This window comes from Lithobates pipiens, unplaced genomic scaffold, assembly GCF_037356315.1.
Source record: "Lithobates pipiens isolate NorthernLeopardFrog02 unplaced genomic scaffold, aLitPip1_a1.2 Scaffold_8, whole genome shotgun sequence".
Classification (NCBI taxonomy): domain Eukaryota; kingdom Metazoa; phylum Chordata; class Amphibia; order Anura; family Ranidae; genus Lithobates; species Lithobates pipiens.
In genome coordinates, this window is record NW_027507903.1 from 601,336,268 (window position 1) to 601,408,356 (window position 72,089).

Sequence of the window (72,089 nt, forward strand, 5' to 3'; positions counted from 1 at the left end):
TAAGAGGATATTACGTTTTTGTCTTTATTCTAGGCCTTAGAATCCGAAGTGTTAATGATGTCATTTAGCAATCATTTTTCTTTGAGGCCTCATTCACATGGGCGTATTGGCAGCGTACACCCGCGTGAGAGGGATCCCTCGGGTATGGTGTATATGCATACAGAGAGCTTTCAGGGCTGTGCACCCGCACAACTGTCAAATTGGAAGCAGCTGTGCGGGTGCACAGACTAGTCTGTTCATTTGGAAAAGGGAGCAGGCAGAGTTCCTAGCACCGCTAGAGAACTGACTACTCTCTCTTCTCGTGATTAGTGTGGTCAGTTTTTAATAGGAAAGCAGAGGGACTGGCAGGAACAAAAGGGATGACACACAAAGAAAGGAATACAAAGAGAACAGGATACTTTCTCATACAAGTACATGCAGCAGGCACATACAGTGCCTTGTAAAAGTATTCACACCCCCCTTGAAATTTTCCACATTTTATCATGTTAGAACCTAAATAAATTTTATTGGGATTTTATGTGATAGACCAACACAAAGTGGCACATAATTGTGAAGTGGAAGGAAAATGATAAATGGGTTTTCATACATAGTGTGGGGTACATTTGTATGGCGCCCCCCTGAGTCAATACTTTGTAGAACCGCCTTTCACTGCAATTACAGCTGCAAGTCTTTTTGGGATGTCTCTACCAGCTTTGCACATCTAGAGCAGTGTTTCTAAACTCCAGTCCTCAAGGTGCCCCAACAGGTCATGTTTTCAGGCTTTCCATTAATGTGCACAGGTGATTTGATCAGTTTCACTGCCTTAGTAGGTACCACAGCTGTTTTATCTGAGGGAAATCCTGAAAACATGACCTATTGGGGCACCTTGAGGACTTGAGTTGAGAAACGCTGATCCAGAGAGTGACATTTTTGCCCATTCTTCTTGCAAAATAGCTGAAGCTCTGTCAGATTGGATGGAGAGCGTCTGTGAACAGAAATTTTCAAGTCTTGCCACAGATTCTCAATTGGATTTGGACTTTGACTGGTCCATTCTAACCCATGAATATACTTTGATCTAAATCGGGGAAATGCAATTAGTGGACCTCCAGCAGCACTACAAATCCCATGAAGCTTAGCAAGACTCTGATAGCCACAAGCATAACACCCTGAGGCAGAGGTATGATGGGACTTGTAATTTTGCAACAGCTGGAGGTCCGCTAATTGCAGATCCCTGATCTAAACCATTCCATTGTAGCTCTGGCTGTTTCGTTAGGACAGTTGCTCTACTGGAAGGTGAACCTTTGCCTTGGTCTCAAGTCGTGTGCAGACTCTACAGGATTTTTTCAAAGATTGCCCTGTATTTGGCTCCATCCCATCTTCCCATCAACCCAAGAAAAACATCCCCACACATGATGCGGCCACACCATGTTTCACGGTGGGGATGGTGTGTTCGGGCTGATTCTCTGATTATTGCTCTCCTTGCCCGGCCTGTCAGTTTAGGTGGACGGCCATGTCTTGGTAGGTTTGCAGTTGTGCCATACTCTTTCCATTTTCAGATGATGGATTGGACAGTGCTCCGTGAGATGTGCAAAGATTGTGATAATGTTTTTATAACCTAACCCTGCTTTAAATTTCTAAACAACTTTATCCCTGACCTGTCTGGTGTGTTCCTTGCCTTCATGATGTTGTTAGTTCACTAAGGTTCTCTAACAAACATGTAAGGCTTAAAGGGGAGGTAGGGGAATGAAGTGGGAGTGCGCAGTTAGTTATTCCGGTTAGCTCTCTTATGCTTTGTAGGTGCCCCTCAGGTCGAGCTATGGGGTCATTTTTGATAGACTGTGGAATTCCGCAGATTCTATGTAAAGAGTCCAGCATGCCCAAGTTTTGCTGTACTTCGTCGGGGGATCTCTTGCCTGTTGGATTAGGTCTTCCATTGCGGTGATCCTTCCTACGCGTTTAAGGCATTCTGCGACACTAGGAGGGGAGCTATCCTTCCAACGTAAGGGGGATACACATTTTGGTTGTGTTGATAAGGTGTTGGGGTAAGAGATTGTTTTGTAGGTTGATTGGGGTAAGGATGTGTGGTGAAGTATATTGATTCCACTAGATTTTAGTTAGGGGTATCGCAGTAAAGGAGGCTGAATACAAATATGCGCCACACTTTTCAGATATTTATTTGTAAAAAAAAAATTTGAAAACCATTTATCATTTTCCTTCCACTTCACAATTATGTGCCACTTTGTGTTGGTCTATCACATCAAATCCCAATAAAATACATTTACGTTTTTGTTTGTAACATGACAAAATGTGGAAAAAATATCAAGGGGTATGAATACTTTTTCAAGGCATTGTCAGGAATATGAAGTGTTGGGATTACGTATTCTTAAGTGCCGGTTCACACTAGCACGATGCCAGACATCGCATGTAATTCGCAGCGCACTGCTGTTCACATTACATGTGATGTCTGTGCGGTTGTGATGTCAGCCATACAGATAGTTTGGCTGATATCGCACCGCTTTCGGTCCAAAACACACACAGGACCCTTTTTCTGTTCGGACCAGAATCTGATCACGTGTGTATTCACACATATGCGATCCGATTCATGTCCGAACTGTCAGTTCGCAGTGCGATACGCGAGCTGAAATGGGGGTGTCGTTAACATCTAATGACACTCCCCAGCAGTTCGCATATGACAGCGTGAACTGTCTTGTGTGTCGGGAGCGATGTGGGAACCCGCACATGATTCGCAGGGTTCTCGCATCGCACTAGTGTGAACCGGCACTGAAACTGAAACCCTAAGTGCCGGTTCACACTGTCATATGCGAACTGCTGGGGAGTGTCATTAGATGTTAACGACACCCCCATTTCAGCTCGCGTATCGCACTGCGAACTGACAGTTCGGACATGAATCGGATCGCATATGTGTGAATACACACGTGATCAGATTCTGGTCCGAACAGAAAAAAGGGTCCTGTGTGTGTTTTGGACCGAATGCGGTGCGATATCAGCCATACTATCTGTATGGCTGACATCACAACCGCACAGACATCACATGTAATGGGAACAGCAGTGCGCTGCGAATTACATGCGATGTCTGGCATCGTGCTAGTGTGAACCGGCACTCATTTCATGTAGTAGGAGGAGACACTGCCCCGGGGGGTGAGGAGGTCAATCCAAGTGGCAGAAGGTGGAAGGAGCTATAAGCCAATAAGCCAGGGTGGGAAGATCCTCTAATAGGGATTTATATGGAAGAAGTAGCAGGAGCGGATACAAGGAAAGAGAGGAGGAGGGTCAGGGGACCAGTAGGAGGAAATGGTATAGATTTCTGCTGAAGGCAGCCTGCCAGGAGGAAGAGGAAGAACGAGTCCAACCTGTGCTACCAGCAGGACCAGAAATGACTCCACCATGAGCCATGTCAGCAGGCCAGACAGTGGAGAAGTCGGCGAAGGCCACTTCACTGGTCGCTGTATTGTCACAAAACGGGTCTCTGAGCACTGGGGACATGTATATGTTGAAGGGGTTCACAGATTTATGTGTGTGTGTGTGTGTGTGTGAGGCCTAAAGCTGAAGTTTAATCTGCTTGTATTTTGTCGCCCTGCTTCCGCGACCCTGTTTAATCCTTTCACTGTCAGAATGTTTGTTTGTTTTATTAATTTAGGCATTTATAGAACATGTTTAGGCCTGAAGATTAGTTAAATCTCTCAAATGGTATATATTTTCTGAAAGCGGAGAACCTACAGAAGGAAATTGTGGGGATTTTCAAGTTTTTTTTTATTTTTCTTATATCACCATAATTGTATATAAAGTGCAAATCTACATTAAAAGAAGTATGGGTTTGGTTTTTCTGTGAGAACCGAGCCACTGAACACCACCAATGGCTCGGTTCTCACAGCCCTCAGCAAATCTCTACTGTAAATATTACTCACTGTTCTACAGTAAAAAAAATGAACCCCTTTTCAGTAGTGATTATCTGCTTTTTTTTTTTCTACTATAAAGCGCTAATTTTTGTTTTTTTAACCCCATTATGTTACTAACCATCTTAGGCCTGGTTCACATCTATGAGTTTATAGTGCTTTTTGCAGAAATGCACTACAGTTCATTTACATGGTTTCCTATGGGACACGTTCACATCTGAAAGGGTCAGGGACTTTTAACGCAAAATGATGTTTTATTGGTTCAATATACTACAATGGAGAAGCTGCAGAAAAGCATGTAATGCATTTTTGTAGCAATTTGTGTTTTTTAATCTGCCCCAAAAAAAATTTAAAAAAAGAAGCAAATTGCAGTAAAATTGCAAAATCAAAAAGCACTGCAGAAACGGATCAAAAACAAACTGCATAGGTGTATACCGAGCCTTGTGCTGGCCATCCGGATCAATTTTCAGATGAGACTATTCAGATGAAAAATCTTTGTACATTCACTGAATGAAAGAATTTTGCTTGAAATTTTCACTTGTTTTTAACATTCTGTTTTTAAAATGAATGTAATTTCTGAACGAAAACCACATCCACTGTCTGAAAATTCCTTTTGACTAAGAAGTTTTCTATTTCCAAATTTTCCCGTCACTGTGGTTGAAAATGAACATCAATTTGACCCACTTTTTTTTTTTTTTTTAAGGTTATTAACCGATCGAAACAATAAATCAGCCAACTAAAAATAATCGTTTGTTGCAGCCCTGGTACATATTACAATCAACAAAGAAATGTATACAGTATGTTTCCCTGTTCCAGCATTGTATAACACATCAGTAAACATTACCCTCAACCCTCTCTTCTTACCTTTCCCTAGTAGTAGCCGTCTCTGTCGTCTCTGTCGTCTCTGTCGTCTCTGTCGTCTCTGTCGTCTCTGTCGTCTCTGTCGTCTCTGTCGTCTCTGTCGTCTCTGTCGTCTCTGTCGTCTCTGTCGTCTCTGTCGTCTCTGTCGTCTCTGTCGTCTCTGTCGTCTCTGTCGTCTGTCTCGCCAAACCTTAAACACCTGCCTGATAGGCTCACAGTAAATATACTGTAAGTGGGTAGCAGGTACAGGCACAATCATGTACCTGTACAGCATCCTTTCTTCTGGGTTCAGGGCATGCATGCGCCCTCTGCTTACCCGTGCCATGATTGGACACGGCACGAGTTTGGCAGCAGATTTCAGTGCTCTGGACTGAGACTTGTACACACTATAGAGCAGCCATTCTCATCCAGGGTTCCTCCACAGGTTTCTAGGGGTTCCTTGAGCTTTGGCTGATGAACCACCTTTTTTTGATGATGCCTACAGAGTTGAAGGTTCAATATCACTTGGCAAAGCCAGCAGCATGACTCCAGATATTCTGAGCACCACTTTAAGGGGAACATTCTTCCTATTGACCACCAGTATAAGGAGCATTGTTCCTATTGACCCCTAATGAATTTGGTTTTAGTAAGGGTTCCTCGAGACTTGCAAATTATTTTTGGGGTTCCTCTAGGGTTTAAAAGGTTGAGGAAGCCTGATCTAGAGGGATAGGCTTTGCTCATATTTCATGTCTGAGGTTTACAGCCTTATTATTATTATTATTATTATTATTATTTAATAATAATAATAATAATAATTATTATTATTATGTATTCTCATTTTTATTATTCAGGATTTATATCTCATCAACAGTTTTGAAGTGCTTTACAATATAAAGGGGGGTAATAGTTACAATACGAGAGGGTTAAAGAGGAAGTAAACCCTGATGGGTTTACTTCCTCTTTTTTTCCCTGCAAAGGCAAAGCATAATGGACTACTATGCATCGCATAGTAGCTCATTATGTGTCACTTACCTGACACAGGAGCCAGCGAAGTCGCCGCTGTCCCATGTAGTCCGCCGCATCCATCTTGCTGGTGGCGTCTCGCAGCTCCGACGAATCACAGCGGCGAAGCCGCGATGACGTCACTCCCGCGCATGCGCACGGGAGTCGACAAATTAGGCAAATCCATTCTTGGACTTGCCGCATTTAGTGCGCCTGCGCGCCGCTGTCTACGGCGCATGCGCCGTAGACAGCGGTGCCCATTTTCGGGCAAATATCTCCTTAACCATATAGGTTTAGGAGATATTGCTTGGACCTACAGGTAAGCCTTAATCTAGGCTTACCTGTAGGTCAAAGTGGTTTGAAAGGGTTTACTTCCTCTTTAAGGAGACCCTGCTCGTAAGAGCTTACAGTCTAATCATTTTGTCACTGGATCTCTGTGCTTTTCTATGCAATCCAAGAAGATCATGGCCTAGTGAATGGACAGGCTGCGTTTTCATTAACATAAGTCGGTGATATCTCTCTAATATTAGGCAAAATAGCCAGATATTATAGAGCCATTTTATTTCAAACTGCATACAGATGTTTCAGGCTTGTTGTCCATCAGTGCAGTATATCAAAGCCTGTCTTCTATGGAGTAGGGTTTGGGCAATGTACACTGTGGTTTTTAGAGATGCATTTGGCTGATGGGATGTACAGGAATGATTTGCATGCCCTGAAATGAGGAATAATCCTTTTGGGATGTGTGAAGTAATGAGGCTGTTCTGTGCGGTTATAGATGACAAAGTCCAAATCCAGCTTTCCACTGCCAATAATCAGGTTGGGCAGTAGAGGGAGCTCACCGCTCAGCCAACGTCCATCATGGTTGTAACGTGATTTTTTATTTTATTTTTTCCTGGTGCTTGTCTCGTAGATGCGATTTATGCTGCTGTTCAGCCGGCAGGGGAAGCTGCGCCTGCAGAAATGGTACGTCGCCACTTCAGAGCGGGAGAAGAAGAAGCTTGTGCGAGATTTAATGCAGACGGTGCTCAGCCGCAAACCTAAAATGTGCAGCTTCCTGGAGTGGAAGGACTTGAAGGTGGTCTATAAAAGGTGAGGACCTTCTACAGTCGGGGCTCTATTACTGCGTGTCTCCAGGAAAAATCCTTGGTGTCCCTGGAGGATAGAATGGTAGAATTCCGAATATGTTTAAAAAATATCTTTATTTAAAGTGATACTAAAGTCGTGTTTTTTTTTTTTTTTTTTTTTCTTTAAAAACCATGTTCTTACCTGCTCTTTGTAATGGTTTTGCACAGAGCAGCCCCGATCCTCCTCTTATTGGGTCTGATGCTGGCTTTCTTGGCCCCTCACTCCTGTCGAGTGCCCCCACAGCAAGCAGCTTGATATGGGGGCACCTGCTCTGTGTCCATTCAAACACCAAGCTGTGGTTTGGCCCCACCCCCTCTCTCTCCTGATTGGCTATCTGACTTTGACAGCAGCGGTCGACAATAGTATTGCTGCTGTGTCTCAGCCAATCAGAAGGGGGAAAGTCCTGGATGGCCAAGGCACTTGTGCAACATCATTGGATAGAGATGGGGCTCAGGTAAGTATTAGGGGGGGCTGCTGCACACTGTTTTATTTTTTTTATTGTTTTTATATATATATATATATATTTTTTATCTTAATGCATAGAATGTATTAAGATAAAAAGACCTTTCTCACTTTACAACCACTTTAAATTAATTCATCTCATTTTCTACACAAAAAACTTTTTGGTTTCGTTTTGGATAGTTTGGAAAGATTCAACTCTCAGCACTTTTACTGCTGGTGATTCACCTTCACTATCTATCTGTTCTGGGCCATTGTCACTGGGAGAAAAAGTGACGGAAAGTCACACATATATATGTTGGAATAGGAAGCAAGGCCGATCTCCAAGTGGGGATGCCTGTTTCAGAACGGCTATCCTAAGAATGTATACCCCCTCCTATTTAGAGAGATTGAAAGGCTAGCCTAGTGTTGCTGCCACATCCCTCTATGTAAAAAAAACAAACAAAATTTTTTTTTTAAATCCTAATCCCATTGGAACTTTGAAGACCGACTGACACAGTATAAATGTGAAGTAGAGTAAAATCAGCAAAACTTTTATTTGCAGACAATAAAAGTGAACCAAAAAGTTAGGTAGGTTTACTATCAAATTGACAGTGGATTATACTGATGGACCCCCCCCCCCCCCCCACCATATACATATATAAGAACTATAGTATTAAAGGTTATATGAAAGGGATTTATTACGGTTGCAAAAGAATACACCATGAAGAAGTATTCATACCCCTTGAAATTTTCCACAATTTGTCATGTTACAACCAAAATCGTAAATGTATTTTATTGGGATTTTATCCGATCGACCAACACAAAGTGGCACATCATTGTGATGTGGAAGGAAAATGATAAATGGTTTTTCAAATTCTTTACAAATATGTGAAAAGTGTGGTGTGCATTTGTATTGAGCCCCCTCTAACTCTGATACCCCTAACTAATATCTGGTGGAACCAACTGCCTTCAGAAGAAGTTGGTTAATTAGTAAATAGAGTCCACTTCTGTGTAATTTAACCACCTCACGCCCGCCCTATAGCCGAATGGCGGCCGTAGAGCAGGTGCGTTCATCCGGGAGGCCGTCCCTGGACGTCCTAATGTTTACTTCCGCAATGCGCGCCGCCGCTGGCGCGCATCGCAGAAGTTCTGTGTTCGCCGTGTCCCCCCGGGGACAGGCAAACACAGATCGATGTAAACGGCCAATCACAGCGGCCGTTTACAGCGTGATCGGCGTGTCCAATGGGAGATGATCTCATATGTAAACATATGAGATCATCTCTCAGCGCCGGTCTCCCTCCTCACACAGACAGTGTTAGAGGGGAGAGATGAACGGCTGCAGCGGCAGCCGTTCTGCCTTGAGTTCTAAAAAAAAAAAGAAAAAAAAATGTGCCATCCTCCCCGGTGCCACGTGCCATCCTCCCCGGTGCCACGTGCCATCCTCCCCGGTGCCACGTGCCATCCTCCCCGGTGCCACGTGCCATCCTCCCCGGTGCCACGTGCCATCCTCCCCGGTGCCACGTGCCATCCTCCCCGGTGCCACGTGCCGTCAGTGCCACGTGCCGTCAGTGCCACGTGCCGTCAGTGCCACGTGCCGTCAGTGCCACGTGCCGTCAGTGTCACGTGCCGTCAGTGTCACGTGCCATCAGTGCCACGTATAAGTGTCGTCATTGCCACGTATCAGTGCCATCTGTCATCAGTGTCACGTGTCATTGTCCTGGTGCTTCAAAAGTGTAATAAATAGTCAACAAGTTAGATGTGTAATTTATGTTCCTAGAACACATGATGGCGCTACCTGCATGTTGGGCCTCTCTATAGGCCAGGCTGTGAAAGTCCCACACATGTGGTATTGTAATACTCAGGAGGAGTAGCAGAATTTTTTGGGGGGTGTCATTTGTGGTATACACATGCCACGTGAGAGATATAACCTATTACAATGACAATTTTGTGGAGAAAAAAAATGAAAAATCTTAATTTTGCAAAGAATTGTGGGAAAAAAATGACAACATCAAAAAGCTCACCATGCCTCTTACTAAATACCTTGGAATGTCTACTTTCCAAAAAGGGGTCATTTGGGGGGTATTTGTACTTTCCTGACTTGTTCGGGTCACAAGAAGCGAGATAGGCCACCAGTACATCAGATGTGATCAATTTTGTGCGATTCGCACCACAGCTTGTAGACTCTCTAACTTTCACAAAGATCAAATAATATCCACTAATTTGGGTTATTTTTACCAAAGATATGTAGCAGTATAAATTGTGGCCAAAATTTATGAAGAAAAATTAATAATTTGCATAATTCTGTCACAGAAACAAAGAAATATGTTTTTTTTTTCAAAATTTTCGGTCTTTTTTAATTTTATAGCGCAAAAAATAAAAACCCCAGAGGTGATCAAATACCACCAAAAGAAAGCTCTATTTTTGTGGGGAAAAAAAGGACAAAAAATTCATTTGGGTACAGTGTTGCATGACTGAGTAATTCATTCAAAGTGTGAGAGCACCAAAAGCTGAAAATTGGTCTGGTCAGGAAGGGTGTTTAAGTGCCCAGTAAGCAAGTGGTTAATCTCAGTATAAATACAGCTGTTCTGTGATGCTCTCAGAGGTTTGTTAGAGAATCTTAGTGAACAAAACGCATCATAAAGGTCAAAGAACACACCGGACAGGTCAGGGATGAAATTGCTGTTCTGAAGCTCGCCATCCAATCTGACAGAGCTTGAGCCATTTTGCAAAGAATGGGCAAAATGTCACTCTCTAGATGTGCAAAGCTGGTAGAGACATCCCGAAAGACTTGCAGCTGGAATTGGTAATTTGGTTCTACAAAGTATTGACTTGGGGGGGAGGGGGAGGGGGGGCTGAATACAAATGTACGCCACACTTTTCAGATCTTTATTTGTAAAAAAATGTTGAAAACCATTTATCAATTTCCTTTCACTTCACAATCATGTGCCACTTTGTTTTGGTCTATCACATAAAATCCCAATAAAATATATTTACTTTTACTTTTTTGGTTATAACATGACAAAATGTGGAAAATGGCAAGGGGTATGAATACTTTTTCAAGGCTTTGTATGTATCATACTGACAATGTGCAATTATGATTAATGGTATAGCAAGTATCCCTCAGATGTGCCCCACTACTTCGTATCGACCAGTGGGAAAGGGGGAACAGAGAAGAGCGGGAGGGGTAGGATGAGAAGGGAAAGGGAGTAGATGCCTGCAGTGCTGTAATGCCGGTGCCTACAAGGACCACCAAAAAGGAGGGGACCCAACAATCGGACCATGAATCTAAAAGTAAAATGATTAACAAAAGTAACAATAGAAGAAAAAAAAAACTCCATGGGTCATTCCTCCTCGTGTCAGCCACAACCATGCATAAAACCATGGATGGCTGGTGGCGAACAAGCAACGTGGGAGGTTAGAGAGGCAGAGTACTAAGGACCCCAGGTAGTCATCACAGGTGTCTGTACTTACATCAGGTGGTGATACTGAGCAGCGTGAAGTCGGTAGTGTCTGGGGATAGAAGTCGCCATATGCCACTGGCGAGTCCCCCTCTTTATATATAAGGCAAAATCCAATCTACTCCTCCCTGCCAATGTCAGGTTTGGGGGGAGGAGGGGAGGAAGGGGCATGCGACATCTCCTGATGTGTGGACTCTGGGGGCACGGATAGCTGTGTGTCCCAGGCAGAACATCGATCTAAGAAGGGATTTCCCCTCTATTTAGCGAGATTTGCTTTCAGGTTTTGTATCTATGGAACAGTAATGCCACGTACACACAATCGGAATTTCGGCCAGCAAAAGACCGATGAGGGCTTTTCATCGGAAAATGCGACCGTGTGTATGCTCCATCGGAATTCCCGCCAGAAAAAATTTGATAGAATGTTTTTCCATCGGGAAAATTGAGAACATGCTATCGGAAATTCCGATCGTGTGTATGCAATTCCGACAAGAAAAAACTCACGCATGCTCAGATTTAACTACGAGAGGGAAGCTATTGGCTACTTAGGTATTGAACGTCGTACGTGTTGTACGTCACCGCATTCTTGGTGGTCGGAATTTGGTGTGACCGTGTGTAGGCAAGACAGTTTGAGCGGAATTCCGTCGGGAAAACCATCAGAGCCTTTTCTGACGAGAATTCCAATCATGGCATAAGACATTAAAGTTGACAGTCACTCGGAAGTGAAAGTACCCACTCCCCCAAATCTCACCTGGACTTAATGTCTGCTTGGGACACCCCTCACCCCGTATCTACCCTGAGTCACATCTCAGGAGGCTGCAAGGCCAGTCCCACAGGACTGCTGTGCTTCATATGTAGTGGTGAGCCGGCTGGGAAATATTGGGAAGTGCACAGCCAGCTCCCGAATCCAAGATGGCACCTTGAATAGCAGAAGCCCAGAGAAGGACTACAAGTATGACAAGTTTGGACTCCATGTGCTGGAAAGTGTTTTTTTTTTTTTTTTTTGTTTCTTTGTTCTTAAAGTGAGGTGTGGGGAGCCGTCCCTGCTGGGTGAACACACTGATTTATTGCTATGGCCGTAGCCATGTAAAAATCCGACATGCTAGTTGTACCCAAGTTGATCGATGAATGGACATGTGTGCATTCAGCCTGCCCATAGTTCAAATCTCGGCCTGTCCCTTCTGAACCAACCGAGATTTGATCCAGCTATGGTCAGTTTCGTGTTTGAAACAACTTGGTTAAGACGATTACACTGCAAGGAAGCAACATTGAACATACTGGGGTTGATTACTAAAACCTGGAGCATGCAAAATGTGATGCAGCTGTGCATGGTAGCCAATCGGCTTCTAACTTCAGCTCCGTTCCATTAAGCTTTGACAATAAAACCTAGAAGCTGATTGGTTTCTGTGCAGAGCAGCACCAGATTTTGCACTCTCCAGTTTTAGTAAATCAACCCCACAGAAAGAAAGGAGTACTTGTTCTTTTGCTTTGCCTTTTTTAAAGAGTTGTAAAGGCAGAAGGTCCTTTTATATAGAAAGCCTTCTGTGTGCAGCAGCCCCCGTAATACTTACCTGAGCCCATCTCTGTCCAGCGATTTCTATGATTGTCTCGGCTTTTCCGAGACCCTCCTGATTGGCCGAGACACAGCAGCGGCGCCATTGGCTCCCGCCGCTTTTAAAGTCAATCAACCAATCAGAGAGGTGTGGGGCTGGGTGCAGCTCCATGTCTGACATGGACACAGGGAGCTGTGACTCGGCTTGGGTGCCCCCATAGGAGAGCTGCTTGTTGGACGGACACTCGACAGGAGGGAGGGGCCAGGAGCACAGAAGAGGGACCCGAAAAGAGGAGGATCGGGGCTGCTCTGTGCAACTCCACTGTGTAGAGCAGGTAAGTATGATGTTTATACAGGGGGGCGAAAAAACAAGACTTTATAATCGCTTTAAACAAGGGCCCCAATCAGTTGTGCCATCTAAGGAGTCGAGGCATGAATCCATCCTACTGAAAAACAGCATAAGGTGTGTGAGATTGTATGCTTGAACATTACATTACTGTCACTGGAGGCCCCTGACATCATACCATACTACGCTCACATAAAAACCGAAGGGGCCTCCTTGTGACATTCCTACATTTTGCTGCTGACTCACTTAGGAAGTCCATCTGTTGTAGCACATATTGAACAGAAGTAGACATAGACAATGTTGATTAAATGTTACACTCCATAGCTTGACTAGTGCCAAATAGCAGCTTTTCATATGGCTTTGTGGAATATGACGCTGTTAACTGAGATAATACTGTTGTATAATCACTTTTTACTCCTGTCATGATGAAACTTGTCTCAAAAAACAAAAACAAACAAATTGAGAAATGGTGGCAAAATAGGCATAGTGTACTAAATGGTTAAAACATGTTTTATTAAGACCAGTAAAATTGCACTCACAAAAAAGATGAGCTCGGGGGGAGCAAGTAGCTGTAATTTCAAACCTAGAGAAGGGAGCTGGCAACCTTTGGTAGAGCATAGGCTCAACAATAGTCTGCAATGCCAAGCTATGGTTTCCAAAGCGAGCGCAAAGTCCTTTCTTGTATTAGAGGTATGGACTCCCGAGAGAGAGAGAGACGAGATAATTTTGCCCCCCTGTACAAATCATTAGTAAGACCTCATCTGAAATATGCAGTTAAATTTTGAGCACCAGTTCTCAAAAAGGATATCGGGGAACTGGAGAAAGGTGCAGAGAAGAGCAAGCAAACTGATGAGAGGTATGGAGGAGCTCCGCTATGAGGAAAGATTAGAGGAACGGAATGTATTCCCTCTTGAGAAGAGGAGATTAAGGGGGGGGGGGGGGTGATCAACGTGTACAAATACACAAGTGGTCCATAAGGGGGTTTTCTGGACTTGCAGGGTCTATAAATGAAAAGACACAGATATATACTGCATATATGTCATTTGAATTTTTCCATTATGTGCCCTAAACAACCTATACTGAAGATTTGAGATGAGCTCAAGCATGTTCATTTCCAAGTCCCAACTCACCCGATTGATCCCACCAAGAAGCTGTCACTCATAATTGGCCGAGGCATTCCCCGCCCTTCAGCTGTGTTTTTACATGTCCCATGTGGCTGCAAGTTGGGGAAGTCCTTGGCCACACTTCAGATGACAGCTGCCTTGTGGGATTGCTGCTAGTATGATCTAAACATGCCTGAGCTCATTCCCATTATAGATGCAACATTTACAAATACTTTATTAAAGTGGTTGTATACCCCCTGTAGCGAATGGCTTCAGATGAAACATATCCTCCTGCTAAGTTGTAACTTAAAGGCTATTTCTCAGCTCCAGCAGGCAGGGATCTGATGTTACGCACAGAGCAGAGCAGGGAGCTGAGTGTAATCTGAGACCTGAATGAAGAGAAAGGACACGCCACCCTCTACATCAATGGTCTCTAAACTGTGACCCAAGGGCTGAATGCAGCCTTTTACATGCCTTTATTCGGCCCTTAGAGCACTATTCCGCCCACTGATATGTGGCACCGTTCCGCCCACTGATATGTGGCACCGTTCCTCCCACTGACGTGAGGCACCGTTCCTCCCACTGACGTGAGGCGCTATCTCCCCCTCTTCCACCCCCCCTTGCCTCCAACAATAGAGCACTATTTCTCTGCCGCCAACAATGGGTGCTATTGCTCATCGCTTAGGGAACCCCCAGCAACCTCAGGAGGAACCCTAGTTGAGAAACAGCCTAGACCAGTGATGGTGAAGTTTGGCACCCCAGATGTTTTGGAACTACATTTCCCATGAGTTTTAAGTACACTACAGAGTGCTTGAGGATCATGGGAAATGTAGTTCTAAAACATCTGGGGGTGCCAAGGTTCGCCATCACTGGCCTAGACAGTCTCATAGGGAAACGTGCACAGCTGAGGCTGCCAATCACCTTCTGTTTACTGGAGGGTGGGCGGGCATCTCCTGAGGTTCTGTGATGTCACCAGTGATTCAAGCAGAGGAACGGGGCAGCAGACAGGAATCACACTTGATTTGAGGCAAGTACACATAGAGGGATATGCTTTGTTTTTCATATCTAGAGTTTACAATTGCTTTAAGGGTGCTTTTATACTAGGTGTTTTTTTTTTTTTCTTTTCTTTTTTTTTTTTTCTGCTCTTACTGTTACAGTGACTTTTGGAACTATTGTAAGGGTTTATTTTTTTTTCCCCTCCTTGAATGAAATACTGTAAGCCGATGTAACGCATTAGCTTGCTCCAGAAAAACTGATTTTCACTTCTTATAAAGCATTTTGTGAATGTTCTATATGACCGTTATTGTGATTTTGGTCCTAGATGTACTGACCTCCGGCACGCTTCTCTCCCCCACCCCCACCCCCACCCCCCTGTTTATCTCCTTCTTTAAATCCAAGCTTTCTCTCCTAGATACGCCAGCCTGTATTTCTGTTGTGCGGTTGAAGATCAGGATAATGAGCTGCTGACCCTGGAGCTAATCCACCGATACGTGGAACTGCTGGACAAATATTTTGGCAGCGTAAGTGTTATCTGTGAGACGCACTATGCCAAAGGGTGGGTGGTGGGGGGGGGGGGATAAGAGCAGTATCCAGACGTGGGAGTAGAAAGAAAAGGATGAAGGATATGTGTACAGAGTTCTGATGTATTCCACAAGCTGCAGTCCTTTTTACTGTTCCGGAACTTCAACATAACCATTTACCTTTTAAAGGGAACTCCAGTTTCATGGGGGGGAAAAAATGGGCAAAAATAAAAACAAAAAATGAATATAGCATATATAATTGCAACGCAAGTCCTATTGTAATTGAATGTTATTAAGGCCCCTTTCACACATGTTCGACTTTTCCTGCGATAGTTGCATGACAGGTTGTACCCTATGATTTCCAATGATAAACATTCATATTTGTGCAACTTCAATTCGCACCTCTACTACTTTGGTCCAACTTTGTGCAAGGTGAGGTCCATAGACCAAGTTTACACAGGCGTTCCGCGAAATGGTGGAAAAATCGCACAAATCAATTTGCAGCAGTGTGAAAGGATCCTGTTCAGACAAAGATCTTTATCTGAACAGATGATTGTAACGATTTTGTCTGGAATGATTCTACTTGCTTTGTAATCCCTTTTTTCTTTTTTTTTTTTCCCCAAAGATTTGATGGAATAGAGAAACGCGTTTTTTAGGGGTAGCAACCTTTATAATATAGTGTGTGTGTGTGTGTGTGTGTGTGTGTGTACCCAGGGAGAGCGGACAACTGAGTGGCGGTCACAACCATGGTTATATACACAAAAGTAATGTAAGTGAACTAGCTACCTTCTAACGAGAAGGTAAACAAACCACCAAACAATATACCGTAACATTGACCCTTGGGTCTTCAACAATTTATCTCTGTTAGTCGTCCAGTGAAAAAAACAAAAACAAAACCTAGAACCATTCTTGAATCATTAGGCAAGAAGCCCATAAATTGTAAACCATAAAGATATCAAATAGTTCTAGTTTCAGAGACATTATGAAGTTATATCTGTAGAAGTCGATACAGGACTAATTGGGAAGGTGCTAAGTAGGGCTGCAGCTATTAATCATTTAAATTGATAATCAATAATGGAAATTGTTGTCCCATTAGTGTTGCTGGGAGAGGGGGGAATAGTGCCCCATCGGTGTTGCTGGGCGTGGGGGGAATAGTGCCCCCCATCGGTGTTCCCGGGGAGGAATAGTGCCCCCCATCGGTGTTCCCGGGAGGAATAGTGCCCCCCATCGGTGTTCCCGGGAGGAATAGTGCCCCCCATCGGTGTTCCCGGGAGGAATAGTGCCCCCCATCGGTGTTCCGGGAGGAATAGTGCCCCCCATCGTTGGTGTACCCGGGAGGAATAGTGCCCCCCCCCCCCATCGTTGGTGTTCCCGGGAGGAATAGAGCCCCCCCCCCATTGTTGGTGTTCCCGGGAGGAATAGAGCCCCCCCCCCCCATTGTTTGTGTTCCCGGGAGGAATAGTGCCCCCCCCCCATTGTTGGTGTTCCCGGGAGAATAGTGCGCCCCCCCCCCCCATTGTTGGTGTTCCCGGGAGGAATAGTGCCCCCCCCCATTGTTGGTGTTCCCGGGAGGAATAGTGCCCCCCCATTGTTGGTGTTCCCGGGAGGAATAGTGCCCCCCCATTGTTGGTGTTCCCGGGAGGAATAGTGCCCCCCCATTGTTGGTGTTCCCGGGAGCAATAAGTGCCCCCCGTCGTTGGTGTTCCCAGGAGGCATAGTGCCCCCCCCCCATCGTTGGTGTTCCCAGGAGGCATAGTGCCCCCCCCCCATCGTTGGTGTTCCCGGGAGGCATAGTGCCCCCCCCCCAATCGTGGTGTTCCCGGGAGGCATAGTGCCCCCCGTTGTTGGTGTTCCCGGGAGGCATAGACACGACAGGATACCTGTATATGACAAGGGACTCTGTAATGCATTATAATATTAGTCCTGTCTGAAAATCTGTAGAATAGAATTTCATTTTTTTTTTTTTTTGTTTTTTTTTTATGATTTTATCCAATTTAATGGAAATAATCGGCCAACTAAACGATTTTTTGAAATAATTGTTGCATCCCTAGTGCCATGCCCAGTGTCTAGCTATGGCTGCCATATTTAAAAAAAAAAAAAAAAAAAAAAATCGTAGTAGCGTTTCCTTGTTGATACATTTTTCTTTAGGAATGACATTTACTTGTTCAGTCCGCTGTTTCGTTGTTGGAATCTGCGGTGATAGCCATGAACAAACGATTTGCTTGGGAGCAGCATACAGTAATCTAAGTACTGCCATGTTATTTGGAGGGTTAAAAGGTTCCTCCATCAGCCGGGCCTAGTAAACAAGTCACGGAACAGTGTTTTGATAAACTGTAGATATAATACCGGTCACATCTTTCCAGTATCTGAAAAGTTTTGGGCAACGCCACAACAGGTGTATAAGGTCTCCGATGGCTCCCACACATTTGGAGCACAAAGTAGATTCCCTTCTACCCCACCTGTGAAGCGGCACCGGCGTGCGCTATCGTCTATGCAATTTGAATAGCTGGGAGAGTCTGTATGAAGGAGAGACTTGTGATGGTTGGCATAGACTGCAAACCGTTCCCAGTCCTCACCTCCAGTGTTGCCCAAGTCTTGTTCTCACCTATGTCTACATGGTAATCTTGCTGCATCCTGTGCCTGTGAGGAGAGAGTAGTGTATATCTGCATTATCATGCCCTTTTTATTCTGTGTGGCAAGTATGCCACTTATTAAGGGATGTTCTGTGAGTTCCAACCTGGATTGTCATACCTGAGTCTATAAAGCAGGGGTCTCAAACTGGCGGCCCTCTAGCTGTTGCGAAACTACAAGTCCCATGAGGCATTGCAAGGCTGACAGTTACAAGCATGACTCCCACAGGCAGAGACAATATGGGGCTTGTAGTTTCGCTACAGCTTAAGGGTCACCAGTTTGATAGCCCTGCTGCAAAGCTTGTTGAAGTTGGAGATCTCTATAAAAATGCTTCTTTGGCAGCTCAAACTCCCTCTGTATGTCCATGAAGGACTTTACAAATGGTCTGACTTTATAATTGGGGATTGTAGCGAATACTTGAGGTCTCCCAGGACTGAAACCCCTCCAATTTACATAGTTCTGTCTAGCAAGGGTTGTGCCGCAATGGCATATATGCCATGAAGCCTGTCATACCCAGACTATGTTTGATAAAGGCCCATAGCTTTGTTAGTAAAAGTATGGTGGGCATCAAAGTAGGGTGCTGAGGCCTCAAGATGAGAAATAGCAGGGCAAGTTGATAGTTCAGAAAATTTGTAAATTACGAATTGGGTCAGTCGGGTTCACCTCCCCCCCCTCCAACCACCCAGGTGCTGAAGCTGTGAAGCCATGAAGTAAAGTCTGATATTGGGTACTGCCAGTTCACCCTGATCCTTACTGTATCGTAGTGGTAGATTCTTTTTCCAAATAAGACTTCTAAAGAGTGTCAATACGTGTGAACCATCTACGAGGAATCCATTGCGGGGAATTGTGGAGTATGTATAGAAGCTGGGTGCCCATACCTTTTTATTAATAAGGTTGACTCTTCCTGTGCCTGAGAGGGAAAGTTGCCATTTAAAGGTAAACAACCTATGCCTTTTTTGTAGTGAATGCTCTTTGTAATACTGCCTTCATTTGGAGCCTGGTACGTCCTTTTTTTAAGATGTTACCCATCTCTAGCCAGCCTTGCATAGATGGCAAATATCTTCTGTAGGGAGACTGGCTGAGCACGCCTTGCTTTTGGAAAGGGTAACAAAGAGAAGGGTTCGTGGAAGAGGATATCCTTAGCTTAAGGTAATAGTAAACATATATTTATTTTTTAATACAAACATGTTATACTTCCTTGTTCCTAGTTTTGCTCGGAGCAGTCCTGATCCTCCTCTTCGATTCTCTGCCGACACTCCTGGCTGTCCCCGATAGCAAGCCACGCTTGTTTTAGGAGCTCACGTGCAGCCCCCCCCCCCCCCCCACCAGTCTCTGCTCACTGTCTGTGATTGACAGTAGCAGAAGCCGTGACTCACCCTGCTACCTCCACGTCCAGTGAAGAGAGAGCTGCTGCTCTCGAACACATCACTGAATCCCAGATCAGGCTCAGGTAATATAAGCTGGGGCTAGAAAGGGGAAGTTGCAGATGCGGATCAGTGAGCAGGGAGAGGGGAAGGGGCGGTGTAGTGAGGAGAAGGGGCGGTGTAGTGAGGAGAAGGGGGGGTGTAGTGAGGAGAAGGGGGGTGTAGTGGGGAGAATTTGTGTTCAGAATGGAATGCATCTGTGAATCAGATGCATTCCATAGAAGAATAATGGGTTGTAATTCGCACCGCAATGCCCAGAAAACGCACACGTTTTTTGTGCAATGCGTTGTGCAAATGCTATATATATATATATATATATATATATATATATATATATATATATATATATATATATATATATATATATATATATATATATATAACCAGATGCATTCACATCTAATTTGCATAGGTGTGAACAGGGTCCAAAAGTGATATTAAAGCTTTAGGGTTTTTTTTTTTTTTTACCTTTTGGCACCAGCTGCACACAAATATGTAGTGGGCCATAACCCCAAAGCAGTCACATATTTGCAATATTGCAAAAACTATGCTGAGAGCATGCTGTCAGCGGCTAACGGAAATCTCTTGATCGCTGCTTGCAATCGGGAGCTTTCCAATCATGTGACGGCCAATCACAGCGATCACATGTTCGTAAGCCCGCGCCTTCGGCATCCTAACCCTTTAGAAGGGGCAAGGAGGCACCGGTGCCAAGGGGTTAAAATAAATAACAAACCTGTTTTTTTATATTTGCCTGCTCTGTGCAGTTGTTTGGCACAGAGCAGCCCTGATCCTCCTTCGGTCACCTGCTGGCGCTCCTGGCTCCTCCACTTCAGTGCTCCATAGAAAGCTGCCTGCTGTGGGGGTCACTCCTGGGGGCTTTTGACACAGACGGGGTGACTCTGCCTCACCCGCTGCTTTCTTATCACAGCGTTTGACTGACCGCAGCAGAAGCCATTGGTATCAATCTACCCAGCAGGGAGAGATAACAGAGAGAGGAGCTGCTGGTGTGCAAAGCTTTGGATGGAGAATGGGCTCAGGTAAGTGGGGCAGGGGGCATCCTAGACACAGAAGGTTTTGTACCTCAATACATAGAATGCATGGAAGGTTAAAAAAAAAAAAAAAGCTTTTGAACCATTTTAAGGTAAAAAAAAAAACCTTCTACCTTTACAACCACTTTAAGCTGAGCACAGAGGGAGTTGCAGGAAAACGCACAATTCTGCACTAATCGCCATCTCTCCTCCCAAGTCGGCTGCAGTGCACCCCTTAGTTACATTGTGAGCTCAAAAAATAATTGAGCCACAAAGAAAACCTGTTCCATCTCCTTCTGAACTGTGACAGCGGACTGTAGCAATGGCCACCCAACAAACCAACCCTTTTGGCAACTAACCATCAACGCCCACAGGCTATGCCGGCTAGAACTTGGAATATTTAACCCAATGCAAGATTACGTCTCAGGCAACAAGCGTTTCCTGTTTTTTTTTTTTTTTTTTTTTTTGTATAACCCAATAGAACTGCTTCACATCCATGTCGTCTTCATTCTTCTTTCGCAAGTCTCTTTTTCCCCCGATTTTCTAGCCAATAGTTTTGTAATTGCGCTTCCACGCAGTTTTCATTGTATCGCAGAGTTATTCTTGCTCCGTAATGGACAGTTTCATGTCTCTGCAACATATAATTAAAATATGAGTCATATCTGAGCATTACGCACATATTTAATCTTGGAGGACACAGACATCCTGTCCAATCTTGTCAAATGTAATTTATTTAATTTTTTTTTTTTAAACGCCTCCTCTCTGACCAACGCGATATGGTTTGGTGGGGCGGTGAAAGAATAAGCATTGTAACCGCGCAGGGTTGGTTTATGAAAACTGGACTGACCCTGGCTAAATGCGTTATCTGTAACGTTGTTTGCAAAACAGTTTTTTACATCATTGTCAAATGTAGCCAATATAGGTCGTCTTTTTATTCTATTGATCTCTCGCCTTTTGAAACGAAAATTGAACCGGTTGAATGGGCTGGAAATTTGGGTTATTTTGGGTAAGACTGCTCGGGCATAACTTGTCCGGCATAATTTTGATCTATTTTAGCAACAAGAAGGTACCATTTGTGTCCTTTTTACAATTGAACTGAGCGAGGCTGAAAGCACAATGCAGTCTGTCGCTGAAGCACTTGACTGCTTCCCATTGACTTTTGTCATTAAATTTGTATAAAGCCAAACTCCAGGAATTATCTTTATTTAGAAAAAACCATGGTCCATCTTGGCACATGTAATTATCCATATGTGATGTCAAAAGGGATGCTGAAATCACTACGTGGGGGGTGAGCAGGGCTGGAAACTGGATTGTAGAGTATTGCAGAGAGAACTATTACTTATTTTTTATTTATTTTTTTCAAACTGGTGATTTTGCTTTAACCGCTTCCTGCCCGCCCTATAGCCGAATGCCGGCCTTCGGGCGGGCGGCTTCCCTCGCCTGGCCGTCCCTGGACGGCCAGGTGTTTACTTCCGCAATGCGCGCCGCCGGGGGCGCGCATCGCGGAAGTTTTGCACTCGCCGTGTCTCCCGGAGACAGGCGAATACAGATCGCCGTGAACGGCCAATCAAAGCGGCCGTTCACAGAGCGATCTAAGCTGCCAATAGGAGATGATCTCAAATGTAAACATATGAGATCATCTCCCATTGCCGTGTCTCTCTCTCCTCACACAGAGACAGCGTGTGAGGAGAGAGAGGATCTGTGAGTGAAACATTGTATCCGTATTGAGTACCAGTGCCAATTGTCAGCCCCAGTGCCAATTGTCAGCCCCAGTGCCAATTGTGAGCCCCAGTGCCAGTGCCATTTGTCAGCCCAGTGCCATTTGTCAGCCCAGTGCCATTTGTCAGCCCAGTGCCATTTGTCAGCCCAGTGCCACCTGCCAGCGCCACCTGCCAGCGACAGTGCCAGCGACAGTGCCGTCAGCCCCAGTGCCGTCAGCCCCAGTGCGTCAGCCCCAGTGCCGTCAGCCCCAGTGCCGTCAGCCCCAGTGCCGTCAGCGCCAGTGCCGCCAGTGCCAGTGCCACCTACCAGCGCCAGTGCCAGCGCCACCTGCCAGCGCCAGTGCCACCTGCCAGTGCCATCCGTCAGCCCCAGTGCCATCACCCCAGTGCCGTCACCCCTAGTGCCACCTACCAGTGCCAGCGCCACCTGCCAGTGCCAGTGCCACCTGCCAGTGCCACCTGCCAACGCCAGTGCCATCCTTCAGCCGAAGTGCCGTCAGCCCAGTGCCGTCAGCCCCAGTGCCGTCAGCCCCAGTGCCGTCAGCGCCAGTACCGTCAGCCGCCAGTGCCGCCAGTGCCACCAGCGCCGCCAGTGCCACCTGCCAGCGCCATCTGCCAGCCGCACTGCCATCTGCCAGCACCATCTGCCAGAGCAAATAGCCAGCGCCATCTGCCAGCGCCATCTGCCAGCGCCATCTGCCAGCGCCATCTGCCAGCGACATCTGCCAGCGACATCTGCCAGCGACATCTGCCAGCGACATCTGCCAGCGACATCTGCCAGCCCCATCTGCCTCCAGTGCCATCTGCCTCCAGTGCCATTTGTCAGTGCCACGTGTTGTCAGTGCCACGTGTTGTCAGTGCCACCTGCCACGTCAGTGTCACCTGTAAGTGTCACCTGCCACATCAGCGTCACCTGTCAGTGTCACCTGCCACATCAGCGTCACCTGTCAGTGTCACCTGCCACATCAGCGTCACCTGTCAGTGTCACCTGCCAAATCAGCGTCACCTGTCAGTGTCACCTGCCACATCAGCGTCTCCTGTCAGTGTCATCTGCCAAATCAGCGTCTCCTGTCAGTGTCATCTGCCAAATCAGCGTCACCTGTCAGTGCCATTTGTGGTCAATAAAAATGTCACAAAGATTGTATTCAGCTGAGGAGGCATATGATATCCTTGCAGCCGACGAGAGCAACGGGGAGGTTTCCGCTTCGGATTCCTCCTCCTATTCAGATTCTGAGTCTGACGTGGACTACGAGCCTGTCCTCAGCAGCGGTACCATGACAGCCTCAGAGGAGGAAGATGATAGTCCGCCCGTCAGACGAAGGCGCACTGGTGAGGAGGCGGTACCATCCACCAGCACCGCAGAGCCATCCACCGGCAACCCAGTGCCATCCACCAGCACCACAGTACCTCGGCAAAGGCCACGTACAAGTGGGGTGTCAACTCGGCCCCAAAGGGTTAGGTCCCATGCCAGCCTTCCCTATTCCCTCCAGAACCCCTTGTGGCTTCCTCCTAACTCAGGAGAAGCCAACGTTCCCCCTTTCACTGCCAACCCAGGAGTCCAGGTGGACACACAAAATTTTTCCCTGATGGACTTTTTCCACCTAATTTTTACAGAGGACATGCTTGAATCCATTGTTGTCCAGTCCAACCTATATGCCCAACAATTTATTGAAAGCAACCCAACGTCCTCTTATGCCCGTCCCTACAAGTGGAGAGCCTAACAGTGGAGGAGTTTTAAAATTTTTTTGGGCCTCACATTTTGTATTGGACTAAACAATAAAAATGAAATACGTGCATATTGGTCATCCCGCCCCATCTATCACATGCCCATCTTTTCCTCAATAATGTCCCGGAACAGATATCTAACGATAATGAGATTCCTACACTTTAATGACAATACCCAATGCCTTCCCCGGAATGACCCAAATTTTGATAAACTTTACAAAATTCGGCCGCTAATAAATTATTTTTCTCAGATGTTCCCCCAGTTGTTTACCCCAGACCAACACATATGTGTGGATGAGTCCCTGATCAAATTTTCTGGCAGGCTGGGCCTAAAGCAATTTATTCCCTCCAAAAGGGCCCGCTATGGGGTGAAAATGTATAAGTGTGTGATCGAGCCACAGCGTATACATATTCCTTCATGGGTATACGAAGGGAAGGACACCCAGCTACATCCCCCTAATTGCCCCGAATACATCGGATCGAGTGGAAAAGTTGTTTGGGAACTCATAAACCCACTCCTTGAGAAAGGCTACCATCTGTATGTGGACAATTTTTATACCAGTTTACCCCTGTTCCGCAACCTCCATAGAATGCAAACTCCAGCATGTGGCACCGTACGAACGAACCGGAAGGGCTTTCCTCAAAGCCTCGTCAACAAAAGGCTAAGAAAAGGCGAAGCGGCGAGCTTACGGAACGAGGAAATTTTGGCTGTGAAGTGGAGGGACAGAAGGGATGTCTACATGCTTTCTTCGATCCACAACAACACTTTTGTTGAGATCACCAGGAGGGATGGCCCAATACTAAAACCCACTTGTATCCATGAATACAACATGTTCATGGGGGGTGTCGACATGAACGACCAGATGCTCGAACCCTATCTTGCCACGAGAAGAACATACAAGTGGTATAAAAAAATTGCAATTTATTTCTTTAATTTGGCCATATACAACAGGTATGTCATTTATCGTAAGTCCACAGAAAGACCCATACCCTTCCTTGGCTACCAGGAGGAAATCACCACTGCCCTTATTTACCCCAACGGCCCACCACAAAACATTCGATCCGATGTAATTAGCAGACTCTCTGAACGCCACTTTCCTGACAAAATCCCTCCCAAACCAACAGGCCGAAGATGTCAGAAAAAATGTCGGGTGTGCAGCAAACGAAGAGTGAGAAGAGACACCACTTATCACTGTGCCCAATGCCCTTCCCAACCAGGCCTCTGCATAGGTGACTGTTTCCGCCGTTACCATACTTTAGTGAATTATTAGTGAAGTATGGTAACCATAACCCTCACTTCCTGCCATTTACCTTCAAACCCCTTATGCCTCTGCTTGCTCTGTAACTGACCCTGGCTTGTTATTCGACCACGCTTCTGCCTACTGATTTTGTACATACCTCTGCCTGATCTGGAACTGACCCTGGCTTGTTATTCGACCACGCTTCTGCCTACTGATTCTGTTTACGCCTCTGCCTGATCTGGAACTGACCCTGGACTGTTATTCGACCACGCTTCTGCCTACTGATTCTGTACATACCTCTGCCTGATCTGGAACTGACCCTGGACTGTTTGACCATGCCTTTTGCCTGCCTCTTGGACTGATCTTGTACCCTCTGTGGACTAGTGGGATTCATAACAGGGGTCTCACATATGTGAGGGGCTCCAGAATAGTTTTTTTGGATGAAGAAGACAATTTCCCTTGTTTTCTCATTCCTAGATTAGGGTCTGGAGACTCGGAGGCTTCAAAGAGATTTGGGTGGGAGAAGCCTCTACCCCTATCCCCATTCTGTCCTGAAAAAGGCCCTACTTCTGCCTGCTGCCTGTAGGACCTATACCATCATGCCTCTGCCTGTCGCATGAACTGACCACAGCACATGGATGGACCATGTTCCTGCCTACTACCAGGACCAATATTTTGGCAATGCTGACGATCTCTGCCTGCACTGACCTTGGACTGTATATGGACAGTATCCCTGCCTGCTGCCAATAATGACTATGGACAGTATACCTGCCTGTTGCCTGGAAAATTGTGTTCACTTTTGTTGACCAAGTCCCTGCCTGCTGCCTGGACCAGTGCTATCATCCTGTGGACAACTGCGCTGCTAAAACCACAGGTAATCTTTTGTTTACTCTTTTCTCAGTAGAATGTATTTTGGGGTGTAATTCTTGGTATGTGCATGCTATGTGTCCCTGGAACACCTGATGGTGTTCCTTGCATGTTGGGCCTCTGTATGTGGCCAAGCTGTGTAAAAGTCTCACATATTTGGTATCGTTAAACTCAGGAGGAGTAGTAGAACGTATTTTGGGGTGTCATTTTTGCTATGTACATGCTATGTGTTGGAAATATCTTATAAATGGACAACTTTGTGTAAAAAAATGCGTTTTCATTTTTTTTCCAGATTTTCCCAAAACTTCTGGAAAAAAAATGAACCATTCAAACGACTCAATATGCCTCATAGATTATACGTTGGGGTGTTAGCTTTCCAAAATGGGGTCACTTTGTGGGCATTTCCATTGTCCTGGTGCTCCAGGTCCTTCAAAACTGTAATAGGTGGTTGAGAAATGAAATGTGTAATTTATGCTCCTAGAACGCTTGATGGTGCTATTTCAATATTGGGCCTCTGTATGTGGCCAGGCTGTGTAAAAGTCTCACACATTTGGTATCGTTATACTCAGGAGGAGTAGTAGAATGTATTTTGGGGTGTCATTTTTGCTGTGTACATGCTATGTGTTGGAAATATCTTATAAATGGACAACTTTGCGTAAAAAAAAATGCGTTTTCATTTTTTTTCCACATTTTCCCAAAACTTCTGGAAAAAAATGAACCATTCAAACGACTCAATATGCCTCATAGATTATACGTTGGGGTGTTAGCTTTCCAAAATGGGGTCACTTTGTGGGCATTTTCATTGTCCTGGTGCTCCAGGGCCTTCAAAACTGTAATAGGTGGTTGAGAAATGAAATGTGTAATTTATGCTCCTAGAACGCCTGATGGTGCTATTTCAATATTGGGCCTCTGTATGTGGCCAGGCTGTGTAAAAGTCTCACACATTTGGTATCGTAATACTCAGAAGGAGTAGCAGAACGTATTTTGGGGTGTCATTTGTGGTATACACATGCCATGTGAGAGAAATAACCTATTACATTAAAAATTTTGTGAGGGAAAAAATAAAAAATAAAAAAATCTTCATTTTGCAAAGAATTGTGGGAAAAAGATGACAACATCAAAAACCTCACCATGCATCTTAGTAAATACCTTGGAATGTCTACTTTCAAAAAAGGGGTCATTTGGGGGGTATTTGTACTTTCCTGACTTGTTCGGGTCACAAGAAATGAGATAGGCCACCAGTACATCAGATGTGATCAATTTTGTGCGATTCGCACCACAGCTTGTAGACTCTCTAACTTTCACAAAGACCAAATAATATCCAATAATTTGGGTTATTTTTACCAAAGATATGTAGCAGTATAAATTGTGGCCAAAATTTATGAAAAAAAAATTATAATTTGCAAAATTTTATCACAGAAACAAAGAAATATGTGTTTTTTTTCAAAATTTTCGGTCTTTTTTCATTTATAGCGCAAAAAATAAAAACCCCAGAGGTGATCAAATACCATCAAAAGAAAGCTCTATTTGTGGGAAAAAAAGGACACAAAATTCATTTGGGTACAGTGTTGCATGACTGAGTAATTGTCATTCAAAGTGTGAGAGCACCAAAAGCTGAAAATTGGTCTGGGCAGGAAGGGTGTTTAAGTGCCCAGTAAGCAAGTGGTTAAAGAGTATCATTAGGGTGCGTGTGCTTTAGTCTTCACTTTAATGCGGAGCAAGAAGGATCTTCAGCATTTTACACTTTCAGGTATCTCAGATGACTGCATCTTCCATTTGCACATGGTGGTATTACTTGCCGTCTCCTACGTCACTTCTGTGTCCCTACACCTCTGGAGGGACATGCTGGTTACTTGGTGGGAAGGAAGAACCACAGCAGAGAAATGCAGCCATCTGACACACTAGGAAGTGTCAGAAACTTAAAGCAGGAGTCTGCCGTTTTTTTTTTTTTTTTTTTTTTTTTTTTTTAAAAGCCAGCAGCTACAAATACTGCAGCTGCTGACTTAAAATAAGGACACTTACCCGCCCAGCGCGCCCGCGATGTCGGAACCCGAAGCTGATCTCTCGATCGTCTCTCGGGTGCTGCCGCCGCCATCTTGGGTATGGGAATCAGGAAGTGGAGCCTTTCGGCTTCATTTCCCGGTTCCCTACTGCGCATGCGCGAGTTGCGCTGCGCAATAAGGATGGACCCCGCTGCCTCTGGGATCTGTGTGTTTCCCAGCAGGCAGCGGGGGACTTTCGGAAAGGGGGCAGGATTCTGCAGAATCTACGCCCCTTTCCGCAGAGAGCTATCCCGGAAGTGGGTGCAGATACCTGTACTGTACAGGTACCTGCACCCCCCTCCCCCCTGAAAGATGCCAATTGTGGCGCCAGAGTGGGGGGAGGATTCCAATGAGCGGAAGGTCCACTTTAGGGTGGACCTCCACTTTAAGATCCTAGGAGCACCTCTATCTTTGCAAGAAAGTGAAGATTGTATTCATCAGAGGCGGAAAAGGTAAGTAAAATCTATTTGTCCCTTTAAAGCAGGGGTCTCAAGCTGGCGGCCCTCCAGCTGTTTCGAAACTACAGGTCCAATTGTGCCCCTGCCTGTGGGAATCATGTTTGTAACTGTCAGCCTTGCAATGCTTCATGGGACTTGTAGTTTCACAACAGCTGGAGGGCTACCAGTTTGAGAGCCCTGCTTTAAAGACACACTGTTCACTTGTTCCATTCACTGAAAGCCCATCCAACTAGTAATATCCTCCTCATCAGTGCTCCCCCAAAGCTCCTTCCTCCATAGTAGTCACCACCAAAACAAAATACCTGGTGGTCAAAATGTGTTTGAGCCTAGAAGAAACAGTGACATCATCCGCTTTAAGACCCCTTTCACACTGGGGCGCTTTCCAGGCGCTACAGCACTAAAAATAGCGCTTGCAAGGCGCCCTGAAAGAGCCGCTGCTGTGTCTCCAATGTGAAAGCCCTAAGGGCTTTCACACTAAAGCGGTGCGCTGGCAGGACGCTAAAAAAAAGTCCTGCTAGCAGCATCCTGCCCATTGAAATCAGTGGGGAAGCGCAGCTATACCCCTGGCATAGCGCTGCTGTAGCAGCACTTTGCTGTGGTTTTAACACTTTCTCGGCTGCTAGCAGTGGGGTAATGCCTGCTAGATTCCAGCATTACCATATGGGAGAAGGTCACGTTCTCCCCCCATAACTGGCACATGGGAGAAGGTCAAGCTCCCCCCCCCCCCCCCCCCAATAACTGGCACATGGGAGAAGGTCAAGCCTCCCCCCCCCCCCCCCCATAACTGGCACATGGAAGAAGGTCAAGCCCCCCCCCCATGACTGGCACATGGGAGTAGGTCAAGCCCCCCCCCCATGACTGGCACATGGGAGAAGGTCAAGCCCCCCCCCATGACTGGCACATGGGAGAAGGTCAAGCCCCCCCCCCATGACTGGCACATGGGAGAAGGTCAAGCCCCCCCCCCATGACTGGCACATGGGAGAAGGTCAAGCCCCCCCCCCATGACTGGCACATGGGAGAAGGTCAAGCCCCCCCCCCCCATGACTGGCACATGGGAGAAGGTCAAGCCCCCCCCCCCCATGACTGGCACATGGGAGAAGGTCAAGCCCCCCCCCCCCATGACTGGCACATGGGAGAAGGGCATGACTGGCACATGGGAGAAGGTCAACCCCCCCCCCATGACTGGCACATGGGAGAAGGTCAAGCCCCCCCCCCCATGACTGGCACATGGGAGAAGGTCAAGCCCCCCCCACCCCCATGACTGGCACATGGGAGAAGGTCAAGCCCCCCCCACCCCCATGACTGGCACATGGGAGAAGGTCAAGCCCCCCCCACCCCCATGACTGGCACATGGGAGAAGGTCAAGCCCCCCCCACCCCCATGACTGGCACATGGGAGAAGGTCAAGCCCCCCCCACCCCCATGACTGGCACATGGGAGAAGGTCAAGCCCCCCCCCCCCCCCATGACTGGCACATGGGAGAAGGTCAAGCCCCCCCCCCATGACTGGCACATGGGAGAAGGTCAAGCCCCCCCCCCCCATGACTGGCACATGGGAGAAGGTCAAGCCCCCCCCCCCCCCCCATGACTGGCACATGGGAGAAGGTCAAGCCCCCCCCCCATGACTGGCACATGGGAGAAGGTCAAGCCCCCCCCCCCATGACTGGCACATGGGAGAAGGTCAAGCCCCCCCCCATGACTGGCACATGGGAGAAGGTCAAGCCCCCCCTCCCCATGACTGGCACATGGGAGAAGGTCAAGCCCCCCCTCCCCATGACTGGCACATGGGAGAAGGTCAAGCCCCCCCCCTCCCCATGACTGGCACATGGGAGAAGGTCAAGCCCCCCCTCCCCCCATGACTGGCACATGGGAGAAGGTCAAGCCCCCCCTCCCCCCATGACTGGCACATGGGAGAAGGTCAAGCCCCCCCTCCCCCCATGACTGGCACATGGGAGAAGGTCAAGCCCCCCCCTCCCCCCATGACTGGCACATGGGAGAAGGTCAAGCCCCCCCCCCTCCCCCCATGACTGGCACATGGGAGAAGGTCAAGCCCCCCCCCCTCCCCCCATGACTGGCACATGGGAGAAGGTCAAGCCCCCCCCCCCCCCATGACTGGCACATGGGAGAAGGTCAAGCCCCCCCCCCTCCCCCCATGACTGGCACATGGGAGAAGGTCAAGCCCCCCCCCCCCCCCATGACTGGCACATGGGAGAAGGTCAAGCCCCCCCCCCCATGACTGGCACATGGGAGAAGGTCAAGCCCCCCCCATGACTGGCACATGGGAGAAGGTCAAGCCCCCCCCCCCCCCCCCCCATGACTGGCACATGGGAGAAGGTCAAGCCCCCCCCCCATGACTGGCACATGGGAGAAGGTCAAGCCCCCCCCCCCATGACTGGCACATGGGAGAAGGTCAAGCCCCCCCCCCCATGACTGGCACATGGGAGAAGGTCAAGCCCCCCCCCATGACTGGCACATGGGAGAAGGTCAAGCCCCCCCCCCCATGATTGGCACATGGGAGAAGGTCAAGCCCCCCCCCCCCCCCATGACTGGCACATGGGAGAAGGTCAAGCCCCCCCCCCCATGACTGGCACATGGGAGAAGGTCAAGCCCCCCCCCCCCATGACTGGCACATGGGAGAAGGTCAAGCCCCCCCCCCCATGACTGGCACATGGGAGAAGGTCAAACACCCCCCCCCCCCCCCCCATGACTGGCACATGGGAGAAGGTCACGTTCTCCCCTAAATCCAGACACTGAATATTTTGCACTAGCTGTACCAGAAGGAGGGATGGGAGATTGTAGGAGATGTATCAGTGCCTGTAAGCCCCCCCAACCCCCCCCCCCCAACCCCACTGTTATTTTTACACAAGAAGATTGCGTAGTGTAGTGATAATGGAGATAGGAATTCTCTGTGAGCACTCCTGTGTTTCATGTCACAGACAGACAACAAGAGGAGTGTTTGTTAGAAGCGGTGACATGTTCCTATGCCTCTTGTTTTTTAATGTACATTTCAGCAAACCTGTTGTACCCTTGTCATCCTTTCTTAATGCTTTCCCCTCGCGGTGCTTCTCAGTCACCCTTTGATCAGCGCCTGCAGCCATCCTTCCTGCTTGCTTTGTGGAAAGAGCCATCTAGATGACTAAATGCAGCATACTCGGCTTTGTGTGAACACGGCCACCGGTGCTCTCATCAGCTGGAGGATTGGGTGGATGTTTCTTGGTAAAGTCAACCTGTCACCTGCTGAATAAACCTATTCGAGTAATGAGGGAAGATCGAGTAAAACCTTAAAGGATAAGTACAGCCAAAGGTACACTATATTGTCAAACGTATTGGGGCATACTAACTTTAATGGCACCCCAGTCTTAGTCCATAGGGTTCAATATTGAGTTGGCCCACCCTTTGCAGCTATAACAGCTTCAACTCTTCTGGGAAGACCCGACCACAAGGTTTAGGAGTGTGTCTATGGGAATGTTTGGCCATTCTTCCAGAAGAGCATTTGTGAGGTCACGCACTGATGTTGGACGAGAAGGCCTGGCTTGCAGTCTCCGCTCTAATTCATCCCAAAGGTGTTCTATCGAGTTGAGTGCAGGCCAGTCAAGTTTCTCCACCCCAGACTCGCTCATCCATGTCTTTATGTACCTTTTGTGCAGTGGTCCAAATCTTTTGGTGGAGGGGAGCTTATGGTATGGGGTTGTTTTTCAGGGGTTGAGCTTGGCCCCTTAATTAATTGGGGAACTCTTAAGGTGTCAGCAAAATACATTTTGTCCTGACCTCAACCCGATAGAACACCTTTGGGATGAATTAGAGCGGAGACTGCGAGCCAGACCTTCTCGTCCAGCACTTCTAGAAGAATGGTCAAACATTCCCATAGACACACTCCTAAACCTTGTGGACAGCCTTCCCAGAAGAGGTGAAGCTGTTATAGCTGCAAAGGGTGGGCCAACTCCATAATGAACCCTACGGACTAAGACTGGGATGTCCTTAAAGTTTGTGTGTGTGTAAAGGCAGGCGTCCCAATACCTTTGACAATATAGTGTATTTTGGTCTTGGTTCTCCTATAAATCACAGAGCCAGTCAAGGCTCTGAAAAGATCCCGATCATATGGTCGGGATCCACCCAGGAGCATGGACCACAGGCTGGCTCAGCCCCCACCCGCCCCCCTCCACAGCCCAGCGCTCCAGTAAGCATGGTAGGGCAGAGCAGAGAGCTGGAGACTGACAGTTCCCGGGTTCCTGCTTACAGAATGTTGAGAGATCAGCAGTCTTTGATCGCTCAGTGCAGAGCTTTTTTTTTTTTATTGAAAGGAGTACTTCGGCTTTAAAAAAGAGTGTATATATACTGACTCCTTCAAAGGGGATTGAAGCTCCCCATGCCCGCCCCCCCCCCCCCTCTACTGCTACATTTACAACTTTTTGGGAGGAGGAAGGAGCAGGGACCTGGTTCTGACAGATCTCTTCTCCCACTTTCGGCTCAGATTGAAGTTCAGCCCTCCTCCTTGCTCCGCAGTCTTCACAGGTCCCAGAAGACTACGGGGGCCATTCACAAGGCACATCGAGACTTGTGCATGCTCAATAGGAAACTGGCTGTGAAGCTGCAAGGCTTCACTTCCTGTTTCCCTTAGTTAAGATGCCAACGCCTGCACCTGAATCTGATTGACTAATCGGCTCGGGTGAGGACAGTGCTGGATCCCTGGACAAGGTAAGTGTCCTTTATACTAAAAGTCAGCAGCTACAGTATTTGTAGCTGCTGACTTTTGCATAATTTTTTTTTTTTTTCTGAACGAGCCTGGATCTCCTCTTGCTAGACAACACAAATTGCTAATCAGCCAATCGCATGCCAGCAACTCAATGCATTTAGGCATCAAGATACGGTGAAGACGACCAAGTTCAATCCGAGCATCAGAATGAGGAAGAAAGGGGATTTAAATGACTTTGAATGTGGCATGGTTGTTGGTGCCAGACGGGCTGGTCTGAGTATTTCAAAAACTGCTGATCAGCTGGGATTTTCACACACAACCATCTCTTAGGTTTACAGAGAACGGTCCGAAAAAGAGGAAAATATCCAGCGAGCGGCATTTGTGTGGAGGAAAATCCTATATTGATGTCAGAGGAGAATGGGCAGACTGGTTTGAGATGATAGGCAAGAGTAACTCAAATAACCACTCGTTTCACCCAGAAAACCATCTCTGAGTGCACAACACATCGAACCTTGAAGCCGATGGGCTACAGCAGCAAAATACCACACCAGGTGCCACTCCTTTCAGCTAAGAACAGGAAACTGAGGCTACAATTCACACAGGCTCGCCAAAATCGGTCAGTGGAAGACTGGAAAAAACGTTACCTGGTCTGAGTCTTGATTTTGGCTGCAACATTCAGATGGTGGGGTCAGAATTTGGTGTAAACAATGTGAAAGCATGGATCCACCCTGCCTTGTATCAGTTCAGACTGGTGGTGGTGATGTAATGGTGTGGGGGGGTATTTTCTTGGCACACTTTGGGCCCCTTAGTACCAATTGCGCATCGTTTAAATGCCGCGGCCTCCCTGAGTATTGTTGATGACCATGTCCATCCCTTTATGACTACAGTGTCCCCATCTTCTGATGGCTCCTTCCAGCAGGATAATGCACCATGTCACAAAGCTCCAGTCATCTCACCACTGGACAATGAGGTCACTGTCCTCCAATGGCCTCCCAAAGTCACAAGATCTCCATCCAATAGAGCACCTTTGAGATGTGGTGGAATGGGAGATTGGCATCATGGATGTGCAGCAATTGTGTGATGTCACTATGGACTATAATCTGTGAGGAATGTTTCCAACACCTTTGTTGGACCTATGCCATGAAGAATGAATGCAGTTCTGGGAGGTCCAACCCGATACTAGCAAGGTGTAACTAATAAAGTGGCCAGTGAGTGTTGTCCTGTTGAGTTTTGATACGCCTAAAACTCTGTGAAAGGTATTGGCCGCACAGGGTGTGCATTTATTTTTAATCAGCCAGCCGATTTGCATTAAGGAAAGGGTAGAAAAGCGTAACTATACGCGAACTCGCAAGAAATAGCTGGGTGAGCAGCTTGCAAAGATCCAAGGTTTTGCTGAAGTAAAAGACCAAAATATGTTTTAATACAAGTTTGTCATCCTTAGTGCTGCTGATCTCCTGCAACCTCTTGCAGGCACTTCCTGTGTACATGCACTCCAGTGAAGTGATGGCTTTTAGGTCAGGTTAGGGGAAGGGGTCAGAAGGGATTAGTCCACTTATCTTATAATACACAGGTGTTTAAGAAGGGCTCTTTGTAGTGAAGGTGGCGATTTAAAACGCCTAGTCTTTTTTTATACATCCGCCAGCAGATTTCTGCAGCTTGTCCTTGAATCCCTCCATCGTGCTTGACAACTCGCTCTCCGTTCTCCCCGTGCCGCTGTTTGCCACTCATTGTGCCGTCCTCTTCAATACGGTGCCGTTTACCTTTGTCCTGGGTCCTCATAATGTTCCTTTATTTTTGTGTTCTCCTGTTCAGCCTGCGAGCTGAATGACAGATTCTCAGTAGATTCCTCCATCCAGGCTAAGTGGCCTTGATGGAGGCATCTCCTCTGCCATCTAGTGCATTCAGATATACTATATTGTCAAAAGTATTGGTATACACCTGCATTTACACGCACAGGAACTTTAATGGCATCCCAGTCTTAGTCCGTAGGATTCAATATCGAGTTGGCCCACCCTTTGCAGCTATAACAGCTTCAACGCTTCGGGGAAGGCTGTCCACAAGGTATGGGAATGTTTGACCATTCTTCCAGAAGCACGTTTGAGGTCAGGCACTGATGTTTGAGAGAAGGCCTGGCTAGTAGGTCTCCACTCATCCCAAAGGTGTTCTATCGGGTTGAGGTCAAGTTCCTCCACCCCGAGCTTCCTCATCCATGTCTTTATGGACCTTGCTCTGTGCACTGGTACAAATCATTTGGTGGAGGGGGGGGGTTATGGTGTGGGGTTGTTTATCAAGACATTTTGGACAATTTTATGCTCCCAACTTTGTGGGAACAGTTCCAACATGTCCCGTCAACTTCCTCCACCTCAGACTTGCTCAGCCACGCTATATATTACCAAAAGTATTGGACCACTTCTCCAAATCATTTGGTGTGGGGTAGTTTTTCAGGAGTTGGGCTTTGCCCCTTAGTTCCAGTGAAGGGAACTCTTAAGGCGTCGTCATACCAAGACATTTTGGACAAATTCATGCTCCCAACTTTGTGGGAACAGTTTGGGGATGGCCCCTTCTTGTTCCAACATGACTGCGCACCAGAGCACAAATCAAGGTCCATAAAGACATGAATGAGCGAGTCTGGGGTGGAGGAACTTGAGTGGCCTGTACAGAATCCTGACCTCAACCCGATAGAATTTGGCAGAGACTATGAGCCATGCCTTCTAAACCAACATCGGTGCCTGACCTCACAAATTCTCTTCTGGAAGAATGGTCAAACATTCCCATAGACACTCCTAAACCTTGTGGGACAGTCTTCCCAGAAGAGTGGAAGTTGTTATAGCTGCAAAGGGTGGGCCAACTCAATACTGAACCCTACGGACTAAGACCGGGATGTCATTAAAGTTCATGTAAATGCAGGTGTCCCATTACTTTTGACAATCGAGTGTAGCCGTTAACGCACATGGCTGCCTAGACCCTAAGCCCTTGTACACACGGTCGGACATTCCGATGGACAAGGTCTGATAGGACCGTGTTGTCGGATAATCCGACAGTGTGTGGGCTCCATCCGACTGTTTCCGTCGGAGTATCCGACGGACCAAGTTTTCCAACTGGGCTATAACATTTTCCCAACATGATCCGATCGGACTTACTCCAATCATGTGTAGAGAATTCCAATCGGACAAAGTGCCACGCATGCTCAGATCAAATTCCTAGACCAAAGCTATTGGCTACTTACCTGAACATAGTCCCGTCCTAACGAAATAACGTCATCACGTTACGTACGATCGGATTTTCTGACAACTTTGTCCGACTGTGTGTATGCAACAGTTTTGGACAAAAATCTGTCGGAGAAAAATCTGTCAGATTTGGTTGTCTGAATGTCCGACTGTGTGTACAAGGGCTTAGAGGGCTCATTCGGACTTGCAGCCAAGGGTCAGTAAAAAAATAAATAAATAGGTTGAGCTGCGGTTTTACCCATCACAGCCAACAGAGGGGGTTGTAAGCATGCTGTTTCCGTTTTTGGCGGGCAGTACCTCCACAGAATGCAACCCATTCAAATAAATGGGGCTGTGCCACGGCCCGGTGCAATGCACGCTGCTACAATTGACTTTTTTTGGGTGGTGGATATAATACTTGAATGTAACGTGTATTTACTCTCCCAGAGATCACAGTACACTCTCCAATAATGCCGTTTATCTGCTTTCCCGTCCATGATGACCAAGCCATCTTTGTTCGGGCATCATTCCCGGTCAGCATGTACTTCTAAATTGAGATACGGACTCGGACATGTAGCTGGTGTCTGTGCAATCTCTGGCTATGTTTACACGTCTCGCACTTCTCAGCCCCAGCTGCAGCCTGTCACCTTGTGACTTTCTACAAAGTTACCTTGTAGTGTCTAAGTAAAGACTGGGGAGGGGGAAATGACGTCATGTTTCCTCCTGCCGGTGGCAGACTCGTGACATCATCTCAGCCTAGGAGAAGTCACTGACTGGAGCTCAAGGACAGATTTTCATTTTCACAGGTGGTACTTTGTTGCCGTATCTTGTGACACGTTGGGACCATTTTCATGCCGATGCATACATTACAGAAAGGTCCAATTATGCTATGTTTCATGGTTCTGTGTTATCAGTTGAAATTTTGTATTTCTCTTGTTCCTTTAGATACTTTCCGCCCGCATTATAGCCGAAAGACGGCTGCAGCGTGGGCCTTAAACGTCCCTTACCACGTGATCAGCTGTCAGCCAATGAGGGCTGATCACGAGATGTAAACAGAAGCTCGGTAATCTGTTTTTTTTTTTTCTTTCCTTGCGCTATCAGTTGGAGGGGGAAAAGAGCCGATCACCGGCTTCTGTCAGAGGGACATTGGTCCCTCACACAGAAAGCCGCGGCTGCATTTTCTGTACCCACCAGTGTCCGCTACCAGTGTCACCTATCAGTACCCACCAGTTCCATCCGTCAATGCCCACCAGTGCTGCCTATCAGTGTCACCTACCAGTGCCACCTATTAGCGCCGCCTTGTCGTCGCCCATTAGCGCCGCCTTGTCGTCGCCCATTAGCGCCGCCTTGTCGTCGCCCATTAGCGCCGCCTTGTCGTCGCCCACTAGCGCCGCCTTGTCGTCGCCCATTAGCGCCGCCTCATCAGTGCACATTAGTGAAGGAGAAAAATTGCCTGTTTTCAAAATTTTATAACAAACTATGAAACTTTTTTTTTTTTTATTTTTTTTTTTTTTATTTATTAATATGTGATATGTGTAATATATATATTTTTCAGAACTTTCGGTGCTTTTTTTTTTTTTTTTTTTTTTTTTTTACCACAAAATAAAAAACCCAGCAGCAATTAAATACCACCAAAAGAAAACCCTATGTGTGAAAAAAAATAATAAAAATGTAATTTTGGGTAGACTGTAGCATGACCGCGCAATTGTCATTCAAAGAGTGACAGCACTGAAAGCTGAACATTTGGTCTGGGCAGGAAGGGGGTTTAAGTGCCCAGTAAGCAAGTAGTTAAAGTAGTTCCTGAGTTTGGATAGATGAGAAAGGTACAAAGGTGATTGGGGCAACAATGTATCTGTAGCTGGTATTGTCTGCAATGTTTATGGGTGGTGAGTTGGGATGAGCTTTGGTGTAATGCAGACTAGGATCAAGACGCACCTGAACTATCCCCCCAGGAAGCTGTCGCTGCTCACCACCAATCATAAGCGGTCAAGGCCAACTAGAATTTACAGGAACCCATCCACCTTATACCTGCCTTTCTGGCACTTCTGTGGCTGTCATTGCTTATGGGGAAAAAAAAAAAAAGCACTTTACTGCTACCTCCCTTTCACTAAACCTCTTCATAAGTAAAACCAGGCTGACAGCCGCTGCAGGCTCTAGTAAGACCGTGTCATGATGAAAAGCCGGCACTTTGGTAATATCTGCAAACAAATATTTATCCCTAAGGAACAATGAGCAAAATTTGCTGAAAATTCCAACGCGTTTCGTCCATTAGGCTTTAATTATGGGCGAATAGCCGAAACACATTGGCCTTTTCTGTGGATTGTGTGCATTGTTCCTTTAGTAATATTCCCAAACAAATCTTAATTGTTGTGTTTTTTTTTTTTTTTTAAGGAACTAAAATCCACTGAAAATGTCAACGGGTTTCGGCAGTTAGGCCTTGCTTAATCCCTAATAGGTGAAGTTTATGCATTGCTCCTTAGAAATAAATATTTGTTTGGGGATATTGCCAAAGGAACAAGGCATAAAATCCACTGAAAAGGTTAACATGTTTAGGCTGTTAGGGCCATGATTAATGCCTAATGGGCAGAACTCATTGGCCTTTTCAGTGGATTTTATGCATTGTTACTTAGACCCCTTTCACACCAAGGGTGTTTTTGCAGGTACTATAGCGTTAGAAATAGCGCCTGCAAACCGCCCTCATACTGCTGCACCATTTTTTCCAGTGTGAAAGCCTGAGGGCTTTCGCACTGGAGCAGTGCACTGGCAGGACTTCCTGCCAGCAGCTTCTTTGGAGCGGTGAGGGAGCGGTGTGTTTACCGCTCCTCCCCCGCTGCTCCCCATTGAAATCAATGGGGCAGCACTGCAATACTGCCGGCAAAACGCTGCTATTGTGGGTGGTTTTAACCCTTTCTCGGCCGCTAGTGGGGGTAAAAGCATCCCGCTCGCGGCCAAAATGCGCTGCAAATCAGACGGTAAAATGCCGCTAAATATAGTGACATTTTACCGCTGATGCTATGGGCGGTGCAGTGTGAAAGCCCTCTTAGACACTCTGTTTTGCGCACTCCTTACTCGTATTCAGCTGACGGCGGGCTAAAGTCAAATGTCGGCTGACTTCACACAGCCAGTCCAGGCTCTGGAGCAGTGATTCTCAACCGGGGTTCCGTGGAACCCTAGGGTTCCTCCAGAGGTTGCTAGGGGTTCCTTCAGCATTGGGCCATTTCTCCCTTTCAGATAAGTTTCCACCGACACCATTGATCTTTTTAGCTATTTGTAAGGAAAGAATTCTTCCCACTGACCATCACACTAATGTAGCATGAGTTGTAAATTTCTAATTTTTAGCAGGGGTTCCCCGAGACTGGAACTTTTTCAAGGGTTCCTCTGTGTTGAAAAGGATGAGAAAGGCTGCTCTTGAGGGAACCCAACTTTAGTGTCGGGATCCACCTAGCTACCTGAGCAGCAGCTGGTTATGCCGCTGGGACACACCTCTAGCCGATCCCACTACCTGCACAGCCTCACAATCCAGTGAGCACTGGAGGGGCAGAGCAGAGAGCCGGGGACTGACGGTCACCACTCTCTGATCACTGAAGACCAATGACTGTGCGATCAGCAGTCTTTGATCGCTCAGTTCTCAGTGTTAGAGGCGGCAGGGGACAGATGCAACATTGGATTGTTACTAGAGGAGTATGGATGCTTTTGTTTTTATTAAATCCCGAACTTCTCTTTTTTTATTTTTTTATTACTAGTGCTGTGCTGCCTTTGGAAACGCTCCTTTTTTTTATCAACCTCTAACCTTTTGTACCCCACCCTTCCTACAGGTGTGCGAGTTGGATATCATCTTTAACTTTGAGAAGGCCTACTTTATCCTGGACGAGTTCCTGATGGGGGGCGAAATCCAAGACACATCGAAAAAGAGTGTGCTGAAAGCGATCGAGCAGTCAGACATGTTACAAGAGGTGACAAGTTTTCTGAGTTCTCTCTCTCTCTGCTCACGTCCTCGGCCTCCATTAGTCTCTCTGCTCAGCTGTTCAGTTGGCTGTTTTTTCTTTTCCTTTCCATTCTCTTTGTGTCTCCCCTGCTCCCTCCTCCTTTTCTCTGCAGTGGATGAATCACACATCTCTTGTCCTGTCACAGCTCAGTGACTCCCACCCACTCACTTTCATCACAAGAAATTTCCACACTGGAGCAGGGGGGCGGTGAGGGGGGGGGGGGGGGTGGAGCGCACGCGTGTGTGTGTGTGGCGGGGAGATTATGGCTGTCTGAGCGGAGGGGGGCACAGATTTGGGGAAGGTGGAGGAGGAGGGGGGATCAGGTGCACACTGTGAAGTTCAATGATACGGAGAAAGTGGTTGAATGAAATGATGAATGGGTGGTAGGCGCCAAAGTAACAAGGGAGAGTAATGAGAAGGCAGAATGGAGGGAAGGAGGGGGGCTGAATTGTATGCGGGGGGGGGGGGGAGAGCAGAGATTATAGCTGTTCTGAGAATTTGGGGTAATAAAAGCACCTGGCAAAAGCGATGAAATGTTAATGTGAAAATTTACCTATCTGCACTCAACAAGGAGGAAGAAAGAGAAAACCTTTGTATTAAGTTCATGTTTTTTTTTATTGCTGTGGTGGTCTTAAAGAAAAACATTGGGACACAGGAACTACTCTCATTAAAGGTGAAGGCTCTGGGGCCGTGGTCCTGATCAGCCATCGGCAGATGGTATAGTAAAGGCAGAATAGGGCAGACAATCCAGGAATTGCTAATGGCAATGGTGCCTTCCACTTTTTATTCTCACAGGCTTCTTGTAAAGTGGACCTATGCTCTAAACTTTAGAGGAAGTAAACCCCGATGGGTTTTGCTGCCTCTTTTGCTCCCTGCAAGGCCTGCCAATGAAAAGCATAATGGGCTAGTAGTATGCATCGCATACTAGCCCGTTTATACGACACTTACCTGCAAACAAAGCCCACGCTGTCCCCTGAGCAGGCTGCGTCCGTCTTCGCCCCTCTTCCTACCGGGGCCACAGACTCCAGCTCTGTGACTGGTCAGAGTTGCGTGACATCACTCCTGCGCAGCACACGCTGGGGGAGGAAACGGCATGGTGGTCCGTTTATTCACAGCGCATGCACCGATGACGACACTGGCGCACTACAACTGAATTATCTCCTAAACGGCGCACATTTTAGGAGATATTTCCACTACCTATAGGTAAGTCTTATTCTAGGCTTGCTTTTTAGGCAAATGTCAACAAAAAGGGGTTTACAACCACTTTAAAGGATAAGTTCAACTGTTACATCTTGTTTACACCAGTGGTCATCAACCATGTCCTCAGGGCCCACTAACAGGGCAGGTTTTATGTGTTACCTTTCGGGAGATGCAGACTAGAATACTGCAATCACTGAGCAGCAAATGATATCACCTGTCATGTATTTCAGTTATCTTGCAAACCTGGCCTGTTAGTGGACCCTGAGGACAGGGTTGATGACCGCGAATGTAAGTGTGTTTTTTAAACTGGGTTTACTCCCTCTTTAACACCCATATGTCTAGATTGTAAGCTCTAAGGGAGAAAAAAAGTATTTGATCCGCTGCTGATTTTGTATGTTTGCCCACTGACAAGTAAATGATCAATGTGTAATTTTAATGGTAGGTTTTATTTTAACAGTGAGAGACCGAATAAAAAAAAAAAGAAAATCCAGAAAAACGAATTTCTAAAAAGTTTTAAAAATTGCTTTGCACTTTAATAAGTGAAATAAGTATTTGACCCCTTCACAAAACATGACTTGGTACTTGATGTCAAAACCCTTGTTGGCAATCACAGAGGTCAGACGTTTCTTGTAGTTGGTGACCAGGTTTGTACACATCTCAGGAGCAATTATTATTATTTTTTTGTGTGCCACTCCTCTGCAGATCCTCTCCGAGTCATTAAGGTTTAGAGGCTGATGTTTGGTAACCCAAACCTTCAGATCCCTCCACATATTTTCTATGGCATTAAGGTCTGGAGACTGACTAGGCCACTCCAGGACCTTAATGTGCTGCTTCTTGAGCCACTCCTTTGTTGCCTTGACCGTGTGTTTTGGGTCATTGACATGCTGGAATATCCATCCACAACCCATTTTCAATGCCCTGGCTGAGGAAAGCGGGTTCTCACCCAAGATTTGACAGTACATGGGTCTATCCAGCTGTCAGAGGACATCCGGGACAAGATTGTAGACCTGCACGAGTCTGAAATGGGCTACAAGACCATCAGCAAGCAGCTTGAAGAGGAGACAACTGTTGGAGTGATTATTCGTAAATGGAAGAAATACAAAATAACCATTGATTGCCTCAGTCTGGAGCTACATACAAGATTTTGCCTCATGGCGTGAGGACGATCATGAGAAAAGTGATGTATCCGCCCAGGACTATATGGGAGGGGCATGTGAATGATCTCAAGGCAGTTGGGACCACAGTCATCAAACAAACCATTGGTAACACAATACGCCGCCATGGATCGAAATCCTGCAGCGCCTTCAAGGTCCCCCTCAAGAAGGCACATGTACAGGCCTGTCTGAAGTTTGCCAATGAACATCTAAATGGTTCAGAGAGATTGGGAGAAAGTGCTGTGGTGAGATGAGACCAAAATTGAGCTCTTTGGCATTAACTCGACTTACTGTTTTTGGAGGAAGAAAAATGCTATTATCCTAAGAACACTATCCCTACAGTCAAGCACGGAGGTGGAAAGATTATGCTTTGGGGCTATTTCTCTACTAAAGGTATAGGCCGACTTTGCCGCATTGAGGGGCCAAATCTTTGATAAGAACCTTCTTCCCCCACCCAGAACACTGAAGATGGGTCATGGATGGGTCTTCCAGCATGAAATGAATGGCCCAAAACATACCGCCAAGGCAACAAAGGAGTGGCTCATGAAGATGCAGAATAAGGTCATGGCGTGGCCTAGCCAGTCTCCAGACCTTAATGCTATAGAAAATGTATGAAGGGAGCTGAAACTTAGAGTTTGCCAAGAGACCACCAAGAAAGCTTAAGGATTTTCAGAAGATCTGTAAAGAGTGGACCAAAATCCCTCCTGAGATGTGTGAAAACCTGGCCACCAACTACAAGAAATGTCTTACCTCTGTATTTGCCAACAAGCGTTTCTCCACCAAGTAATAAGTCATGTTTTGCTTGGGGATCAAATACTTATTTTATTCACTAAAATACTCACCATTCCAAATCCAAAGGACTTCGAAAGTCTGTCTCTGAATGCCTCCCTTAACCAGGGAGATGGTTGACTCTGTGGACATCAAGGACATATACCTTCATGTTCCCATTTTACCTTCACACCAGTGGTTTCTTACGTTTTGCTATGGGTCCTCTGCATTTTCAGTTTGTGAGATCAGCACTGGAACTGACTAGCACTGGATCAATTCATCTGGCAAGGGGGAACTGGTTGTCACATGCCTGGTGGCTCAGATCTGGCTCTGGATTTGAAAGTACTTTCTTTCTGCATTGTGCAAGATCCTCATAACATATGCAAGCATGTTGTGCCAGAAGAGTCCTGGGCACTCTGTCATTGTAGGGAATTTGGATGTTGCAGGGATCTCTGTCCCTACAGCACTGACTTGCCTGTCTGGAGTATCTTCCTAATAAGATTCAGTCAAACGATGCCATAGCAGTTGTCTACGTTAGCCGCCATCGAAGCCCATCAAGAAACTGATCTTTTCTGAGCAGAACTTTACTTTCCAGCCATTTCTGCCATTTGAAATCGCATGCATGGACAGTCAGAAGGAGACTTCCTCAGCTGGTCCCAACAACCTGAGTTGTTCAGTACCTGTGTTATTATATGTGAAGAAGTTGGCTGTGTGCCTTCATTACTCCAGGTTCAACTATAATTTGGCCAGATTTGTCTCCAGGTAGACCAGTAAACTATGGAGAGCATTCCGGTTATTCTTATAGCACTGATTTGACCCAGGCAGATGTGGCACTCCACCCTGATAAGAATCCTGATCTTCTTTCTCAAGGACTTTTTTTTTTTTTCCCCTCCATGCTACTTCATAATTGCTGGCTTTAACGACGTGGCTGTTGAACCCCGGGTTCTGAGAGACAGGAGCATCTCTGAATTGGTTATCCCAACAATGCTAAAAACTAGAAAGTTTACTTCTTGCAAGTTCGATAGCAGTGCATGAAAGGCACACTGCTGTGAGGCTTTTACCCCAGGACATTTTCAGTGGGAAGAATCCTTGCCTTACAGCTGAGGTTGGACAAGCATTTGGCCCTCAACGCTATTAGGGCCGCTTCACACTGCGGGCGATGCGAGGCGACACCGACTTGCCTCGCCGCGACCTCAGCGGCGATTTGCAAATGACTTCTGTATAGAAGTCAATGCAAGTCGCCCCGAGGTCGCCCAAAAGTAGTACAGGAACCTTTTTTCTGAGTCGGAGCGACTCGAGTCGCTCCTCTCAGAACGGTTCCATTGTACAGAACGGGGGCGACTTGTCAGATCGAGGCGAGGCAAGTCGTGTCGCCTCACATTGCCCGCAGTGTGAACCGGCCCTTATTCTTTTGCTATCTTGTCACAAAAATCATTGATCTTTCTTTACTTGATCAGAATTTTTGTTCATTGTGGCCCTGTTCATCGTTCTGTTGCTCCATGGGATATGAATTTGGTTCTCTCTGTACTTCAAAAACCTCCTTTTGAACCAATCGGAGATATACCCATAAGTTGGTGTTTCTTGCAGCCATCACCTCTGCAAGGTGAGTGTTTTGACCTGACATTCTTATCCCGCAAAAAAAACCTTTCTGATGTTGCACAAGGACAAGGTGATGTTGAGGCCCAGAACGTACTTTCTACCTAATGTAGCTTCAACCGTTAACACCGTGATTCCATCTCTCTTGCCTTCACCAGTTTATCAGAAGGAGATGTGCCTCTCCCACTGGTTGTAGTTGGGGTTGTGAGTTTATCTCTAAGACACTGCTTCCTTCAGAAAGACTGATTCTGTTATTCTGGATTTTCTCCTTAAATTTAACCCAGACTCTCATCCCACAATTTTTGAGTTGCTCTAACAAAACATTATCCAAACTTATAGTCTTAAAGAAGGATTCCACCCATTCCTGTTAAGCACGTTCTACTAGATCTGTTAGTGCATATCCAACTCTTCAGCATCAGGCTACTGCTTCCCAGAGCTGCAAGGCTGCGACTTGTGCATGTCCTCTTCAAGCATTTTCCAACTTCTACCAGGTGGATGTTCTGTCCTCATCTGATTTTAGTTTCAGGCATAAGGTTCTTAGCAATTTTAAAGTGGAGTCAAACCCTCCAATTTTCAGCCATGGAAGCTGCCATCTTGGTTTCTGTTTAACTTTCAGCTGCCAAAATGATGCACATGTGTTATGATGTCTGCCATTGGATGGTTTGACACAACCAATGTGACAGTTATGGTTCCAGCATGCCCAGAATGCTGTTTTTTTTTTTTTTTAAAGGCTGGGTTCACACTGCAGCGATGCGGGAACGCTGCGAATCTACTGCGGGTTCCCGCATCGCATGCCCCCCGGCGGCATTTCTCACTGCCCTATGCGAAACTGCAGGGAGTGTCAGTGAAAAGTTAATGACGCCTCCAAATCCAAAAGGGTCCTGTACGAGTTTGGGCCGGATGCAATGCGAATGCAGCCATACTATCTGTTTGGCTGAAATCGCATCGCACAGAGATCGCATGTGATTTGCAGTGCGGTGCGAATCACATCCGATCTCGTACACCGCAGCAGTGTGAACCCAGTCTTAAACGATTAAAGGAATGGGTTTTCTTCTGCTTTAAGCTGCAGGTAGTCCCCAGTTTTTTCCATTTTTAGTGGTCCTGTTGTGGTTTTGTTTTTGCTGTTTTCCACCCCTCATTTAGCTTTTGGACATCTCGACAGTCAATGACTTCCTGTGTTTCCCAATGGACAAAAAAGAAAGTAAGACGTTTGTATTCGCTGTAAAAAATAAGAAAAATTTTAAATGTTTTCTTTGAGTCCATTTAGGGACACATGGTTATGATCATGCTCTTTGCTACAAAGTGAGGCTTGCTGGTAGGAGGGGGTGTTTATCCGAGGCCGGTCTATAGTTGTTTTGTTGCCCATTGTCCAATTATCATGTAGGTGACAGTACACCCGTGACAGTTTGTGTCCCTTAGTTTATTCCAAGAAAAGGATTTTTACGGTGAGTACAAAATCTTATTTTCAGAGTTCAGCTGGAAATGAGGGGAACAAAGGCATTTTTGAAAGTGTTCTCATTCATACATTAAATGGGTTTCTTTTATTGTACAAAAGGAGAAATGGTTTAGAGTCATCAGCAGCGAGCTATCGGAAATCAAATTTCAGCAGTTTAGAAGCGTTTTTGGCTAGAAAAAGCGAACATCTGGTTGCTATGGGTTACTGCACATCGCTGCTCTTTGTGTCAAGCTATTAAAGCCCACTGCGTTCTGTAATGTGCTGCAATGTATTTTCCTCTCTCGTCTGACCCCTGCTCTCTCTCTCTTTTCTCTGCAGGAGGATGAGTCACCGCGCAGCGTGCTAGAGGAAATGGGACTAGCTTGATAGACAAAGACCACCAACACCCTCTTCCTCCCATCTGTTTTCTTTCACCCCGAATACTTTTAAAACCCAAATCCAGCAACCCCCCCCCCCAAATCCCCATTTCCCCTCCTTCCCAGTCACTGCAGAGACTTGTCTACATAACCAGCACACACACACCAGTGCCAGCTAGGATTTTGTCTAGGTATCCGTGTATGTCACAATGTGTAGTCGCTTCTGTTCAGCTTGACCTTCCACCTACAGATGGGCAGCCATTCTGTGAATCATATTCTAAAAGTTAACCTGTAAAGACAGAAATACGAACGCTGTCGCTTTGCTGATCCTCACTTCTGAAAATGCTAGTTTCTTGGCTGTTGCATTGATTTCAGGTGCTTTTGAAGCAAGAATGCGGACCGGCAATGCTGATTTCATCGGTTGCGTTCTCGTTCTAAGGCAACTAGCATTTTCAAGAGATCAACAATGGCAGCTTACACACTTTTTTTTTTTTTCTAAAGTTCTCCACCTACAATTTCAGTTTCGATTTTTGCATGGATAGCTTCTCATAATGGCAATCTGGATCTCAAAAGAATGCCACGGCGTGCTTTACGAAGTCGGACAAGTTTTTGGGGACTGTGTTGTGGCTTTCTAGGATATATAGAGGCTGCTTGCCTATGGAAGGGTCCCAACACAGTCCTCAAAAAAACCTCTGCGTCACCACTATCGCATGCCTCTGGCTTTCCCACCGGCATACTAATACTAAAATTGTCCCTGGAGAATCTTTAAAAAATTATCGTTTTATTTGAACTTTTGAGCTTGCCAAAGGAGCAACCTGTAAATTTGCTAAATACTAGCGAGCTGGATAAGGCATTAGATGCCTGATAGGTAAAATGTCTGCTTCACTTTTTCTAAAAAGGGACCAAGAGCACCCAGCCACATTCTGTCTTTTTTTTTTTTTTTTTTATAAATTTATTTTATATATATTTTTTTTTTTTTTTTTTTTTTATGAATTAATGCTATGGAGGCACTTTTACGCAGTCCTATTTTGTATGCTGGCTCACCTCTTTCCCTCCCTTTTTAAGTCTGGTTTTCACACAAGGTGGTGGGCATTCGTCTGTATATTTCTGCACTTGTTTGTCTCTCCTGAACAATCCCACCACACAGTCCTGTCTGGTTCGAGGATTACCACTACTCCCATCAGTCTCCGCGACAAGGGCCTCCCTCCCTCCGCTCAAACTTCTGGAATAAAACATGAGTGCTGCTAAGTTACTAACTGCCATTGTATGTTTCCTTTGTGTGCATTCCGGGGGATTTTAGGGAAGTTTGGTCCAGGATTTCTGCTGCTATCGGAAAGGCTGGGTTACTTGAATCTGCAATAATATGAATACATTTTTTAAAGCAGCCATTGCACTAAGATGCAGTGTACACTTAATAAATCAGGTGAACCTCTAATGTCATAAAAATGAACAAAGCTTATCCTTCTATAGTGTGTACTTGTCTTAATCCAAAGCTCTGAGTATGACTTCTGTCTGCTGCTATACAGAGCTGCATGTTTCTGTCTAAAATGAGAACTACGACTTTTATTTTTTTTTGCTTGGAGTAAAAAATCATGATTCTCATTATACAAAAAAGGCTTACTTTTACTGTTTAGTTTTTTGTTTTTTTTTTCCTAATTCATTAACGTGTATTTTTTCCCCAAAAAATGCGTTTGAAAGACTGTTGCACAAATACAGTGTGATATAAAATATTGCAACAACCACCATTTTAATATAAATACCGTATATACTCGAGTATAGGTCGATCCGAATATAAGCTGAGGCCCCTAATTTACCACAAAAATGGGAAAACGTATTGACTCGTGTATAAGCCGGGGGTGAGACATGCCTGCCCATCACTGTGTCCAGCCCACCTGTGTGTCCAGCCCACCTGTGTGTCCAGCCCACCTGTGTGTCCAGCCCACCTGTGTGTTTCTGCATATACGGCGGCCATGCCAGGATCGCCACACCTCTTCTCGTCTGTGACAGACGGCGGCCATTCCCTTGTTCAAAAGCCGCGCCTCCGTCTGTGATAGGCGGAACACTCAATTTCCCAGCAGTCTGTGTTCCGCCTATCACGGACATCCTCTCATCCTCGTCCGTAGTATGAGGATGAGCGGATGTCCGTGATAGGCGGACCACTGACTGCTGGGAAATTGAGTGTTCCGCCTATCACAGACAGGGAGGCGCGGCTTTTGAATAGGGGAATGGCCGCCGTCTGTCTGCTCGACACGCTGATCGGGTAGGCAGACGGCGGTGACTCGAGTATAAGCCGAGGGGGGCACTTTCAGCCTAAAAAAGAGGCTGAAAATCTCGGCTTATACTCGAGTATATACGGTAAGTAAAAAAATACACACACGTGTCGGAAAGTATTCAGACCCCCTTAAATTTTTCACTCCTTTTCTATTGCAGCCATTTGCTATAATCATTTAAGTTAATTTCCCCCCCAAAATCAATGTACACACAGCACCCCATATTGACAGGAAAACACAGAATTGTTAACATTTTTGCAGATTTATTAAAAAAAGAAAAACTGACATCACATGGTCCTAAGTATTCTGAACCTTTGCTGTGACACTCATCTATTTAACTCAGGTGCTGTTCATTTCTTCTGATCATCCTTGAGATGGTTTTACACCTTCATTCGAGTCCAGCTGTGCTTGATTATACTGATTGGACTTGATTAGGAAAACCACACATCTGTCTATATAAGACCTTACAGCTCACAGTGCATGTCAGAGCAAATGAGAATCACAAGGGCAAAGGAATTGCCTGAAGAGCTCAGAGAGAGTATTGTGGCAAGGCACAGATCTGGCCATGGTTACAAAAAATAAAAATAATTCTGCTGCACTTAAGGTTCCTAAGAGCACAGTGGCCTCCATAATCCTTAAATGGAAGATGTTTGTGACAACCAGAACCCTTCCTAGAGCTGGCTGTCTGGCCAAACTGAGCTATCGGGTGGAGAAGAGCTTTGGTGAGAGAGGTAAAGAAGAACCCAAAGATCACTGTGGATGAGCTCCAGAGATGCAGTCGGGAGATGGGAGACAGTTGTAGTAAGTTAACCATCATTGCAGCCCTCCACCAGTCGGGGCTTTATGGCAGAGTGGCCAGACGGAAGCCTCTCATCAGTGCCAGACACATGAAAGCCCGCATGGAGTTTGTTAAAAAAAAACACCTGAAGGACTCCAAGATGGTGAGAAATAAGATTCTCTGGTCTGATGAGACCAAGATAGAACTTTTTGGCCTTAATTCTAAGCCGTGTGTGTGGAGAAAACCAGGCACTGCTCATCACCTGTCCAATACAGTCCCAACAGTGAAGCATGGTGGTGGTAGCATCATGCTGTTGGGGTGTTTTTCAGCTGCAGGGACAGGACGACTGATTGCAATCGAGGGAAAGATGAATGGGGCCAAGTACAGGGATATCCTGGACGAAAACCTCCAGAGTGCTCAGGACCTCAGACTGGGCCGAAGGTTTACCTTCCAACAAGACAATCACCCTAAGCACACAGCTAAAATAATGAAGTAATGGCTTCACAACAACTCCGTCACTGTTCTTGAATGGCCCAGCCAGAGCCCTGACTTAAACCCAATTGAGCATCTCTGGAGAGACCTTAAAATGGCTGTCCACTAACGTTTACCATCCAACCTGACAGAACTGGAGAGGCTCTGCAAGGAGGAATGGCAGAGGATCCCCAAATCCAGGTGTGAAAAACTTGTTGCATCTTTCCCAAAAAGACTCATGGCTGTATTAGATCAATACTGAGCAAAGGGTCTGAAAACTTAGGACCGTGTGATATTTCAGTTTTTTCTTTTTTAATAAATCTGCAAAAATTTCAACAATTCTGTCAATACGGGATGCTGTGTGTACATTAATGGAAGAAAAAAAATGAACTTAAATGATTTTAGCAAATGGCTGCAATATAACAAAGTGAAAAATTTAAGGGGATCTGAATACTTTCCATCCCCACTGTGTGTGTGTGTGTGTGTGTGTGTGTGTGTGTGTGTGTGTGTGTATGTATGTATAAATAAATAACATTTGGGGGTTCTGAGTAGCTCTCTAGCAAATACATATTTTTAACGTAAATAGGTTTAGTCTTTAAGTGGTTAAACTGACCTCATTTACAGACCAAAGTTCATCCCTTTAATATAAAGAACTACATGTTACAATGTTTCTCTTTTTATCTGTGATGTTGTGATAAACTTGGCAGGCTGCCTGGATTTTTTTTATATTTTTTGGTCAGCTGTCAGAAGCAAGCAGAGAACACTGTACATGTTACATACCGTAGAGTTTTTAAGATTGTGAGGAGAGTTGAATCGTGATCTCAATTTTTTAACGATTAATTGTGCAGCTCTACTGCTACGTTCCACTGTTATCTGAGTAATTTCTGAGAGGTTGTGCCAACTCCAAGGGGACGAAGGAGACGGGAGTGGAGCTCCAACACACAAACTGATATTGACATCCTTTCCCTTTTGAAATTGTGTAAAGTCGGGGTGTCCATTCCCTACACTCAGCCCTTACTTGTGCGGTATGGTACATCATTAGATCCCAAACCCCTTTGCACCTGGAAGCACCAAGTGTAACTAATGTAGGAGGATTTGTTCAATCTTTGTGTATCAAAAACAAATATATACATATTTCTGCACTCAGGAGTGTCTCCTACAAAAAAAAAATAAAAGCTGCTAGCACAGATAAAGCTTGTGATACTAAGCCTTGAGATGCATATATAAAATCAGACGTGCAGTGCTGTATTGCAATTGATAACAATAAATGGTATATTATTATTATACAGGATTTATATAGCGCCAACAGTTTGCGCAGCGCTTAACAACATGAGGGCAGACATTACACTTACAATACAAATCAGTACAGGAGGGCTCAGAGATCTATGAAATCATATAAATAAATACAAAAATTATCAAAGTATTTCCTATGTCATTTATGTTTATCAATTACAATACAGCACTGATTGTATGATTTTATATATAATCTCTGTGTATCCCCTGAGGCCCGTCGCTTCACTGGATGTATGAAAGGGTTTACAACCACTTTAATACTAGTAAAAAAAAAAGAATTAAAGCTAAAAAAATATACTTGTGTTATATGTGATTTTTGCACAAGAGTGAGACGGCTTTCACACCGAGCCGCGGGGGGGCGTCTTTACAGATGTTTTAGCGGCACTATTCGGCTGCTAGCGGGCCGGTTTTAACCCCCCTGCTAGCGATCAAAAAGAGGTTACATCCGCCGGCAAAATGCCGGCCGGTATTGCAGCGCTGCCCCATTGATTTCAATGAGGAGCAGCAGTGGAGGAGGGGTGAGTTCACCACTCCAAAGAAGCTGCTGGCAGGACTTTTTGTGACGCCCTGCCAGTGCACCGCTCCAGTGTGAAAGCCCTCGGGAATGGAGCCGCTTATTTCAGCTGCTATTTTTTAGTACTGTAGCGCCTGAAAACCGCTGGCCGTGTGAAAGGGGGTCTGAGTGATGTCAGAATCATTACAGTGTGATCCTGGCAGTGCTGAAGAGCCCATATATCACAAAACACGTTTGCACATAAGGAGAGAACATCACTATGTGTAAGCTCCAATGCAAAGCTTGCAAAGGGGATGAGAAACACTGGAGTAGGAGCATCGGGAGCGTTAAGCATCAGTAAGAGGGTGGTAGCCTCTCGAGAAAACCTCCTCACTTTGCCCATGTTGCCAGTTCATGTCAGCAAAAGCTGACATTCAGTGCTGTGAAAAAGTATTTGCCCTCTTCCTGATTTTTTAATTTTTTTTTTTTTTGCATGATTCAGAGCGTCAAACAAATTGGCTGGGTTCACACTATTGCTAATTGGATGCAGGTTTTTCCACATCCAATTCGCAATAGCAGGAGTTTTTGACCGGCTCTCTATGGAGCTGATTCATAGATCTCCGCTACGCCTCTGGTGTAGATTTGCACAGGGGCCCTGTGTGTCTTTTGGTCCATTTCAGGTCCGAATTCAGCCAAAAATTTGGACTTAAACGGTGAACGGGGATGCACCGGGCCCCTGCTGTGAGCCGCATACAAAGATGTTGTGAACCCAGCCTTAAAGCAGAGCTCCACCTTAATTTTTTTTATTTTTTATTTTTTTTTATATATTAAAAGCCAGCAACTACCAATACTGGCACCCTGGATACTTGCCTGGCCAGGGTGCCTGCAGTGTTGGCAGCAGATGATGAGCAATTGCTCGTCTCTCGGCTGCCCCCGCTGCCATCCTCGGTCAGGGAAGCGGGAAGTGAAGAGCTGCAGCTTCACTGCCTGGTTCCCTACTGCGCATGTGCGTCTTCACTGGTCCCTGTTGTATTCTGTAAACTGGGTGTTGCCCAGAACACAATGGGGGGGGCGGACATCTGCAGATATTCTGCGGCTATTTATGCCCGGAAGTGGGTGCAGATACCTGTAGTATACAGCTATCTGAACCCCCCCCTGAAAGGTGCCAATTGTGGCACCACGGGGGGTGGGAATCCGATGAGTGGAAGTTCCACTTGAGGGTGGAGCTCTGCTTTAAGATTACATAAAGATAATCCGAGTAAATGTAAAATGCCCTTTTAAATGATTTCATTTAATAAGGGGTAAAAGCTGTTCAAACCTGCCTTGCCTTATGTGAAAAAGTAATTGCTGTTTCTAAGGCTTTGGGACTCCAGTGAGCCTTTGTGGAAGCCATTAACCACCAACGGAGGTTAAAACTCGGAACAGTGGTGGCCGCCCTTCCAAAATTACTCCAAAAAACACAACAAGAACTTATCCAGGAGGTCATAAAAAAACAAAAAAAAAACAACGTATAAAGAACGGCAGCCCTCACTTGCCGCAGATAAGATTAGTGTTCATGATTGAACACTAAGGAAGAGATTGGGCAAATACGGCATCTATGGGACAGTTCAAAGGCGAAAGCCACTGATAACCAAAAAGAGCACAAAGGCTTGTCTCATATTTGCCAAAAAACATCTTGATTATACCCAAAACTTAGGACAAATATTCTGTGGAGTGATGAGACAAAAGTTGACTTTTTTGGAAGGTGTGCATCCCGTTACATCTGGCGTAAAACTGACAGAGCATTTCATAAAAAGAACATCATACCAACAGTCACACATGGTGGTGGTCTGGGGCTGCTTTGCAGCTTCAGGACCTGTACGGCTTGCCATAATTGATGGAACCATGAATTCTGAGATCTACAAGAAAATCCTGAAGGAGAATGTCCAGCCATCAGTTTCTGACCATAAGCTCAAGTACAGTTGGGTTATGCAGCAGGACAATGACCCAAAACACACCAGTAAGTCCACCTCTGAATGTCTAAAAATAATAAGGTTTTGGAGTGGCCTAGTCAAAGTCCGAACTTAAATCCAATTGAGATGCTGTGGTAGGCCGTTCCTGATGGAAGACCCTATAATGTGGCTGAATTAAAACAATTCTACAACGAGTGGACCAAAATTCCTCCACAGCAATGTAAAAGACTCATTGCCAGTTATCGCAAATGCTTGATTGCATTCGTTGCCGGCAAGGGTGGCACAACCAGTTATTTGATTTAGGGGGGAATTACATTTTCACACAGCACCAGGCAGGCTTAGACATTTTTTTTCCCTTAAATTTAAAAATTGCATCTTGTATTTACTTTGGTTCTCTTAGTGTAATATTAAAATTTGTTTGATCTGAAGCAGTTAAGTGTGACAAGCATGCAAAAAAAATCAGGAAGGGGGCAAATGCTTTTTAATAGCACTGTAGTAAAATGTTGTCCAGATTACACCAATCTATGTCTGTGCAAAATCTATGGGATCCCCATGGAACTGGAAATTACTTCAATGGGCATTGCTGCTAAAGTGGTCTCCACTAGCTTCCCGGTCCCAGGCCAAGCAGCTTACCTTACTGAACACGGGTCACTCGCTGGGCACAGGTGCCATTTAAAGAACACTGCATTTTCTCAATGAATGTAAAGCATTCTCTGGATGAGGTGAAGATCCATCTCCACTGGCGGTCTGTCCCCTCTCTCCAGCCATCCCCTATATGACTAATGGGTATTCACGGCTGCCCCTACCACCCCCTATTCAGGTGACCGGCCCCTTTCCGGGCACCTGAATTACAGCAGCGGGGGTGAATCTTTGAAGCACCTGATTAGAGCCATAGGCTTAAAAAAAAAAGGTTGACTCTTGGTGCAGAGCATTGCGCTATAAGCCCACCCAGGTGTTACAACAGAAAATATTTGATTGTCGTAACACTGATCCTCAAACTGGCTAATCGGAAGCAGGTCTGAGACCCGTTTTCTGATTGGCTGAAAGGAAAAGACTCCCGATTGGCCGCCTGTGGTGAGCAGGGGAATGAGGGAGGGAACGGAGGGAGAGCCGCCACAGTCACTGAAAGAGCCAAACCGCCGATTACATGGGGTGAGTCAGTGCACCACACCTGCCGACCAACCAGGGGGGGGGTGGTACTGTTTGCCACCACCCCCCCACCCTCCAAGAAAATAACCAATGGCCTCCACTGGTCATCTTCCTGCCTCTCCACATCATCTAATCAGAGAAAGCTTTGCATTGATTGAGAAAATTTCAAGTGTTCTCTGAATCAAATCCAGGCCAAGCAAGCGACTTCTCTGTTCACAGTGCAGCTGAGCAGCCACCAGGCACCGGACCCGGAAGCGAGTGGAGATCACTGGAGTTGTAGTGCCTTCTATAGGGGATCCCACCGGTATGGAATATATACTCATTGGCCACTTTATTAGGTACACCTGTTCAATTGATTGGAAACACCAAATTGCTAAGCAGCCAATCATGTGGCAGCAACTCAATGGATTTAGGCATCTAGATACGGTGAAGATGACTTGCTAAAGTTCAAAGCGAGCATCAGAATGAGGAAGAAAGGGGATTTAAGTGACTTTGAAATGTGGCATGGTTGGTGTCAGACATGCTGGTCTGAGTATTGCAAAAGCTGCTGAGCTACTGGGATTTTCACACACAACCATCTCTCGGGTTTACAGCAAATGGTCCAAAAAAAAAAACAGAAAATATTCAGTGAGTGTGGATAAAAAATGCCTTGATGTCAGAGGAGAATGGGCAGACTGGTTAGAGATGATAGGAAGGCAACAGTAACTCAAACAACCACTCGTTACAACCAAGGTACGAAGAATACCATCTCTGAATGCACAACACATCAACCACATCACATCCAATAGAGCACCTTTGGGATGTGGTGGACAAATCTGCAGCAACTGTGTGATGCTATCATGTCACTATGGACCAAAATCTCTGAGGAACGTTTCCAACACCTTGTTGAATATATGCCACGAAGAATGAAGGCAAAAGGAGGTCATTAGGAGTAATAAAGTGGCCAGCGAGTGTGCATACATAAAGTGGTCCAAGTTCGGCCAATGTAAGTATGTAAAAAAAATGCAATACTTAACTTTTATACAAAAGACCACTCACAATTAAATTCTACAAGTCTGGATTTGTTTGCAATGCCGTTTCTTTATTTTATTTTGTACAAACGTCAGTAACTTTGCGTTTTCATAGCTGTACAGGCAGCCTCCTAATACACATTCATCACCTTCCTTGAGAACAGCTTTGTCACATCTGAATTGCATAGCACTCTTGTGTGCAGAGACCTAATCTACTGGAGAGAAATCTAAGTATTGGAGCTGGTGAGTGACTCAATGCAGCACTATCCAACCAAAACAGGGACATTTAAAGCTGACGCTCAGGCAAACCGATAAGAACTGAGATAAAAATACATATACGGGAGCTGTTTTCTGTCCATCAAGACCTGAGGTTTACACGGTTTTGACGCACACCACAGCCCTGTCTGAGAAAGGAGGAGACCTGATTTTCTCTGCTTCAGTTATGTACAGGTCCTGTTCCTCTCCCAGCCTGTGGAAGAAGCAGCAGTAGACTGAGAAGGACAACTCACCACTCTGCTATCAGCATGTCCGTTGTTGGCATATGAGCACCGCAGCACAACGAAATGACTCATTGGGCCGTTTCTCCCTGTCCAAGGCTGAGCTCTGCTATACAGGGACTACAAGAGGCTGATGCTGCATCAAATTCATTTCCATACACTGCTTTCATTTAACCACTTCCAGACCGCCGATATACGTCCTTACTTTGAAGGGGGATATCGTTATGGCAGCAGCTAACTTGTTCGGCCGGCGGTCCGGTTTCCGATAAGAGTGATCTCGGCGGCGGATTCGCCGCAAGATCACTTTTATCTGTGGCGAGAGAGGGGGCTCCCGTGCCCTCCGCCGGTTACTGGAGCCTTTGGCAGTGGTGGAGACGATCGGATCTTTACCCTGGCTGGGCATGGAGATGAGTGAAGGAAAGATGGCCCCCACCTGTCTCCATAACAATGCAGGGCGGAAGCGACGTCACTTCCACCCACAGTTCTTAAAGGGCCATTCTCATTTTTTTTTTTTATTATATATATATATATATATATATATATATTTTTTTTTGCATTTAAGTGTAAATATGAGATCTGAGGTCTTTCTGGCCCCATATCTCATATTTAAGAGGTCCTTGTAATAGGAATAAAAGTGACACCATTTTTTTTCAAACTGTGTAAATATAAAAGGTAAAATAAGCTTGCGCCAAGCTCGCGTGCAGAAGCGAACGCATATGTGAGTAGCACCCGCATATGAAGACAATGTTCAAACCACACATGTGAGATATCGGCGCGATCTTTAGAGCAAGAGCAATAATTCTAGCCCTGGACCTTCTCTGTAACTTAAAACATGCAACCTGCAGAATTTTTTTAAACGTCACCTATGGAGATTTTTAGGGTAAAAGTTTGTCGCCATTGCATGAGCAGGTGCAATTTTGAAGCGTGACATGTTGGGTATCAATTTACTCGGCGTAACATTATCTTTCACCATATAAAAAAAAAATTGGGTTAACTTTACTGGTGTCTATTTTAATTTAAAAAAGTGTTTTTTTTTCCAAAAAAGTGCACTTGTAAGACCACTGTGCAAATACGGTGTGACAGAAAGTATTGCAATGACCGCCATTTTATTCTCTAGGGCAGTGATGGCGAACCTTGGCACTCCAGATGTTTTGAAACTACATTTCCCATGATGCTCAACTACACTTCAGAGTGCAAGAGCATCATGGGAAATGTAGTTCCAAAACATCTGGGGTGCCAAGGTTCGCCATCACTGCTCTAGGGTGTTAGGGGAAAAAATATATATAATGTTTGGGAGTTCTAAGTAATTTTCTATCCAAAAAAAAACAGTTTTTAACTTGTAAACAATGTCTCAAAAAGAGGTTAGTCCTTAAACACCTGGAGTTCAGCTTTAATTTTTGTGGTGGTATTAAGGCCCGTACACACAATCTGACTTTTTGACAACAAACATGCAAATTAGCTGTTTTAAGGCAACATCCGACCGTGTGTACGCAAACGGACAAACTTTCGGTTTTCATCTGACTTTTGTTGGCTGTGCGAACAGACAAACTTTTTGACAACACAAGTCCGATGTAGCAAAGTCCGATCATGTGTACACAAAACCATCAGACTTTTGTACAAAGTAACAAAGTACAAACACGCATGCTCAGAACCAATGGAAAAGATCAGACAACAATACAGAAGTTGACCAAAGGGTGGCGCCGGAGTAATTGAACGTCCTCTTTTGAAGTGTCGCCAGTACGTTGAAACGTCACTACGTTTGTGTTTGTTGCCTAAAAAGTCAGATTGTGTGTATGTAATACAAATTCCACGGGAAAGTTTTTACAAAGTCCGATCGTGTGTATGAGGCTTAAGACTTCCACACCATTTCTTAGGCTCTTGTATGAACTGGGGTGCATTAGAGTTGGTAATAAAGACAAATCAGGATACAAACATCAATTTGGGTGGTGAAAAGTTACACTCTATGTTGACAGTTTATTAAATGGTTAAAATAATTTTCTGTTTCCCCTGATTGGTATTCAGCCTCCAAAGATGGCGCTTCTCCCTGGCAGACCTAAAACATCCAGTGGATTCACAATACGTTACCTGATGTGTGATACAAAATGAAGGGGGTCTTTACTCTTTACAATGGTAACCCATAGTCCTCTCTTTATAAAATAAAGTGTAGCACAACATTGCCTTTGTAAATCCTCAGGCTTCTACGTTTCATTGCTTTCATCACAAACGGGAGGCGGTTTATTTCTGGCCACCATACATGGTTCAAACTTCCACGAATATATGAATTCAGTCACTGTTGGGTTTATAATTTTGACTCTGTCAATTTTCATGTTGACTTTTCTCAAGCTTGGTTTGCAGGGCTACCCATGACTCAAAGTTAGACATATTCAGGAGAAATACTCCAAAATGTAAGCCGTCTATGAGTGGCTTTTAAAGATCCCGATCACCCAAAGCTCACATTTGTGTTTGGCAGTTCCTGGAGAGTTAAAGGCCAATTAGGCCCAAAAACAAAAAATGTATATGGTAACTTACCAATCTATGAATGGGGTGGCTGTTTTTTTTTTTTTTTTTTTTTTAAGCTTTTATTCCCTTCTTTTTTACCAGAAAGTAACATACCTACTGTTTTAGGGCAGCTACATTCACTCCTCCACTATGTCTATGGGAGACCAGCATAGCCACCCTTAAACAGCAGTATCATCAGAGAGTGGTGTTAGATGGAATAGTGGATTTAAATGGACTGTACTTAAGTCATCCTTTAACTAAAATATCACTTTTGTGCGAACTTACTCTTTTAGCACTTTGGGAAGAGCCTAGCAGAACATTTATTTAGATCCTGGAGTCATCTCTGCATCACGAACTGACAAATATAACTTGATACTAATTCGTACAAAGTGTTTTGGGCTTATTGGCCATTGTTCGTGCAGTGTATGGAAATCTTGGCTTCTATGGATAATAGTTTGGAGGACCAAAATGATGCAAAAAAAGATCTGTACTAAACCATTATGGCCCCTCCCTTCTAGATTGTAAGCTCTAACGAGCAGGGCCCTCTGATCCCTCCTGTATTGATTTGTATTGTAAGTGTATTGTCTGCCTTTGTATTGTAAAGCGCTGCGCAAATTGTTGGCGCTATATAAACCCTGAATAATAATAATAATAATTATGGCGTATTTCCAGTGTTGTATAGACAACCTTCTATTTTTTTTTTAACAGCTTATAGAAAAAAATTTAGCCTGTTTGCATTATATTTAAATAGAGCACATGGAAAATGGACTATAAAGGCACCAATTGTAGAAAAAATAAAGTAGATTTTATTAAACATATATTACATAAAAGACATTTAAAATACTGCCAATTGCAATGAATGACTAAACCTCTCCAATATGGATCAACCACATCAAGAACATGTCATATAGGACATGTAGATCTATACTAGATAATGATATAAAACAATAGCTCTACATGTTTCCCGAAAAATGCTTCTTCAGAAGCTGGATAAAAGAGAAGAAAGAGAGGCAGTCAATAATAAACATAATAATGTACAATAGTAAAAAATGTCTCAAAGAAACAGTGAACTCCATGGCATCAATCAGAAAGGACCGGGAACGGGACAAGCGGGTGGTGCACTGGTAGAAACAGTAAAGACACCATGTATAGATAATCGGTGCATGGCCTAACAAATTATGGATATTATAGAGAATGTGACCATAGATAATAGAAACGGCCAACACAAACTACACCAAGTGACCCATGATGGTATATCTAAAGATGTAAAAAATTATTAATTATAGCTAGTCGTACCTTGATATAAAAAATAAATAAACAAAGTTCTCAATAAATAGGAGTTGTTTGGAGCAAAAGAGTAATAGACAGCAAACCAACCACCTAAAATAAAAAAATTATATATAAATATATATATACATTTTTGTGTTCGATTAATCAATTTTTTTTTAATCGATTAATCGACTAATTTAGATTACTTACTAACGCACATACAGATCCAACTACTTTTATCTGATCTCCTTGCATTGCAACTCTGCATTAGTAGTGGTAAATGTGGTATACACTATATACAATCACCCGACACTAGTTCGTTTCCACAATCCATGACTTAACTCCACAGTTCACACAAATACGTTTTAAATTCAAACTGTAGCACTGACGTAAGTATTTTTTTTTATTAAACTTTAAGAAAAACGTAGAAAGTTAATTTAATTTTAATTATAAAACTTATCTAGTATACAACAGAACAAATAATAATAAATCTGAAAGGCAATTAGAGAGCTGAAATAGCAGTCCAGAGAGACGATAAACAGCCAGATCCACAAGTTATTCCACCAGTGCTGTTCCACACTGCAAAAATATCACAGCTTATCAGCCTCTAAGGACAACAATGTTAAAAACGGAGGTTATCACATTTGCATACACTTAGCTCAGTGAATGATCCCAGTTAACCACATCCATATTTACCAGCACTGTCCAGGCTGTGCGGTGACGTCACGGACATCGACGTCACCAGACTCCTCCCCCCTTCCCTTTGTTAGCAGACGGAGGCACTTGGAGAAGGGCGGAGGAGTCCGGTGACGTCGATGTCCGTGACTTCACTGGATCTCCGACGGAACTCCCTGAAGACCCGGAAGCCAGTGCAGAGGTGAGTACCGATCAAAAGAATTAACGATTAATCGAAGAATTAATCATTAATTTCCACAGCCCTAATATATATATGTGTATATATATATATATATATATATATATATATATATATATATATATATATATAAAAGGATATAAAATAGTTAGAAAAGTAAAAACCCCTGTTTTAAAAATAATAAAAAATAATAATAGTTTCACCTATAGCTTTAATAATGATGTATATAAAGCAAGCCAGAATGAAATGGTAGCAGAAATGTTAGATCCAAACTTTAGAGAGGGTAAAGAAGAGGTAGTGTAGATCTGTATTCAAGCTATACACTCAAGCCGACAGGCTTAATTTACACACCATCTAAAACAATGTAGATGATAACAATGGGTATGGTAAAAAGAAGGAGAAAGTAATGCTATTTAAACTGCGGTAAAGCATAAAAGTATCATACCATGTGACATAGACAAACTAACGGGTCTACAGTAGGGATGAGCTGAACACCCCCTGGTTCGGTTCGCACCAGAACCTGCGAACGGACCGAAAATTTGTGCAAACTTTAGAACCCCGTTAAAGTCCATGGGACTCGAATGTTCGAAATCAAAAGTGCTAATTTTAAAGGCTAATATGCAAGTTGTTGTCCTAAAAAGGGTTTGGGGACCTGGGTCCTGACCCAGGGGACATGTATCAATGCAAAAAAAAGTTTTAAAAATGGCAGTTTTTTCGGGAGCACTGATTTTAATGATGCAGTGAAAAAAAAAAGTAAAACATTCCTTTAAATTTCGTACCTAGGGGGTGTCTATAGTATGCCTGTAAAGTGGTGGGAAAATCAGTGAGACAAACGGCATGGGAGGCCGCCGCCCCCCCCCCCCCGACCATTACCAGGCCCTTTGGGCCTTGTATGGATATTAAGGGGAACCCCGCACCCAAATTAAAAAAAGGAAAGGCGGTGCAAAAAAGACAGGGACTGTAGGTTTGTTGTTAAGTAGAATCTGTTTGTAATTTTGAACTGGTACATTTTTAAAGTGTAGCTCCAGCCAAAAAATCAATTTTTAAGCTTTTAGGAAAACAGGAAAGGGTTATAACCCCTGTAACATTTTTTTGCTGTCTGTGCTCCTCTTCAGAAGATTTCACCTCACTTTCTGTCCCAATGACAAATGTTTTTTGAAAATTTGGGTTTTTTAGTGAAACAAGTAATCAACTCTTAGCCCTTGTACACATGGTCGGAAATTCCGTCGGAATGTGTCCTATCGGAGCGTTTTGTCGGATATTCCGACTGTGTGGGGTTTGCATCGGACTGTTTCCGTCGGACCAACTTTTCCAACTTGCCGGAAATATTTTCCGACAAAATGCTCCGATCGGACATACTCCGATCATGTGTAGCCTACTCTGACGGACAAGGTGCCACGCATGCTCAGATCAAATTCCTAGACCAAAGCTATTGGCTACTAGCCTGAACGTCCGGAATAAATCAGTCAGAATAACTCAGACGGATTTGGTTGTCGGAATCACCGACCGTGTGTACAAGGGCTTACAGGAGAAAATTTCCCTTCCTAGGGGTAGATTTCATCTCACCTCCTGTTGTCTCCTTCCGTTTGCAAGTATGAGACGTTTGTAAGTTGGATGTTTGAAAGTAGGGGCCTCCCCTATATTCTCTGCAGAAATTTGGGCCTAAGGTGTTGGTGTTCCTCTTGGTGGGTGCTGGAACGCCCTGCTGTGAACTATTATATCAAGAATTGTAATTACATGCCATTGTTGAACAGTGGTAGAAAAATTGGGCCTTAGGCACTGGTGCCACAACACTGCAACACCTCACAGATACTCTAGTTGGAGCGTAGGAATGAGCCCTGCTGCAAAGTATTGCATCAAAAATTGTAATTACATGCCCCTATTAAACAGGGGCTGAAAAATTGGGCCTTAGCCACTGGTGGCTGCGCCCAGAACCAAAAAATTTCTTACAAGCTGTCTGCATGATCATTGAGGAAGAAGAGGATAGTCACTCAGCATAACAGGATAGTCACTCAGCATAGGCAGTCTTGAAGGAATCTGACATTTCAAAAAAAATTATTCGGTTACATCAGCATCAGGTGCTTGGTAGCTGGTGGTGATCTAAGACTGATTAATTTTTATGAAGGCCAGTCGATCAACCAAGTCGGTGGACAGTTGCACCCTGTGTTCGGTTACAAAGCCTCCAGCAGCACTGAATGTGTGTTCCAAAAGAACGCTGGATGCAGGACAGGCCAGTAGCTCAATTGCATACTGTGCAAGCTCTGGCCAGTGATCCATCCTCAAGACCCAGTAACCCAGAGGATTTTCTGTGGGAAAGGTGTCCAAGTCTAATCTTGCCCCTAGGTATTCCTGCACCATGTAAATCAGACGGTGGTGATGGTTGCTGGAACCGATCATACCTTGGGGCTGTGGACTAAAAAATTGTCTGAACGCATTGGTCAGACGGCCACCTTCTCCACCACTCCTTCTGTGACTGACCGAAGCCTCAGCAACACGTTGTCCAGGACCACGAATTTGTAACCTCCCAGTCTCTGGGAACGCATTGCACAGATCTTTCTGCAAGGCCTCCCGAAGATGTTTCATCCTCTGCTCCCTCTGCGACGTCAAGATAAGGTCCGCAACCTTACCCTTGTAACGTGGATCAAGGAGGGTTGCCAGCCATTAGTGATCCCTCTCCTTGATCCGACGAACACGAGGATCCTTCCACAGGCTTTATAGGATCAGGGAGGCCATGCAGCGTAGGTTAGCTGAGGCATTCGGTCCGAAGTCCTCTGGGTCACTAAGGATGACATGATCCGCAGCCACCTCCTCCCAGACACGTACAAGTCTATGGGTTTCTTGGGACTGTAAATGATCCCTAAAAGACTGCTGCTGATGCTGAGTGCCAGGCTCCACCTCCATGCTGACACAATCCTCCTCCTCCTCGTCCTCTTCCTGTGTGATTGGCGGGCCAGCAGGAACACTGTCTGGATAAAGGGGGCCTTGAGAGGTGGGGGGGGGGGTAAGGAGGTGGATCAGGTTGACCAGGAGGAGAAACTGAGGAAGCTGCAGTGGGACCGTGCAGTGGATCGGAGAGTGTGGGGACCGCGGAGCGGTCATTGCGGGGTCCGTGCCATGGATCGATGATTTCAGGGTCTGTGCCATGGATCGGTGAGTGCAGGGACCGTGCCATGGATCGATTAGTGCAGGGACCGTGCCGTGGAGCGGTGAGTGTGGGGACCATGTTGCGTGGAGCGGTGAGTGCAGGGACCATGCCGTAAAGCAGTGAGTGTGGGGACAATGTCACTCACCACTCCACAGTGAGGTCCCCGCACTCACTGTTCCATACAGTGAGTGCGGGGACCATGCCGTGGAGTGAGGAGTGTGGGGACTGTGCCATGTGGAGCGGTGAGTGTGGGGACCATACTGTGGAGCAGTAAGTGTCGGGACCATGGAGCGTTGAGTGTGGGGACCATGCCGTGTGGAACGGTGAGTTCGGGAGTCCCAGGAATGTGCCCTGGAGCGGTAAGTGTGGGGAAAGTGCCGTGTGGAGTGGTGAGTGTGGGGACCACGTTGCGTGGAATGGTGAGTGCGGGGACCGTGGTAAGTGAGGGACTGTGCCCTGGAGTGGTAAGTGTGGGGACAATGCTGCGTAGAACGGTGAGTGCGAGGACTGTGGTGAGTACCGGGACTGTGCCCTGGAGCAGTAAGTATGGGGACTGTGCCTCATGGAGCCATGAGTGTGGGAACCATGCCATGAAGCAGTGAGTGTGGGGACCATGTCGCGTGGAATGGTGAGTGCAGGGAGCGTGGTGAGTGCTGGGACTGTGCCCTGGAGTGGTAAGTGTGGGAACAGGGGTTTAGTTAGCACACATTTGCAAAGGCATGCATAAGCTGCAAGTCTTCACGGCACCCTGTGTATGCTTGCAGTCCTAACGCTAATTAATTTATGTTTATTAATCTTCAATGGAAGCACATGCATTAAATGGATAGATGAGGGGCAGGTGGACCATGGAGGAAGCCCAATCCCCCTTAAAGGACCAGGAGCACACTGGACACCCAGCAAGAGAACAGTGGCAGCAAAGGTGGACCATATTATACACCAGTAACAAACCAAAAGGTCCTTGCCCCCACCTATAACTGGCCTTCACAGTGAGGAGTTCGGGGACCGTTCGCTGGAGCGGTATGTGTGGGGACCATGCTGCGTGGAGTGGTGAGTGCGGGGGTGTTGCTGCACGGAGTTGTGAGTGCGGGGGACCTTACCGCCTGGAGCGGTGAGTGCTGGGACCATACCGCCTCGAGCAGTGAATGCGGGGACCATAACGCCTGGAGTGGTGAGTGTGGGGACCATACTGCCTGGAGCGGTGAGTGCGGGGACAATGCCGCCTGGAGCGGTGAGTGCCAGGACGATACCACCTGGAGCGGTGAGTGCGGGGACCATACCACCTGGAGCGGTGAGTGCGGGGACCATACCGCCTGGAGCGGTGAGTGCGGGGACCATACCGCCTGGAGCGGTGAGTGCGGGGACCATACTGCCTGAAGCGGTGAGTGCGGGGAAGCTATGACTAAGCACTGTTAAGTCTGAAACGCGTCAGCTCATTTGTCCCATTTTTTTGCTGTGGCTTGTATCTGTTGGACTTTTTACAAATAAAGCCTATATTCCGGAGTGTGGCTCTCCAGAACTTCCTTTTGGCCTCAGAGTGTGGGCACTGTACCGCCTGGAGCGGTGAGTGCGGGAACCGTAACCGGCTAGAGCAGTGAGTGCAGGGGGACCACGGAGCAGTGAGTGCGGACCTGGGGAGGGGGCTGTTGGCCACCCACCCCCCCCTCCAAAAAAAAGTTAAGGACCAGCTGCCACTGATCACCAGTCACTCTGCTTCTCTATTCAATGCAGGCAGATCATGGTTGGTGGGAGGGGGTATACTCTCATGCCTTGATGTAAGCAGTGGGCTGGTTCTTGGGCGAAGTTGTTCAAATATCAAAAGCCTTGATGGGTGGATGTAGTTACATTTGTATGAAGACCACCCTAGGTAGCCTCCACATGTGATGCTGAATCCCCATTAAAAAAACTGAAATCAAATAAAAGAAAGGGGTAGGTCATGGACAGCCTGACTGGTGAGGAACGATATAAATGATGCTGACCAATCCCCAGCCAAGAAATGAGGTGGGTGCTAGTTGACTTGCTGCACCTTCTAATGCACAGTGTGCAGGGAGATCAGAGTAAGTAATGTCAGTACAGGAGAGTAGGCGGTAGAACTGAAGGGCAGGCCCGGAGTTCATCTTTTAAAAAATGCCATGCTAGTCAACAGTCCTGATTACCCAGAGGAATTTTGTGCCTGTGCCCACCCCCCTCCAGCACATCACGCTGATGGATGGCACAGCATACACCGAGCAGACAAGGGTAGAACGGCAGCAGATCATCCAAGCAGAACTCGTTTTCGTCTGCCAGCAGACGGCTACGTGACCAGTTTAGATGCAAATAGTGCCTGGCGGAGTTTTGCTTTAATCTAACGGCCATTTGATGTTTGCGGAGCGTACGTTCCTCTTTAATACCCAGGCAGGCAAGAAATGATCTGTATGTCACGGTTAATAAAAACATCACACACATTAGTCAGATGAGTGAGAATTCCGATACAGATCATTAATACGGAATGAGTCACAGCCTGCTCTGCTGTGGGCAAGATGAGTGATTCAAGTGCCGAGGAAGACGGCAAAAGGTATTAAGCCATAACAAACAGAGAGGAGCGGAGAAGTCCGCGTCCTCGCCGCAGCCTGGGGGGGGGGGGGGGGGGGGACGGAAAATCCGTCTGTATCATCTACGATTCCTGGATTTGTTGTCTCTCTGACACAGCCATTTAACTTTCTGATCTGGGCTTTGTTGGAACAAGCACTTAGGATACTGATTCACTGTAAGTAACGGGAGCGTTTGCGTCGTTAGGCGGTTTATGGTACGATTAGGAGAAGATCCTGTGTCTGTAAAGATCCCCATAGACAGCTCAAATTTCAGTTGATTCAGCAGAAATTTGATCCTTCTTATGCCGACTTCACACGATCGGAAATTCGGCCAGCAAAAGACCGATGAGAGCTTTTCGTTGGAAAATGCGACCATGTGTATGCTACATCTGAGTTTTGCTGGCCAAATTTCCGCCAGCAAAAGATTGAGAGCATGTTCTTAATCTTTCCAATGGAAAAAGTTTTGATTGGAAATTCCGACGTGCAAAGTTCCTACGCATGCTCAGAAACAATTCGATGCATGCTCAGAAGCATTGAACTTAAAGAGGGATTCCACCTACAAAAAAAATATTAAAAGCCAGCAGCTATAAATACTACAGCTGCTGACTTTTAATAAATGGACACTCACCTGTCCCGGGTTCCAGCGATGCCGGCAGCCGAGGCCGGCAGCCGCCACCATTTTAGGTGAGGGAATCAGGAAGTGAAGCGAATCGGCTTCACTTCCCGGTTCCCTACTGCGCATGCACGAGTCGCGCAGCGCAATAGGAATTGTCCGCGCTGTCTCTGAGACCCGTGTGTGTCCCAGCAGACAGCACGGCAGGACAGGAAATGGCGTAGACTCCCATGGGAGTCTATGCCTGGAAGTGGGTGTAAATACCTGTCTTTGACAGGTATCTCCACCCCCCTCCCCCCTGAAAGGTGCCAATTGTGACACCGGAGGGGGGGAGGGTTCCGATCAGCGGAGGTTCCACTTTAGGGTGGAACCCCGCTTTAATTTTCTCGGCTCGTCGTAGTGTTGTACGTCACCACGTTCTTGGTGGTCGAAAATGCAGCAAACTCTTGCGTGACCGTGTGTATGCAAGCCAAGTTTGAGCGGAATTCCGTCGGAAAAACCATCATAGCTTTTTTCAACGAGAATTATCAGCCAACCAGTGACTGCATCCTCTCAGCTTTAGCCACCGTTGAGGTATTCAGGCCATGGGGTCTGGATGGAGAGGAGGAAAGTGCCACGGGAGGGTGAAGGTCCACTTTAAAGAGGAACTTCACCCCTGTAATAGTCTCAGCCCACGACTCCTCTTCCTCACCACCATTGTCAAGTGTTTGGGACCTGACAGAGAACTGCAGCACGTTTGAGCATGTATGGGAGATTCTTGCACATGCAAACACTAGCTTCTGGCATCTGGGACATTGTAAAGATCTGTGCCAGGTGTGAAATTGATTACCCTGGCAGAGAGCAGCTGCAGATTCTCAAAATTCACTTATGCTCCCCAGTAAAATTGTTTCCTGGCATGCGTGATGTGGGCATTCTAGAAGGCAGTGGGGTAGGAAGGGGTTCCCTACGTCATTCTCTCCTAAATTCATATAATACTTTATACAACTTTTGAACTTCTGAAGAAGAATTGCTTTGGGAATCTTCTTGGCTTCCCTTTCTTTTGTATATGCTTAGTTAATTCAGAGGAACACACCTCAGACTTCTCATGAAGATTCATCCTGCGGTGAGGGCACATGGGAGCCGTTATGAGGAATTACCATTTTATTTTTTCTTCTTGGCCCCAATCACCAATTAACAGAGTTGGAGCCTTTGTGCCATTTTTATCCCTCTTTGTTGACCCTGGATGGTGCCCGGTTCCTATTGCTGACCCTGGATGGTGACTGATTCTTCCTGCTGAACAAAAAATGACAGCGCACACATACAAAACTGACATTTAAATCCTGCAAGGCTATTTAACCACTTCAGGACCGCCGTATTGCCAATGTACGTCAGCACAATGGCACAGGCAGGCACAATCACGTAGATGTACGTGATTGCCTTCCAGCGGGTGGGGGGTCCGATCGGACCCCCTCCCGTTGGATACGACGGTCCGGTTCCCTCCAGGAGCGCTCCGTGATGAGGGGATGGCCGTTCGTTTTCGGCCACCCCCTCTGGATCGCTCCTGGCCAATGAGAAGCTTCCTCCCACTGTGTATTGTTTACACAGGAAGGAGGAAGTGATGTCATTCTCCTCGGGGCGGTCTTTTTGACCGGACTACGAGGAGAAGACTAATAGTAAGTGTGCACCAACACCAGTGGCGGCCCGCCCATAGGGGGCGCCCGGGCGCCGCCCCCCCTCCCCCAGGTGTAAAAAAAAAAAGTAAAAAAAAAAAAAAAAAAGTTAAAAAAAAAAAAAAAAAAACGGGCCCTTTAAGACATTTAAAAAAAAAAATGTCATTTAACAATTTGACATAGTGTACTGTGGCGCCGGTCACAGTGCACTATGAGAAGCGCCACGTCAATGCAATCACAAGATTGCATCCAATAGCGCTTCATTTGCGGGTTAAAAACCCGCCTTGCGGCGCACTGCAGAACGCCGACTGGCTTCCGCCCGTAAAATCACTGTGATTCTACGGGCGGGAGCATTGTCATTCTTAGACAGGCACGTCACTTCCGGCTTTCGGCTGCTTTACGAAACCCGGAAGTGACGTCGGCAGCTCCATTCCTCAGCCCGAGCGGAGCTGCAAGACAGGCAGGAGGTGAGTCAAGTCACCGCATAAAGACCTTAGTTTCTACTTTGTTAAATGTTCATGCATTTAGCTGAATGAATGGAAAAAAAGCTTTCACACTTCAGCCAGAAAGGTTTCCCCAGGCCAGGCGACTTTTGCCGTGGCCAATCAGAGAATGAGCTCTGAAAGGGAAACTCCTCGCCAAATTTCTGAAAAAAAATTGGCGTGGGTTCCCCCTCCGAGAGCATACCAGGCCCTTAGGTCTGGTATGGATTCCAAAGGGAACCCCCTATGCCGAAAAAACGGCGTGGGGGTCCCCCCCAGATCCACACCAGACCCTTATCCGAGCACGCTACCCGGCCGGCCAGGAAGGGGGGTGGGGACGAGCGGGCGCCCCCCCCCCCTCCTGAGCCGTACCAGGCCGCGTGCCCTCAACATGGGGGGGTGCCTTGGGGGAGGGGGGGCGTGCGGCCCCCCCACCCCAAAGCACCTTGTCCCCATGTCGATGAGGACAAGGGCCTCTTCCCGACAACCCTGGCCGTTGGTTGTCGGGGTCTGCGGGCGGGGGGCTTATCGGAATCCGGGAGCCCCCTTTAATAAGGGGGCCCCCGGATACCGGCCCCCCACCCTATGTGAATGAGTATGGGGTACAATGTACCCCTACCCATTCACCTGTGAAAAAAAGTACAAAAAAAAAACACAACACGGTTAAAATATTTTATTGCACAGCTCCGGGGGTCTTCCGTCTTCGGGGGTCTTCTCGCTGGACTCCTCCGCTATCTTCTTGTAGCTCTTTTGCTAGCGGAGGAGTCCGGCTTTCTTCCTCCCCGCCGGCCTCTTCTTCCGACTTCGGGGGTCTTGTCCCCCTCTTCGGTTCTTCTGCCGGGCCACCGCGCCTTCTTGTAGCTCTTTTACAGGCGGTGGCCCGGTCTTCTGTCGCCGCTGCCGCCGCCTTCCGTTCTTCTTCTTCTTCTTCTTCTTGTTCTTCTTCTTCTTCTCCTCCAGGAGATGTTGACTCGACGAGCTCTCCGGCCGCAATGCCAGAGCCGCGCTGTGCTGCCACTTATATAGTGACAATGGGCGGTGTCACATGGGTTGATGTCACATGGGTTGGTCACATGGGTTGATGTCACATGGCGACAGTCCATGTGACATCAACCCATGTGACATCAACCCATGTGACACCGCCCCATTGTCCCTATATAAGTGGCAGCACAGCGCGGCTCTGGCATTGCGGCCGGAGAGCTCGTCGAGTCAACATCTCCTGGAGGAGAAGAAGAAGAAGAAGAACAAGAAGAAGAAGAAGAACGGAAGGCGGCGGCAGCGGCGACAGAAGACCGGGCCACCGCCTGTAAAAGAGCTACAAGAAGGCGCGGTGGCCCGGCAGAAGAACCGAAGAGGGGGACAAGACCCCCGAAGTCGGAAGAAGAGGCCGGCGGGGAGGAAGAAAGCCGTACTCCTCCGCTAGCAAAAGAGCTACAAGAAGATAGCAGAGGAGTCCGGCGAGAAGACCCCCGAAGTCGGAAGACCCCCGAAGACGGAAGACCCCCGGAGCTGTGCAATAAAATATTTTAACCCTGTGTTGTGTTTTTTTTTTGTACTTTTTTTCACAGGTGAATGGGTAGGGGTACATTGTACCATATACTCATTCACATAGGGTGGGGGGCCGGTATCCGGGGGCCCCCTTATTAAAGGGGGCTCCCGGATTCCGATAAGCCCCCCGCCCGCAGACCCCGACAACCAACGGCCAGGGTTGTCGGGAAGAGGCCCTTGTCCTCATCGACATGGGGACAAGGTGCTTTGGGGTGGGGGGGCCGCACGCCCCCCTCCCCCAAGGCACCCCCCCATGTTGAGGGCACACGGCCTGGTACGGCTCAGGAGGGGGGGCCGCCCGCTCGTCCCCACCCCCTTTCCTGGCCGGCCGGGTAGCGTGCTCGGATAAGGGTCTGGTGTGGATCTGGGGGGGACCCCCACGCCGTTTTTTCGGCGTAGGGGATTCCCCTTGGAATCCATACCAGACCTAAGGGCCTGGTATGCTCTCGGAGGGGGAACCCACGTCAATTTTTTTTTCTGATTACATAAGGGGCGTGTTTTATGAGAAGTGGGAGGGGCCAAAATGGTGGGCGGGGTCATGATGGGCGGGGTCTGGCGCCCCCCCATCCAAAAACTTCACCAGCCGCCACTGACCAACACTACACTGACATGTAGGTACACACAGGCACACAAACCCCCCCCGATCCCCCCCCCGATCGCCCCCCGCCCCCCCTCCCCCCCCAGTCACAGTGTCACTGATTGC

At 46.3% G+C, this 72,089-nt stretch overlaps 1 protein-coding gene across 1 annotated transcript; it reads left to right on the plus strand.

Moving 5' to 3' along the window:
* Positions 1 to 6,610: 6,610 nt before the first annotated feature.
* On the plus strand, positions 6,611 to 48,089 carry LOC143961293 (AP-1 complex subunit sigma-1A). Its single transcript, XM_077470545.1, has 4 exons — positions 6,611 to 6,824; positions 15,169 to 15,277; positions 40,127 to 40,264; positions 46,790 to 48,089. The coding sequence occupies exons 1-4, from the start codon at positions 6,646 to 6,648 to the stop codon at positions 46,835 to 46,837; spliced, it is 474 nt and encodes a 157-aa protein (XP_077326671.1). The 5' UTR covers positions 6,611 to 6,645; the 3' UTR covers positions 46,838 to 48,089.
* Positions 48,090 to 72,089: the final 24,000 nt, after the last annotated feature.

Bases quoted from the DNA above. Each gene is read 5' to 3' on its own strand.
- LOC143961293 (XM_077470545.1), top strand. From the start codon at position 6,646: ATGCGATTTATGCTGCTGTTCAGCCGGCAGGGGAAGCTGCGCCTGCAG. The intron at 6,825-15,168 runs GTGAGGACCTTC...TTTCTCTCCTAG, and splicing joins TTGAAGGTGGTCTATAAAAG to ATACGCCAGCCTGTATTTCT. The intron at 40,265-46,789 runs GTGACAAGTTTT...TTTTCTCTGCAG, and splicing joins AGTCAGACATGTTACAAGAG to GAGGATGAGTCACCGCGCAG.